General features: G+C 30.0%; 3 protein-coding genes across 6 annotated transcripts in view; 2 read left to right on the top strand and 1 right to left on the bottom strand.

The window, feature by feature from the left end:
* Positions 1-14291: 14291 nt before the first annotated feature.
* Positions 14292-32092, bottom strand: LOC145330865 (uncharacterized). The gene is made up of 29 exons (XM_080175527.1): positions 32028-32092; positions 31569-31610; positions 31316-31352; positions 30439-30510; positions 30161-30228; positions 29923-30021; positions 29153-29206; positions 28972-29029; positions 25110-25195; positions 24505-24541; positions 24250-24321; positions 23199-23266; positions 22766-22864; positions 22506-22565; positions 22174-22231; positions 21903-21999; positions 21680-21811; positions 21414-21451; positions 20736-20769; positions 20560-20593; positions 20168-20290; positions 17930-18028; positions 17654-17752; positions 17387-17485; positions 17120-17218; positions 16858-16956; positions 15567-15665; positions 15019-15061; positions 14292-14491 (listed from the first exon to the last, which is right to left on the bottom strand). Exons 1-28 carry the CDS (start codon positions 32080-32082, stop codon positions 15036-15038), a joined length of 2043 nt encoding a protein of 680 aa, XP_080031653.1. The 5' UTR covers positions 32083-32092; the 3' UTR covers positions 14292-14491; positions 15019-15035.
* Positions 32093-38529: 6437 nt separating this feature from the next.
* Positions 38530-53832, top strand: LOC145330321 (uncharacterized). Of its 4 annotated transcripts, none has more exons than XM_080174958.1 (12): positions 38530-38754; positions 40292-40345; positions 40988-41327; positions 41633-41722; positions 49280-49378; positions 49537-49635; positions 49789-49887; positions 50047-50145; positions 50306-50404; positions 51807-51875; positions 52286-52330; positions 52830-53832. In XM_080174958.1, exons 1-11 carry the CDS (start codon positions 38611-38613, stop codon positions 52312-52314), a joined length of 1221 nt encoding a protein of 406 aa, XP_080031084.1. In that variant the 5' UTR covers positions 38530-38610; the 3' UTR covers positions 52315-52330; positions 52830-53832. The 4 variants fall into 4 exon arrangements, with proteins under 4 accessions (XP_080031084.1, XP_080031085.1, XP_080031083.1 ...); XM_080174959.1 differs by having other exon boundaries at positions 52713-53832; XM_080174957.1 differs by having other exon boundaries at positions 52286-52334.
* An 8305-nt stretch (positions 53833-62137) lies between these two features.
* LOC145330864 (uncharacterized) overlaps positions 62138-72089 on the top strand; it is a 43450-nt gene continuing 33498 nt past the window's right edge. Inside the window, exons 1-6 of the mRNA XM_080175526.1 lie at positions 62138-62204; positions 62400-62450; positions 62751-62820; positions 63370-63462; positions 63579-63630; positions 64467-64605. Coding sequence (XP_080031652.1) covers positions 62150-62204; positions 62400-62450; positions 62751-62820; positions 63370-63462; positions 63579-63630; positions 64467-64605 — 460 coding nt within the window. The 5' untranslated portion in view covers positions 62138-62149. The remainder of the gene's footprint in view (positions 62205-62399; positions 62451-62750; positions 62821-63369; positions 63463-63578; positions 63631-64466; positions 64606-72089) is intronic.

Here is a 72089-nt window from a genome sequence, read left to right as displayed (position 1 = left end):
GCTGATAACAAAACATAGCAAATGAAACAAGAAAGACATTGAACTTTAAAATCTTTAGAGGATCCATTGTAATATCTAGATTAATGGAATGATTTGAATTCAAGTTAATAAAACTAGGGATAAAATCCACTAATTTATGTTTCTTAAAACTTGAGAAGGAAAGATTCTCTTGGCAAAATACACCAAACTAATTGGAATTAAGTCTTGTTTAGCAACTTGAAATATTAATACTTAATTTCTATGATTTGTTTTATTCTTTAGTTCTACCTTATTCTAACTATAATATGTTGCTAAATTATCCTTACTATTAGAAGGCTGAAGGTGTAATGCATAATTTTAATGTCTAATATTGGTGTTTTCAGTAATTAATATCCATGGAAACAAATGTTTAAAGTTACACACATTAGTTACAATAGGGTTGTGGCAGTAAACTTTATTGTGCAATAGCCCCCCCCCTCCCCCTCACTAACAATTTATCTGGGGGCCAAACTGTTCTTCTCTATGAATAATCATTAACAAGGAATACCATAGTGAAGTAATTATTTTAGGAAATAAAAAGAGGAAAAAAGGTTTGTACCTTAAAAGGAATTATGAAATTCTAAACAATAAAAGTTATGTTTAAATTTTATGATGGTTAAGGATACAAAAAAAATTATGTCATATTAATATAAACTTTATTCTTCACAACCCTAGATGTAAAATTTTGTTTGTAAACTAACACTTAAACTTTGTTTACCTTGATATTGGGTAAAGGAAAAATCTTTACATTAATTACTTTAGTCATAACTTTCCTTTTTAATTGTTTTTTTTATGGATTAATTAAACATACAATGCAAAAAAGTATATTTTCATTTGATAGAAAGGATGTGTTAATTATGATTAATCATCAAAGATTAAGCTCTCCTTCTCAGCCCTTTGGATATAAGACTTTGTTTGAAAGAGCTTTGGGAATCAAAATACTTATTTTTTGATTAAAAGACATGGCATTGGTTAAATAGTTTAATTGTAAAAGGATTACATTTAAACTAACTTTAGTAAAAGACTATTTAATTTATAAATCATCTCTTGATAATTATAATTTAGTTTTTCTAAAAATCAAGTAATGTGCAGACAAACTAACTATAGAAAAGATTTACTGTTGACTTTTGTAAATGCTCTGCCATGTGAATATAAAATAATTAATTTTAAGTGTTTGTTCATTTCTAGCTGTTTTTATACAGATATTGATTTGACAAACAAAATTTTTAATTTGTGGTAGAAAATAAAGTTTACCCAAACATTGATAATTAATATTCAAGGACTCTTTAAAAGAAATTAACTTTCTATTTTATTGAATCCAATTAGAAAAACTAATATTATTTACCTTTTACTTGAAACATAATAAAAGTGATTGCTATGATAAATATAAGTTATATGATACTTATATATAAGGGTTTTCATTGAACCTTTTATTTAACTATATTAACCAAATTATTATTTTGCCTGATCTTGTGTGTAAGAATTCTTCAAATAAGTTTCCATATTTTTTCTTTCTTTTATTTTATTATTTAACTTGATCATTGAATTTAAAATCTTGACATATTTAAATCTAATATTTTTTTTTCAAAATATGTCAATGGCTACAAAATGGCTCTTGTCACTACTAATTAAACAAGAATAAATTTATCCATAAGAATTAAACACCAAGAAAACAATCAAACTTTCAGACTTCTAACCTTAATAGTAGCCAAATAAATCTAATTACCTTTAATATGACCAACAAAATAATGTATATTTTTAATCTGGTTGGTCATTTGAAGGAAGAATTTTTCATGAAAGAACATGTCCTGACTTTTGTGATTTTTTTTAACCCATTTGTGATGAGATCCTAAAGTTATAAGTTTGATTCACCGGGGAGTAGTTTGTTTTTGTATTTAGAAAATTTTTGTTTTTTTCAGTTTAGTAATAAATTTGTTAAGGTGGTTTGGGGCTGTTTTCTAACCTTAACAATATCCCTCCCCCTAATTAGTTGCTAGGGTCTAAGCAAAGCTAGACTTTTTTTTTGCAATAGGCCTGTCAAATTGTTTTCTTGGAATAAGGTGTTTTAGGTGCTTATTACGAAGTATTAAAATTATTGGTTTTCAATAACCTGTGCATGTAGGGTAATATCAGTTGCAAAGAAATAATTAATGGGACCGTCAACTTGTTTAATGTATAGGTGTTTGTTTTCTTGGAATAAGGTGTTTTAGTTAGTTATTAAGAAGTATTGAAATTATTGGTTTTCAATAACCTGTGCATGTGATGTAGGGTATTATTAGTTGTAATCAGTTATTAAACTTTATACAACCTTAATTTCTTTTGAACAACTGAGTTCCTGCTCTATGACTTACTTTGTCCATCATTATTTTTGTGCTTAGATCTGTATTGAGTTCTAGGAAATTTTATCAAAGTGATTAAAATACTTCTAAAAATATTGCATGATTTCTTAAAATCATTTTTTTACTGTGTTTATATTAGTTGTTCTTTCCTTATCAGTTGCATAAAGGTTTAAGTCTATTTTCTAAGATCTAAAGGAAATGAATAAATTGATGAACCCCCATAATGGAAATATACAAAATCAGTTTTCCTTTACATTATAAATGTGTTAATATAATTTTAAATCATATTAGAAACTATAGAATGTAAATCATTTAAAGATCCAGCTGTTTAATGTTTTTTTTTCTAAAAAAGGGCTTAAAGTCATTCTTTTATGAAAAATTAAAATGTTTAGATTTTATTTTGTTACAAATCTCTAACATAAACAAAATATTAATGATTAATGAATGAAAAAAACTCTCAATTTTGATTTTTGAGACAAAATTAACTAGCATGTTGTAGAACTCACAAAATATTTTTTAATGCCCAAAAACCATCCTAAATTGTAAAACTTACATAAACATTTGATAGTCTGTCAAAAAATATTCTTTTAGTCATTAGATAATACAAAATAGAATTTTTTTGTTTTGACTTTAGTGACGCCATCTACTTTAACACATTTTGTTCTAAAACACACAATTTTCAGAGTTAAAACATGATTAATACAGACTGACTGACAAATATAAAGACTGACTGATGGACAGACATATTGAATTAAAGAAAAACTTCACTACCAAAAAATTTTATAATTTTCTCCATGACTTTCTATAACATAAAAACTTAATTCTGTTTGAAACACAATATCCCTCAAAGTGCAGCACATAAATCCTTCCCCCCCACTCTAATTTCAAAAATCAGAAAATAAAGGGGAGGGTAGGTACTTTGTTTATTTTTTGTAATATAGGCCCAGCAGATTAAGGGAACAAATACCCCTTACTTTTCATCACTTTTAAAATAATTGTTGGGGGGGGGGGGGAGTGGATTACTGTTTGTTTACTATTTTTGGTTATGTTATATTTAAGATACTTGTTGGCCCCACAAGGTTAGGCCCCCTCTTGATATAGACATAGCCTAAAAAAACTGACTTCCCCAACCCTAATTTTCAATCTATTGGGTTGGTGGTTTTTTTTGCTCAGTAGGCCATATACAGGAAATCATCAAAAGTCCTTGAATGTATAGGAAAATTTTATACTGTGTTTGTCAAATCAATATCTGTACAATAATAGATATGCATTAACAAACTCTTATGCTTGATTAAATTTTCATTTAGGCAGAAAACATTTAATTTATTAACCCTTAACGGTTAAAATTGAGAAAGGGTGGAAGGTCAAATACACCCTCCTCTCCAGGAAGTTGATCCCCCACTTTTAATAGTAGTTTAAAAAGAAAATATATTTTGGAGAGGTCATTTATTTCTATGGATGATTTCACTTGGATACCCTCTCTCAAAATAATTATAAATCTTTGCAGGACCTATAAGAAGCTACACTTTAAATGAGAACCAGAAGAAGGAGTTCTTTTGGTACACACAGACAGATATCCTGGTACTTCTAGAGAAGGATTAATTGCATGGACAATTTTATTGTTAATTTTCTTACAGGGACTCGAACCTGTGCTACAGATGGTCAGAACAGACAATGAAGAAAAGGTTTTTGGCCCTAAAAAAAACTCCTGGAGTCAAAATATCATTTTTTACAAAAGTAAAAACCAACATCAAAAGAAGATCATACCAGGAGATATGAGACAATGGGCAGTTTATAAAGTTTTTTAATAACATTTTTATATTTGTTGGCTTAACAACTTTCAGAATTGATTTTAATTGGTTGGTTCATTAAGTGTAGTGTTCAAACATTTTTATCACTAATTGTAAGCTACAGAAGGGGTGATTTGATTTAAGCATTTTGAATTCATATGAATGTAAATATTGAATTGTAAGGTAGATTTTCTCCTAAAAAATATACTACTACACAGTTTTATGGTAAAATTCTTTAGTGGAAAACTTTTATCTTCTGTAATTCAATTTTAATTGGTTTGTTTCAACCTAGAAGAGTCCAATCATTTCAACCAATAATACTAGTCTAGAGAAAGGGTAGTTTTGTTCATCATCATTAGCCCTTTACAGTCAGGCCCCTTGCCGCACCTTAATCAGTCAAAAATTGCGGCCACAGGAGCCTTTTAAAGATTTCTGGAGACCTGGAGGATCAGGACCTGCAGGATCATACCTGGAACCTGAAAGTGACTTGAACACCTGTATTTTATATAAGGATGTACTACTAGAGGATTTTTTAGTATTTTGGTATGATAAAATGCTTTGTTTTAGTCAAAAAAATATTTTTGCTCTTTACCTGGATGACCCTGCCAGATTTGCTGGCATCCTGTGCCCGCCAGGATGGAGATATTCAAAAAATTCCAACTCTCAGTTATGTGTCATACCCATACTTAAAAAGTCAAGCAGTTTGGGCTCTTCATCTTTCACACACAGAAAATGAGATAGAAAAAACCGGACGCCCCCCCCCCCGACCATTAAGGGTTAGGTATATTTATTAATATTTTATCCATTGCCTTAATTCTTATAATCCCTAAGATTCAAACTAACTGCGCAAGTAAAAATAAAACATAGTTGGAAATACCAAAAATGAAAGCTACATAGCTTTATTATTCAAGGGTACAAAATTCAATAGTTAACAAATATTTACTTAATGCAAATTTGCAAAGAGTTAACATTTATTAGCACATTTTCTTATAAATATAACAGAACTTAAAGTATACTATTAATGTTATAAAAATATTATGTTTTTCTGCCTGTAGCTGAAGATCTTAGAAAAGCTGGTTCTAATTGAGATTCTTTTCATAGAGGCTAAAAACAGGGAGTTTTGAAGAATGTTTTAGGCTATTTTCTTAATCCAAATCCCTTCCTTGGGGTCATAAAAGTATTATACATATCATATTATATGGTTCATAATCAATATCTTTCAAACTACAAAATCAATTCAGTTTGTCATTTGAGAGATGGATTGTTTCTACCCATATAAATACAGAGCCTCTAGTTGGTCCAAAAAGTTGTTTTTTTTTGGTTGGAAATTTTAAGTAAGCTGAATTTAACATTGAAGAATTGAAGAGTCTCAAAAATCAGCCATGTGACGTCATGAAAATAAGGGGATGAGGGAAAGGAATTCCCTAAATAAGAGATGGATAATCCCTCATTTTTATGACATCACATGGCTGATTTTTTAGACCTATGATTAAAGTTCATCTTTGTTATGTATGTTGTACAATAAGTGCAGTCAATATTCTCTAAAATGACTATAACATTTGGAATAATAGTGCAGCTATTACCTTTTATGATACAAATAAGGATTTTAATTGCCAATTATCTGAAAAGTTTATATCCTTGATATGAAAATTTTTTGAAATTTTATAACTCTGCAAACCTGAAATCTTCATGCGGTTTATAATATCTTTGTTATGATTCAATCCACGCATAAAAGAATTGCTTTAATCGTTTTCCAGGTCCCATAACTGTGCTGCTAGACCTTTATTTTTTTAAAATCAGTTCAAAAATAGGAATTTTAGAAGCTATAATATTAGAATATTAGTTGTTTGATCCTTATCCTATTGGGGAGTCTGATGGATGTCAGGAACAAAGCCTAAAACCAACCCTAAGACATTTATAAACCTTCCCTTAAAAGTGTAACCAAATTGGAACAGTATTAGCAAGCTGTTTTTGTTATTAAAATAATCAGCCCACATTTTTTTCATGTTAAGTTTAAAAATATCGTATTCGGCTATTCCTCAGCCGATTTAGTCATCCAAGGTGGCAAAAAAATAGTCCTGTGTTTAATAAATTCAAATCCGTTGACCAATCTAAAATTGGTCCAGTGGTTGTCATGTTTTGATGATTTTAAAGCTAGTTGTAGACATGATAATAATTGCATAAAATAGAAGTAAAGTTTAAAAATACCGTATTCGGCTATTCCTTGGCCAATTTAGTCATCTAAGGTGGCAAAAAATAAGCCCTGGCCATAATAAATTCAAATCCGTTGACCAATCTAAAATCGGTCCAGTGGTTGTCACGTAACGATGATTTTAAAGTTGTTATAAATGCTGCACATATTATAAATATAATAATGTCGTCTTTGAAACTGAATTCTGCCATATATGCAAAAATTTACAGACTTTATGCGTTTAATATTGATAATTTATGATAAAATATTTTTTTTTATAAAGGAATTATTATTTAATTACCTTTTTAAAAGTTACTGCATGAAAAAAAAATATTGACTGCACTTATTGTACAAATGTTAAACTTTTAGCCATTTTTGTAAATTTTTGATAGGATGTTTTTCTATCTAATTGTCTGTTTGTCTGAACTAAAGGATTTTTAAAAGAAAAGCAGCTAAAAGCTGCATAAAAGAAGTCAGACTGCAATAGATTTTTAATGCCTAATGTTGAGCATAGATAAAGGAATGGTGGCAACAAGTTTCATCTGATTATCTTTTGTAGGAGCAGAGAAAATCTGTTGTAAAAAGTAAAAGGCTGCTTAAAAGCTTTCCGACGACTGTAGATGTTCTATACTTAATTATGCTCCATATTAATGGGATTGTTGGCAACAAGTTTCAGCCTTCTATCTTTCACAGGAGCCAAGATAACTATTTTGGAAAAATTAAAGCAGTTATAAAGCTGCTGGAAAGCAGTCCGACCATTATTTAATTTTTATACTTAATTATGCTCCTTATTGATGGGAATGTTGACAAGAAGTTTCAGCCTTACATCTTTTACAGGAGCCAAGATAATTATTTTAGAAAAATTAAAGCGGTGAAAAGCTGCTTGAAAGTAGTGTGACCATTATTTATGTTTTAAATTTAATCATGACCCATATTGATGGAAATGTTGACAGGAAGTTACAGCCTTCTATCTTTTACAGGATCCGAGAAAATCAGTTTTAAAAAATAAAAATGGATAAAAAGCTGCTTTAAAAGCAGTCTGACCAATATTAATGTATTATGTCATTTATCTGAAAAGTGTATTTTCTCCATAGCAAAAGTCTAAAAACATCGGGTTTAAAAAAATAATTTTTTTAATAAGTTGTACTAAAACAGTAGCTTTGAGTCTTATTATTGTTTTGAATAAAGTTTTGTCAACAGACATCGTCACCAATAATGAAAAAATATTTGAATAAAAAAATAAATGTAGGTTAAAATGTGTTCTACAATTCTTTCATAAAAATTATACTAAATACAAAAATAATATTTTAAAATAATTTTATTGTTTAGGAAAGAACCTGGAATAAAGACTAAGGTAAATCTTAATTTTTAAAATAATTTTGCAGTATGAATTAGCTCTCCTCAAATATTGTAATTTTACAGAAATATATTTTATTCTTTTTTTTCTTCATACATTTATTCCTGGTGATTTTATATTTTATTTCATTGTTTGTAAACACTGGCAGATGAAAAGTTGAAACTTTGAGATAGGGTTAACCCCTAGGTTAATGCTTTCCTTTATAAGTTAAAGAAGGCATTCTTATTTGGGGAAGAAAAGATGAAAAGAAAAGTGTGATTGCTATCAACTTCACATAATGAAATAACATTTTCTTTAATAAAGTTACTCCAAGAATAAAAAAAAACATTGACTGCATTTACTCTACAAAGTTTAGCAGATATATAAAAAATACGTAACAAACGGTCAATGGATCCTATAAATAGACATAAATTTTATCTGCTCTCTCTTCAGGTTTATAGGAATTCAAAGAATTTAACTGTTTCATCAATTTATCAGCCATTGTCTTACCCCTAGATCCCTGGAAATAGTCACCCAACCTTCACCAATATAAAAAAAAACATTCTCTATAAAACAACATCACTGTAGTTAGACAACCTTATTGACATCTCAAAAAATGAAAAAGATTTGACATCTTTTATTCAAAACAGTAAACCATAATTTAAAATAAAAATATACGAAAATGCATAAACTTTATAAAGTGAAATATTGAAAAAGTCTAGAAGTAATTAATAAACCCAACAGTTTGTTTATTCTATGGGGGGTAATTATTATTGGAATACATTTTTCTATAAAGTTTTGAAACCGACTAATATTCAGTTGATTAGAATCGGTTCTCAGCCATACAAAAAAACTATGTCTAGCATTGTATCATATCCATTTTCTATCTGTTTATAATACAATAATAACAATGACAGATAAATTTATTGTACATTCCCAATGATGATACACAAAATTACCCTTCTGTAAATTACAATTTGTGGTTGAAACATTTTGACACTCAACTTAATAAACCAACCAATCAAAATTCAAAAAGAGTCCCCAAAGTTAAAGAGCCAACAAGTAAGAAAGCGTTATCTATCTGTATACATGTATGTCTGCATATTTATCTGTCTGTCTGTATGCCTGCATATCTATCTGTCTGTCTGTATGTCTGCATATCTATCTGTATGTCTGCATATCTATCTGTATGCCTGTCTGTCTGCATATCTATCTGTATGTCTGTATGTCTGCATATCTATCTGTCTGTCTGTATGTCTGCATATCTATCTGTATGTCTGTATGTCTGCATATCTATCTGTATGTCTGTATGTCTGCATATCTATCTGTATGTCTGTATGTCTGTATATCTATCTGTATGTCTGTATGTCTGCATATCTATCTGTATGTCTGTATGTCTGCATATCTATCTGTATGCCTGTATGTCTGCATATCTATCTGTATGTCTGCATATCTATCTGTCTGTCTGTATGTCTGCATATCTATCTGTCTGTCTGTATGTCTGTATGTCTGCATATCTATCTGTATGTCTGTATGTCTGCATATCTATCTGTATGTCTGTATATCTATCTGTATGTCTGTATGTCTGCATATCTATCTGTATGTCTGTATATCTATCTGTATGTCTGAATGTCTGCATATCTATCTGTATGTCTGCATATCTATCTGTATGTCTGCATATCTATCTGTATGTCTGTATGTCTGCATATCTCTCTGTATGTCTGTATATCTATCTGTATGTCTTGTATCTATCTGTATGTCTGTCTGTCCTTCCCTCTGCTGTTGTAAGGGTGTAAGGAAGCTGTACATCTTTCTTCTAGTTGGAAATTATAAGTATAAAAAAGAACCACTCATAAGTTTTCAGAATTGTATTTGATAAATAATTTAACAAAAATCATGCAACCTTCATCAAACTAAAATCTTCTTATAAGAATAATATGATGTTTGTCTGTCTGAATTTTGAATGAGGGAGGGTTAATGGTTCTCCCCCTTTCTTCAACCCTTTTATATTTATAAAGATCTTAATGGATAAGACAATGGACAATAATAATAATGAGAACCACTCATAAGTTTTCAGAATTGTATTTGATAAATAATTTAACAAAAATCACGCAACCTTCATCAAACTAAAACCTTAATATAAGAGTAATAGGATGTATGTCTGTCTGTATTTTGAATGAGGGAAGGTTAATGGTTCTCCCCCTTTCTTTAAATAGTTTTATATTTATAAAGATCTTAAGGTATAAGACAATGGACGATAATAATAATAAGAACCAATCATAAGTTTTCAGAATTGTTTTTGATAAATAATTTAACAAAAATCATGCAACCTTCATCAAACTAAAATCTTTATAGAAGAGTAATAGGACGTTTGTCTGTCTGTATTTTTAATGAGGGAGTGTTAATGGTTCTCCCCCTTTCTTCAACCCTTTTATCTTGTATATTTATAAAGATCTTAAGGTATAAGACAATGGACGATAATAATAATAAGAACCACTCATAAGTTTTCAGAATTGTATTTGATAAATAATTTAACAAAAATCACGCAACCTTCATCAAACTGAAATCTTTATATAAGACCAATAGGACGTTTGTCTGTCTGTCTTTTGAATGAGGGAGTGTTAATGGTTCTCACCCTTTCTTCAACCCTTTTATATTTATAAAGATCTTAAGGTATAAGACAATGGACGATAATAATAATATTAATTTGGTTAGTGGCGGAACCTTTTAATTAAAACTTTGGGAACTGCCAGTTACTAGAAATATCAATCTAGATTTAATCAAAGTACCCAAAGATCCAACAGACAGACACATGCACAGACATCCTGTTACTTTTATATAAAGTTGCTTCACTCCTCCTAGTCCTTAGGGGAGAGTGTAGGAGTCAGAGAAACCAACCACAAGACTCATAAAGCTTACCTGAAAAGTAAAACTTATTTGGACCAACAGTTTTAGTTCTTAAGATTTATCTTCAAACAAAAAGTGGCAACGCCCCTAGAGGCCTGTAGAGGAACTTGAGGGGGGGGGGGGAGGAATGCAAACCTTACCCATTTTAAATTTTTGAATTAAAAAGTAAAAGAAGAAAAAATTATTAGGGTTGATTTATTTTGGGTGGATGGTTGTACCCTCCCTTAAAATAGTTATAAACCTCCCCTGGACCATAATGGTTCAGCAGTTAGTGAGCTCTTTTTAAACACAGACAGACAAAAATATACAAAGACTCAGAGTCATCCTGTTACTTTTATATTGTATTTTTTTGTGAATACATTATTTAAAGCGAAGCTTTTCTATAATTAGGGTTGGTCTGTCTGTAATATAAATCTTTTTTTGTTAATTTAGGCATGTTAGAATTATCCTATCAATTTCAAACTTTGCATGGTGATTCATGTAGTAGTTAGGTATGATTTAGAAAGCGTAGTAAGTCTATGATCGTTACAAGAATGTCTGTACGTCCATTTTAAACATGTTGATTTTTAACTTTTTTAACAACAAATGTTAATGTGATAAAATGATCCAATTAATATGAGATTTGAAATACTGATTCCTTAGACAACAAAATACAATGTTATTAGCAAAGCATCTCTATAATGAAGTTCTCAAAAAGTAATTATGTCCTTAAATACAGTGTGTTTTTTTTAAAGCAATTTTACCCCACTTATAGTTATCAGAATTTAATGATTAATGGCTCAAATAATCAACCTTTTGCAAGAATGGCTGCTAAACACTTCAAAGTTGAGATATAGAGCTAAAAATGTATACAGATACTATTAGGGACATGTACTAGAACATATCAAAGTTTGAAGGTCATATCTCAACCAGGGAGGGAGTACTGCCCCCCCAAAGTTGACTACAGAAAATCCATTTTTTTAAGAAAAATGCGCTAAAACCATTTTTATATGTTGACACCTAAATTTTGAAATTTAGATTTTACTGTACTTTTTAAATAAAAACTGAAATATTTTTTTGTTGTTCTATTAATTGCCTTAAAAACAAAGAAAATAAGCCATTAATCATTAAATTCTGATAACTATAAGTGGGGTAAAATTGCTTTCAAAAAAGTTCTCATAAAAAAAAAACACACTGTATTATACTGCATTTAAGTATTTTTTCAACAAATTTACTCACAATTTTGTTTCAAATTTTATATATATATTCAGTTCTGACACTCTACAAGTGTTAATGTTTGTTTGTCATACCGTTTCAGAGCTTTGGTTTTGTGGATGTTGTCATCCTTGTTAATTATAGAAAAACAACTCTATAATGCAAAGAAATGTATTTTAAAAACATATTTAAACAGAGAACAATTAATAATTCCTAAATTACTAATTGTGGCCAAATCATTATTCTACAATCTTTATATCAATTAATTCCGGGTCGGTAAAGCATGCCTGTGGTAATATCCAGGTTTATTTCTAACTCAAACCCAAATTTTATAATTTGGGGGCTAAATTAACAAAAATCTTAGAGGGAATTAAACTTTTTTATAACAAAAAAAACTAATTTTATAATAACACTTTAAAGAAATTTTATCCAAATTTAGCTACAGGCTTGCTTTGTACACAAATCAAATCAAAATATTTACAATAAGTATTCAAATATATCTTTCAATCTATGATTATCATGAAATTTGAAAAAAAAATATTTCATTTTTTTAAGGAATTAAAAGTAGATTTGAATACTTATCAAAAATATATATAAACTTATATGCTAAATACAAGAGGGGGGGAAGTTTTGACACATTTGCAGAAACAGTGTGTATTAGGGTGGGCCCATTTCCCCCTTTTTTTTAGATTTTACTGTTATCATAAGTTGTGGCAGTAATATATGTGTATGTTAAGCCCCATTCAAGTTTCAAAAGTGACTTGGCTCTTATGGCTGCCTGCAAGCGGGTGTATAAAAAGTGCCCACCCCCTTATAAAACAAAAAATTTAAATTCCTTCAAATACAGGCATGTTGCATATCAAAATGACCGCATTGAAATGCTGATTACGAATCTGAAAACTGTTTTGAAAAATATTCCTCCTAGTTCGAATAAGATCTTATCAATTACCTAAAAACAGCTGATTTGTTAAAAATTGTTCATTTTAGTAGGTTATTTGAAAATCATTTTAGACTGAATCAATATTTTTCAAAACGGTTTTCAGATTTGTAATCAGCATTTCAATGCAGTCATTTTGATATGCAACATGCCAGTATTTGAAGAAATTTCAATTTTAGGTTTTATAGGGGGGCGGGCACATTTTATACCCCCCGCGCGCCTGTTGTTTTTGGATTAAAAAACATCTTTTAAGTTTCACAGGTTTTTATACTGCCATATTAACCCTTGCCTATGTCTACTTATGTGAAATTCCAAAATCGACCCACCCTAGTGTGTATAGGCTTTGTCTTTGGACAAAGAGGATAGGTTATTAGGGATAAAATCATTCTTATTTGATAGATTTCCCCCAACTTTAGGATTTTTTTGATGGGCCTCCAGGTTCAGAAGCTGCAGGCCTCCAGGTGGTGTCTGGACAGGTAAATATAAAAATTAAATTTTTTTTTGAAGAGTTAAAGGTCAACTTATAAAACAAGATATGCATCTTTTTTCTTAAAGTATGTAAATAACATTGAAAAATATGCAGATTTTAAGTTTTATAAGTTGACCTCTAACTCTTACATTTTTATTTTTGCCTGTCCAGAGACCACCTGGAGGCCTGCAGCCCCTGAATCTGGAGGACTGCAGCTCCTGAACCTGGAGGCCTATAAAAAAAAATCTCAAAATTGGGGGAAATTTATCTTATAAGAATGATTTTATCTTTAATAACCTATCCTCTCTGTCCTAAGATAAAGCCTATACACACTGTTTACGCAAATGTGTCAAAACTTCCCCCCCTCTTATATTTAAAAGTTATAAATAGCGCAGCATTAAATAGACTATCTTTTCATAAATAATCTTTTAAAATTTCAATATCTTCAATACTTAAGTAGATTAAATAATGTTTCCTTTTTTGAAATCCTTCAATAAGAAAGTAAGATACAATCAACCTTATTGTTGGCTGTATGTTAGTTGGACAAACCTGACAACATTATTGACACCCTAGCTATAGAGTTGCAGCACTTCATATCATATTAAATATCTATAGTATTGTTTTATAGATTACATAGTTGAAATTAAAGTTCAATTTTTCTTAGCCAAAAAAAAGTAATAAATTCTTTAAATTTGGTTGTATAGATGAGATAAAAAGAATTTTTAAAAAAATGAGTTGAATTCCAATGGCCAACTAATAATATTTAATTTGGACAATTTCTATAAAACAATACTAGATATGTATTTCCATCATGGATTAGAACTTGTTTGAATACAGCTCAGATGAATTAAATTCTAAGCCATGATGGTAAAAGTTTACAAACATACATATGGGACAGTATAGAACAAAGCAATTAGATAATAAAAAGTAATTAAATATCATGAATACCAAAACCTTACCAAAATCCAATCAAGAAATTTAAACAAAAAAAAATCTAATTAGTTAGTAAACTATTTCTTCCTCTTAAGTATATACATTAGATATTCAAAAAGCTACTTATAATATAATCATAAAAAAAATTTATTCTGAAGTTTTCAGTGTGTTAGAAATATTTGATTATGGAATAATAGGACAATAGTCAATGTTTAATCTTACTTAATTACTCTCATTGATTAGATTAAGGGAGAGTGTGTTGAATATTCATGATAAGTTATTCAAATTTGTGTGTATTAATCTTGGAAACTTTTATAGACACAGAGCAAAGGACTGTGATCAGGAAAGATTCTGCGAAAGGAAGATTCTGATCAGTCCTGAAATATTATTTATTTTATAACCTCTCTTGCATTTTCTAGAAGCTAGGGTTGAAGCAACTAATCAAATAAATAAGTAAATTAATCAATTAAATTATCTTTTTAAATTTTTCTGAACTAATAACAAATAGATAAGTAGAATGATTAGGATTCAAATAATTAGATAGCTAAGAGAGAAATATTTGATTAATGAATAAAAAAAGTATTTTTCACTATTGACCTTATACTATCTATAATACAAAGTAAAATGATGTCTGTCTGTCTGTCCATATGTCTGTCTGTCCCCCCAAAAAAAGAAAAAATCATTCGCCCCCCAAAAAAATAAAATTTCTTGGGAACACTCTAGACCATGAGCAGCATCAGCAGTACTTTATTTTTTTTTTTTAATTATCTCTTGGGGTAAAGCCCCTAGAGGCTAGGGGCAAAGCCGCTAGTTATATTATATTTCAGTTAAAATAGATATATCTGACCGATAGACAGATAAAAACTTTTTGATATTTATATGTATTTATAAATATTCTAACTACCTTTATGTTTTAGATAATTATATCTCCCATCTTCTTTTGGCACCTAAAAATATTATGTTTTTAAAAATTCATTTTGATCCTAGAGTTTAACCTTAAAGGTGCTGCAAACCATACTCCCCCCAATTTTTTTTTGTTTTTGAGGGGGGTAATATTCATTTTTTGGGGGGTTGGGGGTGTCCCACCCCGCAAGAAAATAGCTTAAAACCACCAGAGGACCAATAGGTATATACCCTGAAGAGTAGAATCCGATTGGTTCTGTGGTTACAAAGATCTTAAGCTTCAGACAGACAGACAGACATCAAGCTACTTTGTATTATTGATATAAATGTTTATGCTTTTAATAGACTGTTAATTCATATAATACATATTTTGACTATGTATACTGCTACATAATAGAATAATATTATTATATTTTGTTTCTTTTCTTTGTGTGTGATCATTTACTTACAGATCAAAATGTTTTTTTTTATTTTCTGAAATTTAGATTGACAGACACATAATACAATATGAGAATAACCAAATTATATTTACAGATTAATCAAGCTTACCATGTCCTCTAAGTATTTCTACTACTTTAACTTTTCCTCTTTTAGTTTCTTCACTGGCCCCTGGAAATGGCATTAGGGCGTTGTCTAGAGCTGTGTTACCTAGAAATTTGATAAATTAATAGATATGTATATAAAAAATCATATGATTTTAGATTAAATCTTGCAATACAAATGCCAGTGCATTAAAGAATAAAAGTTAAGAAGATGAATATTGAATCTAAATAATCTAAAAATCTTTTACAGGGAGCTTCTTTTCATAAAGTATAAAGGAAATATATCTCTCTGTGCACTAGGGTTTGAAGGGGGATAATAATTAAGAATTTATTTTAGAAAATAAAGATTTTTAAATTGAAGGGTGAAGGAAACAAAATAAGACAGACCAACTTATATCAAACAGGGGACATGCACATTTTTTTTGGTAGCTGAGGTGTTAGGAGGACCCTCCCCCAAAACCAAGGAAAAGCGCATCACAATTTGGCAAGGAAATACATAATGTAAGTTAAAGAGATTTAGTAAATAATTTTTTACCCTAGAAAAGAGGGTTTGTGATTGTTTTATATTCATAATCATGGATATTATTTCCACCCTCCCAAAGATATAGATAGATAGATAGATAGATAGATAGATAGATAGATAGATAGATAGATAGATAGATAGATAGATAGATAGATAGATAGATAGATAGATAGATAGATAGATAGATAGATAGATAGATAGATAGATAGATAGATAGATAGATAGATAGATAGATAGATAGATAGATAGATAGATAGATAGATAGATAGATAGATAGATAGATAGATAGATAGATAGATAGATAGATAGATAGATAGATAGATAGATAGATAGATAGATAGATAGATAGATAGTTAGATAGATAGATAGATAGATAGTTAGATAGATAGATAAATAGATAGTTAGATAGATAGATAAATAGATAGATAGATAGATAGATAGATAGATAGATAGATAGATAGATAGATAGATAGATAGATAGATAGATAGATAGATAGATAGATAAATAGATAGATAGATAGATAGATAGATAGATAGATAGATAGATAGATAGATAGATAGACAGATAGATATATAGATAGATAGATAGATAGATAAATAGATAGATAAATAGATAGATAGGTAGATTGATAAATTGTGTAATTTAGAGTAGAATTATAGATACACAGGGAAATAAATATAGAAAAGTATAATTTTGTAATATATGTATAGTAAGATAGTTGATAGATATTTATGTGATAAAAATATAGTATTATAATAATATTATGTAACTAACCCCATTTATTCTTGGCGTTGATGTCAGCTTGATGATCTAATAAGAGCTCCACAACATCAGTATTTCCATACCATGCTGCCCACATAAGACTTGTATATCCTAGATATAAATATATTAGATTTATTATATATTGTGTAGTTTAGAGTAGAGTTAAAGATACACAGAGAAATATATTAGAATAGTATAATATTGTAATATATGTATAGTAAGATAATTATGTGAAATGGAAATATATATTGAGTAGTAATATTATGTAACTAACCATCATTATTCTTGGCGTTGATGTCAGCTTGATGATCTAATAAGAGCTTCACAACATCAGTACGTCCATACTCTGCTGCCAACATAAGACTTGTATATCCTAGATATAAATATATTAGATTTATTATATTGTGTAGTTTAGAGTAGAATTATAGATACACAGGGAAATATAAAAGGAAAGTATAATTTTGTAATATATGTATAGTAAGATAGATAGATAAATATATATGATGTAAATATATTATTATTATAATATTATGTAACTTACCACCAGTAGTCTTTGCATTGATATCAGCTCCATGTTCTAATAAGAACCTCACAACATCAGTATGTCCAGAATATGCTGCCCAGATAAGACTTGTCCATCCTAGATATAAATATATTAGATTTATTATATATTGTGTAATTTAGAGTAGAATTATAGATACACAGAGAAATATAAATAGAAAGTATAATTTTGTAGTTTATGTGTATATTAAGATAAATAAATATATATGATGGAAATATATTATTATAATAACATTAATGTACTAACCAATTATATCCTTGGCGTTGATATCAGCTCCATGTTCTAATAAGAGATTCACAACTTCATAGTGTCCTTTCTGTGCTGCACCCATAAGACTGGTATATCCTAGATAGATATAAATATATTAGATTTATTATATATTGTTTAATTTAGAGAAGAATTATAGATACACAGGGAGCTATATATATAGAAGAGTATAATTTTGTAATACATGTATAGTAAGATAGATAGATAAATATATATGATGGAAATATATTATTATTATAATATTATGTAACTAACCATCATTATCCTTCACGTTGATGTCAGCTCCATGTTGTAGTAAGAGCTTCACAACATCAGTACGTCCATACCCTGCTGCCCACATAAGACTGGATTGTCCTAGATATAAATATATATTAGATTTATTATATTGTGTAGTTTAGAATAGATTTATAGATACACAGAGAAATAGAAAAGTAATAAGTATATGTTCGTGGATAAGTTGGGTAAATTAACTAACCATGATTATTTGTAGCTTTTATCTCAAAGTTTTCAGTTAATTTTGTTGTTACCTCAATGTACTTAAAATATTTACCCAACACCCCCCCCCCCTCTCTACCTACTAATATTTCAAAATTATATTGAAAAAAAGAAGGTTAGCCATAACTCTTGTATTAAATGTCTGCAGAGGATTCCTAAAACTGAAGGTCCTACAACTGTGGTGCCCTAACCATCAGGGAGTAAGGGAGAGGACAATGGGCAATTAATTCAATTTAAGAGCGATCACTGAAAAGCAATGAAAACCAGATTTATCAAGAAAATATTACCAAAATTGTAAAGGGATCATGGTAACCTAATTTAGAACAAAATTAGTTCTAAGAAAAAAATCATTTACTTGAAAATTAAATTATCAATACATCACAATGTAGTAAACATTCTGTAATTAATCACTAGAAAAATCTTGTTTAGAACTACCTCAACCCTTCTCATATATTTTTAACTGACACCTAAATTCAATCGGTTCTTAGATTGTATAATACATAAATATCACAGTAGAGTTTCTATACATGAAATGACATTTTCTTTTGGAAAAAATATTTATAAAAACCGGCCATTAATAACAAATTTTTCGGTCTGCATATTCAAAACTAGCTCAGCTAGTTAGCGGGGCATTGATGCGCAAGTACCCAAAGTCAGCCAAAATGTGCTGTATTTGTTCACATTCCCATTAAGCAAGTACCCAAAGTCTGAGACTCCTAAAAATTGAATATTCGATCCATTGTCCCCTCCCTTACTCCCTGCCTAACCATACAGGGCTAACCTATACAAACTAACCAAACAGGAGACCAAAAATTAAAAAAAACTAACTCAAAACCAACCCCCTCTCTTATATTCAATTACATAAAAATGGTTGGATTAAGTGGTCCCAGAGGCAATTTTGGGAAACTACTGAAATTCAATTCTTTGATATTTTATTTCAACTAGTTCTAGAGTAATAAGTTTTGGTATTTTACTTAACCCTTTACAGTCAGGCCCCTTGCCGCACCTTAATCGGTCGGGGGGAGGGGGGCATTCAACGCCCCCCCTAATTATCTCAGTTCCTATTAGAGCTAGAGGGCTAATTTTTTTTGTGCAAGTCCCCTGTTTGATAATGAATTTCCGACCTTTTTTAAGTCTAAGTCAATTTTCGCTTCCTTCACCCTTTTATTTAACAACCTTTGTTTTTAGGTCTTTTTTTATTTAAAAATTTCAAACAGCTGTAATTTTCTTATTTTTGAAGCTAGAAGAAAATTTTTTTCCCAGAAAATGTTTATTTTTATGTAGATTTTACATTAGAAATATCAAAATATAAATTTCAGCGGCCGCAGCTGTACTTGGCAGCTGCCAGCCGCCGCAGTCGGCGGCCGGCGGGAAAACGGCGGCGGATCTTCATGAAATTTTAATACGTTATGTAGACATGTAAGAAAAGCTTAAGTTTAAAATTTGAAGTCTCTAAGTCAAAAATTGCGGCCACAGGAGCCTTTTAAAGATTTCTGGAGACCTGGAGGATCAGGACCTGCAGGATCATACCTGGAACCTGAAAGTGACTTGAACACCTGTATTTTATATAAGGATGTACTACTAGAGGATTTTTTAATATTTTGGTATGATAAAATGCTTTGTTTTAGTCAAAAAAATATTTTTGCTCTTTACCTGGATGACCCTGCCAGGTTTGCTGGCATCCTGTGCCCGCCAGGATGGAGATATTCAAAAAATTCCAACTCTCAGTTATGTGTCATACCCATACTTAAAAAGTCAAGCAGTTTGGGCTCTTTATCTTTCACACACAGAAAATGAGATAGAAAAAACCGGATGGGGGGGCGTTCAACGCCCCCCCCCCATACTGTTAAGGGTTAAATGTAAAGACTGAGTTAAAGGAAGATATTGATGTAGGATGGTCAGTTAATTTACTTACACTAATATGTGTCTCAATAACTTATGGACAAAAGAATAAACATGCAGATACAGATATTAGAGATATAAAAGTTAGTAACTGACCTTCTTTATCCTTTAAATTCACATCAGCACCATTGGATATATAATACTTTACTTTCTCCAATAATCCTGCCTTTGATGCATCAAGAAGAAGATTGCCAAGATTAATTATTTTTTCATTCAATTCTAAATATTTATAAATAAGAACATAAATCAAAAATATTGTTCATTAGGATAAGTTAAGTTATAGAAAGATCTCATTATTATCCCCTTTGTATTTTTTATAATTTTAAAAATTGTGGTACCAACCCCCTTTACCCCTCCCCCCCCTATTTAAAAAGTATTATTCTGGCGCTTATTATAAAAAAATTTATTTATCGTAAAAAAATGTATAAAAATGATGTAAATGATATTCATGGTACCAAAAAAAGACAAATATAATTTGCACTGTTAACCTGTTATAATGTTCTTGTATTCTTCGTACTTCTCCTGGAATAATTAAGTTGGTTTATAATATTTATTTTCTTTGGTATTTAATAGGAATATGATAAATTAGTAAATGTTTCAATCAAAACTTATCTACACCTTAATTTAGTAAAAATCATTTCATTAAAAATAAAGTAAATCTTACATTCATTTCATCAGTCACATTACAGTTATAGGCTCTGAAAGAAAAATAAAAGATAAAATTACAAATAATCTGATTTTTAAAAGAGTTATGACTGAGAAAAAATTTCATGGAATATTTATAATACTGTTCTACTTTTCTAAAGTAATATGTAATAAGTTTTAAAAATCTTAATTTCATCCATTTTTAATTAAAATGTGTACAGCTGTAGAATTGACAATTTGTCAACACTGAAAATATCTAACTTCATATGTCTAAAACAATTTTTGTCCCATTTAGCATAAATGGATTTTTTACATTCCGAGGCATTAAATGATGGAGTGATAGCCCCAGGGAAATTAGAATGACTTTGTTTTTGTTTGTTGAACCATTCCTTTAAATTTTAAGTTGTAAACATTTACTTGTTTCTTTTGGATTTTTCAATTTTGGTTCCTGTGACATGTGTACAGAGAATGTGTCAAACATTTGGTAACAATCATTAAAAGTTATTTTGTCAAATTAATTATTTAAAGTTGGACCTCTTTGCTCACCTTAATTGGTTGGGGGTAGCAGATGTTCCCCTGATATTTCAGCTTGTTATACAATTTTATGTATGTCCCCTGTATGAATTTCCAACTACAAGTCAGTCAAAGTCATAATTTGCTTTTTTCACTCTCTAATATATTTCTAAAAAAAACCTACCTTGATATCTCAACCACATCCACTGGAGATAGGTGGCTCTGAAAATAGGCTTGTTTAAGCTTTAAAGATATTATTTAAGGTCAGTGTAAGTTGGCTGGTCTCAAGAAGGTTTAGACTATAAGGCAAGCATTAATTTTAACTTACATGCTGGAAAGGTCTCTGATATAAACAAAACAAACTCTTTTGAAACAAAATAACTTTTTAAATGCTTATAAATAGAGTATAGATATAAAATATTCATAATCAGACTAAAAATAAAAACTCACAGGATATTGTTTGAGCAAATCAGTGTCTTTGAAGTAGGTTCTAAAAGGCTCCTTGACAATAATACAAACAGTCCCCATTTTGCATCCTAGGCTTTCTGTATAATGGGTGATGGAGAAGTAGTCGTAAGGAGTCTAAAAAAATTTTAATGAAAAAAACAAGATTTTGAATAATAGATTTTGAAGACTAATGAAAAGAAGACAAAAAATTTATTAAAATAACTACCCCATTTGTTTCATTATATTTTGTTCTTATAGTCATTGTTTTTCCTATATTTTCAACAAATTCCTTCTTTATTTCAACAAATTGGTCGCGATCAGGTCTAAATATAAATCATTAAAATTTAAATGTCATCTAGGAAGATGTATTATACCAGAATTTGGAGTACTTTATCACTATTTGAAAACGTATATAATTTTATCCATTCGCTTACAAAAGTAGACAATAAAAATAAAAAGTTTTAATAAAACATTACAATTTAAAACAAACTTTTTACCTATTTTGCTCATGTACAAACCCAAGAACATGCACCAATTCATGCAATATGATTCTACCTAAGAATATACATTTAACTTTTGAGTTAAGAAAAAAAAACATTTTTTAAAGCTAAAGAAAAAATAGAAATCTCTTCTAAAGTAATTGAATTATTTGTCTAGATAGATATTATTGAAAAACATTTTATCCATCATGTATCATTTCATCTAAAAGAAAATACCAACAGTAGTTCTTTTTGACCTAATGTAAAGAAAATCAAAGAATTTCTTAGCCTTTATTTAAAGATCCAGATTCTATCCTAACTTGCTACTTTAGCTGACAGTTTATTATAACCTTCTTCACCAAAGCAGCCAGGCTCTCCAAGATTTAGTCCACTGTATGGATGATTATATCCTAAAATTTTCCAATATTAAGTCTATATTGTAATATAAGATTGACATTCATTATCTTAGAAAATTTAATTAACTCTTAAAGACCAGACCCTTGGTAAGACCTTGTAACATATTATTCCCTCCAAAACCTCTATGAATATTTTGAAGATTGTAAGGAAGATTTTATAATAAATTAATAGTTTTTTTCTGGTTAAAAATTACCAATTGAACCAAAGCATTCATATTTATTCTGTTTGTGAATTTTCAACTCTTGTGTAAATGTCTGGTTTGCCAATTCTTTATCAATGAATTGTATGCAACCTAAATTAAACAACTATTGATGATATCCATCAAAATTTTGCTTATTATGATTTTGTTTCTATAAAAATTTTGAACATTTAGAATATTAATGATTAACAACAACAAAAGAAGAACATATAAATCAATAAAAACAATTTATTTATTTGGTGTAATTTTTGCTGAACAGACAATTTTTTAAAATGTACAATGCACTATGGCCCACTTTGTGTGTTAATGTCAGTCAATCAAAGTTTTATAAGATAGCAAACAATTAAATTGAAACATAGTACTATGGAACCAAAATAAATATTTATGTATAAATGACTATATTTATAGTAGCAATTTAAAGTTTTACCTTTAGGTAATTGATCCTCTATTATTTTCATTTGTGACTTTATTAGATTCTTCTCATTATCTGTATACCTAGGTAAATAATTATGCAAACAAATGTTTCTACCAGTAAGAAATTTTTTGTTTGAATGCTTACTAGTTTATTTTCTTCATATTAATGGAATAAAAATGTTTGGCAGCATATTATTCAACTTTTTGAACTTATTCATTATTATCCCATAAAACAGCATGTAGTGGGCTGCCAAATATATTCAATTGTCTAAGTTCAAATATTAAGGAAGAAATAAGGATCTTATAAACAATAGCAGAGACTGAGAAGGTAAGATTGTTATTATCAAACATTAACATTATCTTACTTGTAATATCTCAAAAATCTCTTTTTAATCTCTCTGGCCTCTACAAGTTGTTAATGAATTGAGCAGGGGGAATTTTAACCAAATTTTGTAACCCCTATTCAATCAAATAGAGCTAGAGAGCTAAAAACTTTGTAATATATAGAAGTTACAGTGCCATTGGAATTTAGCCCACTTAGGATTCAACCTATGATATTCAGACCAGCAAGATTCAACTCATCAGAATTCAGCCCACATGGGATTCAACTTATGGAAAATAGCCCACACCAGATTTAAACCACAGAATACAGCCCAGATGAGAAATTGTTTTGGATTCTTTGAACCTGAATCAAATAAAACTGCATCCTGAAATTCCTTAGGTATTTAAACACCCTTGTGTGAGGGTTTGGTCACAGGGTTTGGTATGATATGGGCTGAATTTTCTGGGTTGAATCCTGTGTGGGTTGAATTCCATGAGTTAAGTCCCATGTAAGTTGAATACCATGTGGACTGAATTCTGTTAGGTTAAATCCAGTGTGGACTTAATTCATGTGGACTGAATTCCATGGGTTAAATCCCATATGGGCTGAATTTTCTGGGTTGAATCCTGTGTGGGTTGAATTCTGTGGGTTGAATTCAGTGGGGTGAATCCTTTGTGTGGGCTGAATTCCAATGGAAACATTAATAAACTTTTTATTATCTTTTATTGGTTTATATTTTTACCTTCTTCCATAGTCCCATTCATCCATAAATTGGAATGGTATAGTGCCATTATACCATCTGTAACTTGTATTCCTATTAAAGAAATATTATCCTTATTCATGGGGGGCTCCAAAATTCATTAGATTTCAATAAAACAAAAAAATGGTGTTTGAAAAGTCAGAAAATTTTGTAAATTGTACATACAACTAAAATGAAGGCAAAACAACCTCATATAATATTGTATTCCCTGATTTATTTCAATAAAATTAATCTTACCTGACAGCACTATAACCAGAATCATAATCAAGATCACCTATTTCATTAAAGCAATAAATTATGTTGTGAGCAAAACATCATATAAATTAATATTTACAGGGGCTTATTCATCAGATTTATTGTGATATAAAAATTTTACTATTTGACAAAATTTGCACACAATTATATAAATGCACATTGTGTTTTTTATTAGATAAAAAGTAAATGATTAAAAAGTTAAAGGACATTTAATGGCTTGAAGGAGTCATGGAATCAAAATGATGCTAAATTACTTTTATTTAAGTAATTCAATTAGCTAAATTTCATGGAGGAGGCAAAACTTATTTCTATGGATGATTAAAAATATTTTATTTCAGATTATATTTTCTAGTTGAAAATGGGAATAATTTTTATTTGATATTCCAAAAAACATAATAATAACTAAATAAATGATATTTGGCTACAAACGGTTATTTGTAAAGGTAAAAAGTTGTCTTATAATTAAAAAAAATAATTATAATCCTTAGTAATAAATCAAAGAGCTAGATTATAAAAAAAAACATAAAATAATAGATATTAAATATATTGTTTTGAAAATTCATTAAAAATAATTTATTAGTAATAGCCTAATGATAAATCATCATAGTCCTGAAACTCATCTTGTCCAAAGTTATTTTCATCACTTCCAGCACTGTCAATTCCACTTTTATTTCTCAATATTTTAAGAATTAATTTTGATAAATCTAATTATAAAATCATTAAATATTTAGCAATTAGATAAATGAAAATGGACTATAAACATCTGTTCTTTGATATGATTTTTGTATACAATCCAAAATTCGAATGCTACTTCACTGAATTGGTTATGTTAACCCTTACAGATCGGGGGGGGTCATATTGAAGCGGCTAAGGAGCGGCCTGACCGCTATGACTAGAAAAAGTAATTTTCTCTAAAAATACACATGAACCACCAGAAAATTTTTTTACGTCTTTATCTGTAACAGAAGCCGAGATAGAGGGGGGGGGGGTCAATATGCTTTCCCCCCCCCTATCTATTAATGTGGAAATTGGGGCCCGATCTGTAAGGGTTAAATGATAGGATAAATAGAATTTATTATTCTTATTTCATATTGGTGGAGAGTTGGGTTACTTTCTTTCATTCCAGGGCATTAAATTTTATTAATTTTAACTTCTAATATTATGACAAAACTTTGAACATGAATGTTAAACAATCTAAAGGGTGTGCAAAAAAAATGCGGACCTTTTTAAAATTTAAGATTGCGCGGCTTGTGTTAATAGTAGAAAAAACGTTATGCATACCATTAGAACAGTTATGAAGTGTATTTTTTAAAAATATAAAAACGATTTCCATGCTACATCTAGTTTAGGAGCTATGTGGTAAAATGTCCCAACTGGCTTAAAGTGATCGCGAATTTAATTTTTCAAAATGCATTTTCGTTTACCTTTTTTTATATTTTAAGTAATTTTCAAAGAATTATGCCTTAAAAGTTCAGTTAAGTTAGAAAAAAATCAGTTTAAAATGCGGAGAGTATTTCCACATGAAAATAATGTTAAAATCTGAGTATCAATTAAACTAAGAGAAAATAAGTTATTTCTTCGCTTGCAGATAAAAACAAAAAAATTGATACTTAGAAAATATTTTTGTAATATATCTCTATTGATATTTATCTTTGAACTTTCTCTAAAATGTAATGAAAAAGTTTGGTTTATTTTAAAAAATCATTAACCAAATACCGCTTTGTTTATGCAGGTATAGCGACAAAAGAAAAATTGATTAAATCTGTAGAAAGCATGATATTTAAGAATTAAAATGTTTAAATAGAATAAACAAAAATCATTTGCTACAAATATTCAGCATAAAATATAGCAGTCTTTCTATAGTATTTACATAAAAAAATGCATTTTATCATCGTAAAATAATCTCGTAATGTGTCGAATTTGATTAAATACACACACACACACACACACACACACACACACACACACACACATACCTTACCTATCTTGCCACACACACGCACACACACACTATCGTAGTGTAGCACTAACACACACACACACTATCGTAGTGTAGCACTAACACACACACGCACACACACACTATCGTAGTAAAAAACACACACACACACTATCATAGTATAACACACACACACACTTAACGCCCCACCCACGAACCCACTTACTACCTAAATAACCAGGGAACTAGAGGCATAAGACAATGGCCGATAAATTAATGGATATTCACAATGAAAATATACACAAATTTACCCATTTTGTAAACAATATTTGGTGGTTTAAACATTTGGACACTCAAAGTAATAAACCAACCAATTAAAATTCTATGAAAGTCCCTAAAGTTAATTAGCCAACTAACAAAATGTCATTAACTTTGGGAACTAATGTAATAAAAAGCCAAATATCCATTTCCTCCCTGCATACAATTACGTACAGAAGGGTTAGTTTTAAATGAAAAGATTTAACAATATCCTAATTTATAAAGTTGTAAGCTTTTTTTTATCTCTAGAGAAGGGACCGCTGAAACGATATGGTTCACTTTTACAGTGAAGCTTTTTATAGTTTTTGGGAAAGGTTTTAGGCTATTTTATTTTTATTAAAAAAGTCGTTTGTTGGTTTTAAGCTATTTTTCTGCCCTTTTATATCCCTTTGAATATTAGAAAAATATAAATTTAGATTTGGTTTCTTTTTATACATTAAATAATATTTATTTAACAACCAACCCCCCAGGTAAAAATCTGAATGTGTGAGAAAGAAAAACAGAGAGAGAGGGAGAGAGAGAGAGAGAGAGAGAGAGAGAGAGAGAGAGAGAGAGAGAGAGAGAGAGAGAAAGAGAGAGAGAGAGAGAGAGAGAGAGAGAGAGAGGGGTTCTACTCAACAAATGCCTATCTTAGAAAACGCTTATAATAAAAACTTTGGTTCATGGAAAGAATACAAAGGATACAAATACAACAAAACCTGCAAACTTGTTTCCTTTCCATGACCTAAAACTTATAAATTATTTTGTGTTTTAAAGCTTATTTTGAATATCTACTATAAGTAGCCCTCTTTCTGTTTAAGTTAATAAATTATAATTAAGTAATACACACATCCTAAATATAAATTGTTATAATAATGTAACAGGATGTCTGTATGTTTGTCTGTTCTAAAGGATCTTGCTAACAGCTGAACCAGTATGGTTCTCCTTTACAGGGTAGCTCGTCATAAGTTCTTGAAATGTTTATAACTATTTTGGAGGAGAATACCACCACACTCCAAAACGATTTATACATTATACATTAAAAATTATAATTTTTAAAATTTTAATTTTTTATGGAAGTTTGAAGCTTTTTTAGCAAGTAGTAAATATTGAGATAGGATGAGGATGCTATGTTACAATCGACAACTATAAATCAGCTGACCTTATATCCATATTTGGTAATATCTTTTCGATTATCGATAAAAATCGTTTAATCTCCCCGTAAAAAGAAATTATAAACCTTTTTGGTTAGTTTGACATGTATGTAACAAAAGAATTTATTCTACTCTAAATTTGCAAGTAAACCTTAACAAAAAGATTGTTATTTGTCGATTTTGATAGGTTTTAAGATATGTATAATAAAACACAAAATACATCAATGTTTTCAAGGGAATAAATTCGTTTTTTTAAAGTTTGATTTATTTTTAAATGGGAAGTAATTAAGACTTAATTCTCAAAATAGTACTCTTAAAAAACATTAATCAGTGACATATATCAACTTTTTCCCAGCTTCGTGAACACTTTAAAACTTGACTTGCGAGTAAATCATTAAAGATTAAATTAAAGGGTATGCAAATAAAAATGCGTACATTTTTAAAATTCTATTTGCTCAGCTTGTGTTAATAGTAGAAAAACGTTATGCATACCATTAGAACCGCTGTGAAGTGTATTTTTTGAAAATATAAAAACGATTCCTGTGCTATGTATAATTTATGAGCTATGTGGTAGAATGTCCCTACTGAATTAAAACTTGACTTGCGAGTAAATCTTTAAAGATTAAATTTTCCACTTTTCTCACATTTTTCACAGCTCCTAAACTAAAAATAGCACAAAAATCGTACTTATATTTCCAAAAAATAGAGCTTATGACGGTTTCAATGATATACATAGCATTTTTCTACTATTCACACAAGTCGAGCAGTTTGAATTTTAAAAATGTCCGCATTTTTGCACACACTTTCTTTTTATCTTTAATGATTTACTCTCAAGTCAAGTTTTAAGTCAGTTGGGACATTCTTCTATGTAGCTCCTAAAAAATGCGTAGCACAGGAATCGTTTTTATATTTCCAAAAAATAGACTTCATAGCGGTTCTAATGGTATGCATAACGTTTTTCTACTATTAACACAAGCCGGGCAATCTAAATTTTAAAAAGGTCTGCATTTTTTTTGCACACCCTTTAAAACCATTGTTCTTAACCGTATTAAGAAGTACCTTATTTGTTTTGGTCCAAGTCCTATAACCTTTAGAAGTTCTTGCAACATTGAAGGTCCTGACATTTAAATTAGTTTAGAATTAAAAGATTTTATCAGTGCAATTTAAATATCATTTAAAAATAAAAATTTTAAAACAACTTTATTAAAAAACATGATTTTTTTTAAGTTTAAAAAATCACCATTGGACTGAAAACAGGCTGGGTGTCCAAGTGACATAGATGCATTACATTGACCTAAAATAATATATTTATAAAAGATATGTTAGTACAATGACAAATTTACCAGAGGACAAACATACTAGAGGGACATCTCTAAAGTTGAATGCCCTTTCTTTTTTTAATTAGGAGATTTATTCAAATATTTAAAGACTATTTTATTAGGAAAATTAATGTTGGACAAAAATCTATCTAGGTGAAACAAATGTTTATATAATTAAATATTATAAAAGGCCATCTAAGTCAAATAAAGAATATTTATTAGGGTGGTTCACTGTTGGACATTTTTATAAAAGACCATAGTTGGGATATGCACATGATTAAATTAGAAAGGTAAAAGAAAAATATTACATTCAAATATTCATTCCAGTTATACATAAATTATATTACACACTTTAAAATTATGCTGTTACAACTTTTTTTTGTAGAATATCTATTTAAGAATATAATTATTTTTGTTCTAATCTGGAGACATGGCAGTTAACCAATTATTATAATTCTAAGGATTTTTTACTCTTAGAGTTTAAACTTTGTTTGCAACAAAATAAGCAATTATATCTACCATCCAGAACACTTTGCATATTTGTCCCCTAAAAGTTTTAACTTTTAAGTTTGACCCCAAAAGTATTTGTTGCACATTTGTGAGTGTTCCGATATTTTATGTGTATGACTTGATTTCTTAAATAATTTGAAAAGTTTAATTTTAAATAAACTGATTCCATCCATATACTTACTTTTCCATCCAGAACACTTTGTTGATGTATCTTTCTTGTCAAAAAACAAACAGTTGCCGCAGTCTTTCATATCCTCCACTTCCACAAACTTAATCGTGTCTGAAAATTTCAATTTCAATTTGGCAAATTGTAAGAATTAAGGCTAATATGAAGTAAATAAATACAATTTCATCAACTGAGTTAATGTTTATTATAAAATCAAGATTAAAATATCTTCATCAGTGAAAAAAAATAAGACCTTGATGTGGGAGAGCTTCTATAACTTCCATTTGCTTTTTAACAAATGTTTTTTCCTCATCTGAATAACTACAAATATTTTTTTTAATAAAGAAAAGTACAATATTATAATAAACTTTTTAGATTTAATATTTTTAGAAAAAATAACATTAAATATGATGATAGCTCATGAGAAGGGATACATCAAGATCTTAGAGATAGATACATCACTGAAGCAAATCTTGTTCAATAATCATAAACTTGTTAGATACAATTTGTTATTTGCCACATTCACTTTACCTCCGACCATATCCATGTTCATCCATAAACATATACATCACTTTTCCTTCAGACAACAAAGTTGTGTTGGACCTATAATAAATGTCTAACTTAAAGGAAGCCTGCAAGAATTACACCATTCTAACTGCTGAAAATAAGGTAGACCCTACTAATCTTTTTTGCCTCTCATTCTAGTTGTGTGGAATGTAGAGTTTTTTTCTTTTCAAATAGCACAAATATGTTACATTAGAATATCAACCATTATCTTTTTCTAGAACCATTTTACAGATACAGCAGTTTTTGCCAACAATTGGCTGTGACAATCTGTTGTTAATGATATTGAAATAAAAAATGTGTTCATAACTATTTTAAATATCTTTAATCTTGTTTATAGAGAAAATGAAATTTTTTACTGATTTTAACTTTTTACAGTGGGCAGTTGGTGGGAAAATAGTGTAGATGTAAATGTATTATGTAGACATGTAAAAAAGCTTAAGCTTAAAATTTTAAGTAAAAAATTGCAGTCACAGGAGGCTTTAAAGATTTCTGGAGACCTGAAGGATTGTACCTGGAACCTGAAATTGACCTGAACACCTATACTTTATATACAGATTTACTACTAAAAGATATTTTAGAATTTGGTAAGATAAAATGCTTTGTTTAAGTCAAAAAAATAAGTTTTGCTCTTTTAATGTATGGATAGTTTGCTGGCATCTTGTGCCTGCCAGGATGGAGATATTCAAAAAATTCCATATCTGGGTAATGTGCCATTCACATATTCCTATTACAACAAAAAGATCATTTCTATAATCAAGTCCTAAAAATGTAAGTATGCCCTTTAGACATAATCCTGTATTTAACAGTTTTGCAACAAATTTACATGCATAAAACATATCACCTTGTACAGTTTTCAGGTAAATCAGGAATCAGCGAATCTAAGATTTGAAAGAAATCAAATTATTATTTTTATATTTTTGCTGAAAAATAAGACAAGTTCTTAACTTTTGTTTCCATAAATACTTTTTGTATATATAGTCAATAATGTGTTAAAAAACTGTTTATTTTAAAATTTAATTCAAAGCAGAATAAAAAAGCTTTTAACTTAGGTTTAATTTGAACAAGTTAAAATTTCTAGTTTATAAACTAAAAACCTGTTCTGATTTGAGTTTTCTTGGAAGCAAGAACATTTCCTCCTAAAATTCATAAAGATGAGTGTATATTTAATCCTACAAAAAATCCTCTCCATTCCTTCACAATTCAAATTACAGCCAAAATATATGTTTTTAGATTTCTAATATAAAATTTACATAAAAGACATTTTCTGGGAATATTTTTTGAGCTTATAAAATAAAATAATTCTACAGTAATTTTTTATCTAAGGAATTTTTTATCAATCTTTACAACATATTTTAGCCTTCTAGTTTTAATAGGATCTGGGATAATAAAAGGGAGCATTTAACACCCCCCCCCCTTGACCAATTAAGGTGCAAAAGGGGTCAGACTTAAAAAGGCTGTGATTTTTTACCATTAAAATATTAAACTTTCCTAATAACAGACAAAACATGACAATCGTAGTCATGAAGTAACTTTGCTACTCAAATTATACAAACCTTGGTACAAGAGTAAGCATATTATGTTAACCCAAAGTGGGTGAAACTGTTTCATAGTTTTTTTTTCTTCTGAAATAATAGAAAAGTGACATGTCACCTCAATTTAATATCACATAAAATTTTTTTACAGTAACTCAATGTCAAACAGCAAGCCACCTTTATAACATAAACAAATAATTGTAATATGCTCTTCGAAAATTTTTATACCAAAACCCTCCCCCCCCCACCAAAATAATTAAGTGTAACATTAGAACATGAATATATTACATACTTTTATATAAAAGTAATATTTTGTCTATGTTTATGTTTACCAAACCTCTGAACCGATATGATTCTCCTTTACAATGCATAAGTACTCTCTCATAGGCACATAGGGCACCACCACCCTCAAAAGCTTAATCACCCTAGAAAGCAATGCAACCCTCCCCCCTTCCTCTAATAATGGCATTTTACTGTATACTTTTGAAACCAAAATTAAAATTAGGCTCAAATCACACTTCTCTCCCCCCTCCTGCATTTACATCTTGGGAAAAAAGATATCATTGCAAGGTTGTACATTTATAAAATTCTGGATACAAGAAAAGTAAAATAGTACACTTTGATAATGCCTGCTTAAATTTTCTGAATAAACAAGCTTTAGATAAGTTTTTGATAGAAAAGTTGCATAATTTCACATTTAAAGGCATAAAAATAAATTCAGAGGCACAAATTGTTAAGGACAGGGAGTTCATTTAACCCCCCCCCCCTTTGAAAGTTAACAATATCATTGTTCACACATGCTTAAAAAGCCAGTTCTCAATAACTGTGACATAAACATGCCATATGAGCAGAGAATCTTGTAATAGACATATTACTTTAGAGATATTTTTGAAGAACTGTACAAATATATTTTTTATATCAACTTAAAAAATTGATGTAAAACTAGTTTATCTCATCATATTAAAGACAGCTTTTGACAGATATGAAAATTAAAAAATCTGAGATTAATAATTATAATAATAATAATTATATTGGTTCTAATAAATATATAATACAAAGTAGAATGATGTCTTTCTGTCTATTTGTTTGTTTGTAACAAAGGATCTTGCTAACTGCTGAACTGATTGGGTTCTCCTTAACAGGGTAGCTTCTAATAAGTGCCCCTAGAGGCCTCTAGGGGCGTAGTTGCTAGTATGATATAATAAAGAACTGCATGTTTAATCTAAAACCTGTTTTTGGCCTAGAGTTTGTGCTTTTTTATTAGTTAAAGTTTTTAAAATTAATTACTCTAATAAATATCTATTAAAACATATGCTTGAAAAAAACTGGCCTAAATATTAGAAGACAAAAACATATGCACTTTTAAAATAATAACAGAAAATAATATGAACAGAAAAGAAAATCATGAATTATTTTTATAGTTTTTAATATTTACATTTTGAATGATGACTGTCAAAGTAAATTACATATTGAAAAAGAGAAATTTTTATTGATATGATTATCAACAAAATTTTGAAAATTGGACCAAAATCACCAAAGAAATATGTGAAAAATCGAAAAAGTACTTGTCTTCTCATCTACAGATACAATAATCTCTTAGAACAACAGGATATATAATTTTGATACCCTTATCTATAAAAAGTTTAAACACCAAAGATATGGAGAAAAATTTGATATAAAATAGCCAAAATACTGCTTTAAAGAAGTCTAACCACCATGGATGTTTTTAATTAATTTTAGTTAACTGACTGACAGTCAGACAAAATGAATTATAGAGTATCTTCACTACTAAAAAAACTTGATTTGTAGCTGTAGTTATCACAACTAAATTTCTTTATAATATCATTGCTTATCAACAAATCTTAACTCTACAAAGATGTCCTTGAAATTAATATATTTCATAAAATTTTTAAAAAATTAAATTGAGTGAAATATAAGAATTATTAAAATTTACATAATAAAAAAAAAGTTTTTAGTCATTATTAGTAATTACCCCTGAAAGTGGTTAAATAAAAAAAGTGTAAATTTGCTGAAACAATATGGGGCCATATATGTTATGACCCCAATAGATCACACTGTATACACATGATTGTTTTATTCCTTGCTTCAAAACAAGATCCCATCCCATCCTCAATAAGACATGTTTAATTTGTGAAACAAGAAAAACTTATGCTAGATGTTTCCGCATAATTCCAATTTTCTTTCATTCATATAAATTCTAATCATGAAATTTAGGTAATCTTCATGAATATAAGAAATATTTTTGGTTGGGTTTTGTAAGATTTTTCAGTATTTACACCCATCCCCAATATTAATAAATTAATAATAAACAAAGACTTTTTTTGGTAGTAGTCTCACTCTCATTGTTCAATTGACCACATGTATTTCTTTCCAACAAAATTATCACAATTTTTTAACTGTAGATACTTGCCCTGTGGGGTTCTCTTATTATTTACTTAACTAAAGTATCACAAGAAAGACTATTTAAAAGTTATAAATAAGAGGGTGGCATTGTTTGTCCCACTATCAATTATGAAGAATATTGCCACTGTATGTAAGAGTACAAATCAAGCTTGAAAACATATGTGGAGCTTTAATAGGACACATTACATAGTAAACCCTTTAAAATAAAAAAAGTTCAAAGAAAAAAAGATGAATATATTTGTATACATTATTCTACAATAATTATCTTATAATTTCCATCTTTGTGAATACAATTCTAAATGTCCCAAAATTAAATTAAACTATAAATATACAAGTACAAAAAAATAATTTATGCAGTTTATTATTATTATTTGTAGGAGGAGGGAAGGGATTTTTTTTTATCTCATTTTCATCTATCTATATATTTATATATCAATCCATATATCTGTATATCTCTACATCTATCTATCTATTTTTCTATCTATCTTTATATCTATCTATCTGTCTATCTATCTATTTTTCTATCTATCTTTATATCTATCTATCTGTCTATCTATCTATCTATCTATCTGTCTATTTATCTATATATCTCTCTGTCTATATATCCATCTATCTATCTGTCTATCTATCTAAATAAATGCTATTTACATTTTCGTTTTTAGGGCCTTTATTTGATTAAAGAGGGGAGGTTGACTTGGACATAAACCCTTAACAGTTGCTATCCGGTTTTTTCTATCTCATTTTCTGTGTGTGAAAGATAAAGAGCCCAAACTGCGTGACTTTTTAAGTTTGGGTATGACACATATCTGAGAGTTTAAATTTGTTTAATATCTCCATCCTGGCGGGCACAGGATGCCAGCAAACCTGGCAGGGTCATCCAGGTAAAGAGCAAAAATATCTTTTTGACTTAAACAAAGCATTTTATCTTACCAAAATACTAAAATATCCTCTAGTAGTACATACTCTTATAAAATATATGTGTTCAAGTCAATTTCAGGCTTCAGGTATGATCCTGCAGGTCCTGATCCTCCAGGTCTCCAGAAATCTTTAAAAGGCTCCTGTGGCCGCAATTTTTGACTTACAGACTTCAAATTTAAAACTTAAGCTTTTCATACATGTCTAAATAATGCATTAAAATTTCATAAAGATCCGCTGCTGTTTTCCTGCCAACCGCCAACTGCGGGGGCTGACAGCTGCCAAGTACAGCTGCGGCTGCTGAAATTAATACTTTGATATTTTTAATATAAAATTTACATAAAGATAAATATTTTTTTCTGCAAAAAAATTGTCCTTCTAAATTGAAAAATAAGAAAATTACAGCTGTTTGAAATTTTTAAGTAAAAAAGGACCTAAAAACAAAGGTTTTTAAATTAAAGGGTGAAGGAAGCAAAAATTGACTTTGACTTACTAAAGGTCGGAAATTCATTATCAAACAGGGGACTTGCACAAAAATCTAGCCCTTTAGCTCTAATAGGAACTGTGATAATAGGGGGGGGGGCGTTGAACACCCCCACCCCCAACCGATTTAGGTGTGGCAAGGGGCCCGACTGTTAAGGGTTAAGTAGAGTGTCAAAACATTTCAACCTATAATTGTAATCTATAGAAGGGATATTTTTTTGTATCATCATTTGGGATATACATCATTTCATCAGCTATTGTCTTATCCCTTGTAATTTTCATTGCTTGAATAGTTTTTATTTTCCAAATATGTATCTAGTTCTTTCTTTGTAATGAATTTTTATGCTTTTAGTATTTTTGTATCTTTTTGCTCTTTTAACTCTCTTTCTATCTCTCCGTCTCTTTTCTCTTAATCTCTTTTTCCCTCTTTCTTACTCATTCTCTCTTTTTCCTTTTTTCTCTCTCTCTTGGTCTCATTCTCTCTTTATCTATCCATATAAGTCTCTCTCTATTTCTCTCTTTCCTTTTTCTCTATCTCCTTTTCTCCTTCTCTCTCTCTCTCTCTCTTTCACTTATTCTCTATCTATCTCTCTCTTTCTCTCTCACTCTAACACTCTCTCTAACTCTCAATCTCACAATTTTTCTTACCTGTGAATTACAGAAAATATTCATGTTTGTAGTATGTACATATATACAGGGAAGAAGTGGGCATTGGGTTGTTTATTATACTAGTCCCCAACGTTTTATATTGATGTTTTCTCAATTGTTCACTTAATAACTTTGATTGAATATTGATTTGTTGGTTTATTGAGTTTAGTGTCCAAATGTTTCAACCACTAATTGTAATCTATTAATCAATGTCTTATCCCTTTAGATCCCTGACAGATATTGGTACTGGCTTGATGGGGCCCTGTGCAGTCATACAATGAGATGATGTCCAGGGATCTAAAGGGATAAGACAATGGCCGTTAAATTGATGTGCATCTCCAATGATGATACACAAAATAACCAATTCTGTTAATTACAATTAGTGGTTGAAATGTTTGGACACTTAAGTTTATAAACCAACAAAAAAGTCCCCAAAGATCTTGGGCCAATAAATAAGAAAAAATTAATATAAAAGTTTGGGGACTATTGTAATAAACAGCCCAATGTCCACTCCCTCCCTGACAAATATACTTGGGGCCCTGTGTGATACAATAGGATGATGTAACAAATTAATTTGGGATAATTTTATTTATCCATGGAACAAATAATTCTCCCCCTTGAATATTATTTGAGTCCCCAAAGTTGTTAAGCCATCAAATAAGAAATCTTTTATTTCAAAACTTTGGGTACAATTGTAATAAACAGCTCAATGTCCCCTCCCTCCCTGACAAATCTAGTTGGGGCCATGTGTGATATAATGGGATTGCCGTAAATTTATGTGCATTTCGAATAATGATAGACAAAATTACCCCCTCTGAAGATTCCAATTAGTGGTTGAATATAACCCTGAAAGATACATTTTTACTTGAGAGGGGGGGGGGGGGCTTGTGATGCTCAATTAAACATTAAAGGCTTAGTTAAAAGAAAAATTATTATGTCATAGCTATAAATGGACAAATGGATTTATTAAAACTTGGATATTACACCAGAATTTCATGTTTTATAGTAAAATTAACTCTGTAGTGGGCTAAAATAACAATCTCCCCCATCTAATTCTTTTACCCCTTCCCCTCCCTCTTACTGGATAAACAGCCCAACCAATAAATGTGAGGGAATATTGGAGGCTAAATTGACAACAAGTTTTCTCCTGTCATAATATCCATGTATATTTTACATCCATTTAGCTACAATACTGAAACTGGGTGTGGCTTTTACTAAGATTGGATACACAGATTTATATCTATAATACAAAGCAGCTTGATGTCTGTCTGTCTGTCTGAAGCTTAAGATGTAAGTAACCACTAAACCGATTGAGCTCTTCTCTTCAGGGAATATACCTACTGGTCCTATGGTGGTTTTAAACTATTTTTTTGGGGGTTGGGAAACCCCTACATTCCCCCCAAAAAAGAAAAATCCCTCCCAATTTTTTTTGTGCATAGACATTTTCACAAAAAATAATGTAAATTTTTTTTTCAAGGGAGGGGGGGGGGTAAAGAGAAGTTTTCCAAAAATGAGAGGCTAGGGGCAAAGCTGTTAGTATAAAACAATGTACTACAGCAAATTTTGGGGCCCTATATTATTGCGCAGATCAAAACTAAAAAAATAAATCATTGCCTACTTGGGGCCCTTTATGAGCCAAGTAAAATGTTGCATAAGTTGGAATTTTTATCTTAAAAACAGGATTTAAATAGAAAACGTTCTTCTTAAGGTCTTTAAAAAAACGGGTTTAAATCATAATTTGCTGAAATAATCATTTTTAAACATTTAAAATATAAATGTCCTATAAAAGGTTCTCCAAATTTATAAGGCATTTTATATAGTTGTCTCATTAAGTTTTTAGAAAAAATATTTCTCATGAAACACCCTTATCTTTTGTAGTAAAAATCATGTCTTCATTTTGGAAAATAATTTTCTAGTCAGACTAGTTTTTCTTTCTACTTGAGCTGAGGTTCTAGTCGCATAATCACCAGGGATCTAAAAAGATAAGACAATGGCCAAAAATTTGATATACATCCAAAATGATGATACACAAAATAACCTCTTTTTCAGATTACAATTACTGGTTGAAAAGTTTGGACACTTGCCTTAATGAACCAACCATTGAAAATTGAAAGTCTCCAAAGTTGTTAAGCTAATGAATAAGAAATCTTTTTTAAGTGTAATAAACAGCTCAATGTCCCCTACATCCCTGCATAACCATGTATTAGTGCTAGATTCAGGTTTTAGTAATACATCATCTGTGAACCAGCCAACTCTTAATATGAGAAGACTCAATTTTGTATGTATTATTAAATAATTATTTACTAAAAGGGTAGCTTTTCTATAATTAGGGTTGGTCTGTCCGTTTGTCCATAAGTCCATGGAATGTTTAGCTCTTTCAATTAATTTGGACAGGTTAGAATTGTCCTTTTAATTTCAAACTTTGCATGATTATTTCTACAACAGTTACAGTACAATTTAGAAAGCAAAGCAACTCTGTAATCCTAACCAGAATGTATGTATGTACATTTTGATTTTGATTTTAGTTTTAACTTAATTTTTAACAATACATTTTCATATGATAAAATTATTTGATTGGTCTGACTTATGGAACACTGAATCCTAGGACAAAAAAGTATAATACAATTAGCAAAGCATCTCTATAATTAAGTCCTAAAAATGTAAGTATGTTCGTTTGTTCTACCAACTTAGAGCTTCTCTTTAATGGATGTTTTCATCCTTGTTTTTAAATACAAAGTGGTTTAGAAAACAAACATTTTCTGGTATTAAAAAATAACAAGAACATTTACCAAAATATAATTATTAGTCCTTAATTAATAGAAACTTTTCTATAAATAGGGTTGGTCTGTCCAACTGTCTGGAACAGTAAGCTCTTTTCATTAATTTGGACAGGTTAGAATTGTCCTTTAATTTCAAAACTTTGCATGATTGTTCCCACAATCAGTTAGGTACAATTTAAAAAGGATAGCAACTCTATAATTGTTACCAGAATGTCCATTTTATACATGTTGGGTATCAAATTTTTTACATTTTTATATGATAAAATTACCTGATTGATCTGATTTTTGGAATACTGATTCCTATTACAACAAAGTATAATGCTATAAGCGAAGCATCTCTAGTATAAAGTCCTAAAAATGTAAGTATGTCCTTAAACAGTATCTTGTATTTAAGAAGTTTTTTAACAAATTTACTTTCAATTTTGTTAAACTTTTATACAATTGTAATCTGTTTATTCGGTTTTGACACTCTATGAGTGTTAATGTTTGTTTGTCCTACAATTTCAGAGCTTTGCTTTTATGGATGTTGTCATCCTTGTTTTTAAATATAATGTGGTTTAGAAACAAACATTTTCTGGTACCAGAAAATAACAAGAAATTTCAGTAAAATATAATTGTTAGTCCTTATTCTTATTTCAAAATAAATATCAAAATTATGAATCTAAGGATCTAAAATGTTTTATCAGAGAAAATAGATCATCCATACTTTAAAATTCCAAATTGATATGGTTTTTATATAAATTCATCAGGCTAGTGTTTAACATTGCAATTTCCAATTAAGCAATAATTTTAGAGATAAAACACATAAAACAAATCTAATGAATATTTTTACAGAAAATATGAATATATAATTATTTTTTTCATATTCTTTCTTAACAACCTTTATAAAACCTTACATTCAAACATATTTTGGAATGTTTTTAAATATTAGGTTTAGGTATATTAAAATTCAAGTTATTGATAAAATTCTAAATTAGTTTATGCAAACTAAATCATCATATTGTTAGTCAATAAAATTTTTTCTTTCTTTTTTAGGGTTTCCTGTTACTGTTACTTATACATCCAAGTATATCATGCTCCACTAATAAGGTGAAAAGTAATTTGATTTTTAAGTGATCATCTAGAGAATCCAGAGTATGATTCATTTGTAATTGGAGTGATGAGATACTCTAACACCCAAGGATATTTGGTTAAGTAACATCCAACAGACAACCAACCCAATGATTGCACAGCCTTTGTCTGAGAAGTCCTAACTGTGTTATGGAAATGAGTTGTGCCTGTTTATGAAATAAGGCATTTCCCCATTCTCTAACTATATATGTTGCACACATAGCAGCAGTAGGAACGGTTCTAAAATCTTTTGTTTTGACACAGTGTTGGGCCAAGATTCCAACCTATTACCTCCCCGATGAAAAGTGGATGTGCTTTGTGTTGAGCCATGGTTGTAGGTTATGAAAATTGATAAAATATAATATGTCTGAAATTCAAAAGTGAAATAAAACATCTTAAACTGAAAATTTACTATTACTTTTAACATGTAGGCGTCTAATTCATAACTAAGAACCCTCTTATTATCTTCAGCTAGAGCTTGAGTTGCTAGATAATTTTTTGTGGTTCTATATTTCATAAAAATAATTCAACTAATGTTTTCTTTCACATATCAACTTTGCTTGCTGCAATTGTGATTTATATAATATCAGCTTTCAATATTGGTTCTTTTTCCATTGATAGGCAACAACTGAAGTTTTTTGGTCTGAAAATCAAACTCTTCCTAATTCTGTGAATACAACTACTTCTTCTCCTGAAGCAACAACTATTCTTATTCCTACTACTGGAAATCCAACTATTCCTACTTCTGTGAATACAACTACTCCTACTTCTGTGAATACAACTACTCCTACTTCTGTGAATACAACTACTCCTACTTCTGAAGCAACAACTACTCCTACTTCTTCTCCTGGAGATACAACTTCTTCTACTTCTACAGATTCAACTACTTCTACTACTGATAGTATACCTACTCCTGAAGAAACTACCATAAGTGAACTAGAAGCAACAGATTTAGAGTTAGGTAATATGAAGTTTTTTATTTAATTTTAAAAAATCAGTGTCAGATATTAATTAAAGACTAGCATATGGTCTAAATACATGTAATTGATTATTCTTACCTAAATAAAATTTTATATAGAGTCAAATCAAAAGAAAATTAATTTTACTGATAAATAAAACTATTTTCTATTCATAAAATGTGTGTCTTAAAAGATATTATTAACAGAAGGAATAATTGTATAATACTTTTTCTTCCTTGTTTTAAATCTTAGAATATGCTACCCTCTTCTTTGAGCATGTATCCTAGTTTAATTGTTTTACTTTAAGATTTGGTTGAAGCATCTAGAAATGGTGAAATCAGTAGAGTCAGAGAACTAATAAGAAAAGGTGTTAATGTTAATGCTTATGATAATGAAGGTAAAGATATAGATTTTTTTCATTTATTTATATTTGAAAAATTGTTTGAATTTTGCTTAACCCATTAGTGCCGAACCGGGTTTTAAAACCCGGTTCCAGAAAATGTAAAAAAAAAACGGTTTCCGGCTTCATAATTGCATCATTCTCAGTATGAATCCCCCCTCTACTACCCTGACTTTCATTTCCCCCTGGAGCAGGCAGTTTTGCTTACTTCCGTTTGCCAGTATAGATCAACAAAGTTTGAAAATCATGAAAATTCAAAATACCCCATCTAACTTTTTTGTTTTTATAGTAAAGTCGCTGATTTTTTTCGTTAAATCTAAAGTTTATTGACAAGTACATCTATTTGTGAATTCGTTTTATTTAAATTATTATTTTTTATATGATTTTTTTACCGTTTTTTTACGCCCTATATAGGCCCGGTTCGGCATTTCCATTTGGAGTCTGAAATTGTTATTACCCGGTTTCACTAATAGATCTTTTTTGACAACAACAACAAAACAGGGTTTTTTTACCCGAAATCGCCGGCTAAACACGAAATTTGAAAAAAATCGCTTCGTATTATACTTGTAGCTCTATAGATTACATGGGGTTGTGTAGTTTTCAATTACGGATCGTATCAAAGTTCTAAAAAGTGTTCATCTCACTTTTGGCGTTCAAAAATTACATTTTTCGATTTTTGGTCAAAATAACCGGGTTTTTACAGGAAAACCGGGTTTTAACGCCGGGGGAAATCACCAAAAACGGGTAATAATGCCTGGTTGGTATTTATGGCCGAGCCGAACCGGGTTTTTTTGCAACTTTCCTGTGCACGCCACTAGAGCAAAACAAAAAAATACAAATTCCGTTTTGACCATTATAAAGCTTCCCTGAAATTTTCAGCTCGATCGGCCCATAAAAGTGGCGCTCGGCACTAATGGGTTAAGATAGAATGATTAGTATTACAAGGTTTATCTTTTTTTTGTTTCTTTTCTTTTAAAATTTTATTAACCCATTAAAATTCATTCATAAGATAACATAAAGATAAACATAATTTTGACATACTCTACATACTATGGATATTTTGCATGCAAATGAAAAGATTTTTTTGTTATGAGCACTATGACAGAAATTATTAAATGCTCATATAAATGGATGTGTCAATTTTCTCACCCATATTAACCTTTAACGGTCGGGGGGGGGGGCATTGAACGCCCCCCCATCCGGTTTTTTCTATCTCATTTTCTGTGTGTGAAAGATAAAGAGCCCAAACTGCTTGACTTTTTAAGTATGGGTATGACACATAACTGAGAGTTGGAATTTTTTGAATATCTCCATCCTGGCGGGCACAGGATGCCAGCAAACCTGGCAGGGTCATCCAGGTAAAGAACAAAAATTTGTTTTTGATTTAAACAAAGCATTTTATCTTACCAAAATACTAAAATATCCTTTAGTAGTACATCCTCATATTAAATACAGGTGTTTAAGTCAATTTCAGGTTCCAGGTATGATCCTGCAGGTCCTGATCCTCCAGGTCTCAAGAAATCTTCAAAATGCTCCTGTGGCCGCAATTTTTGACTTAGAGACTTCAAATTTTAAACTTAAGCTTTTCTTACATGTCTACATAAGGTATTAAAATTTCATAAAGATCCGCCGCCATTTTCCCGCCGACTGCGGCGGCTGGCAGCTGCCAAGTACAGCTGCGGCCACTGAAACTTATGTTTTGATATTTCAAATATAAAATTTAAATAAAATAAACATTTTCTGCAAAAAAAAAATTTTCTTCTAGCTTTAAAAATAAAGAAATTACAGCCGTTTGAAATTTTTAAGTAAAAAAGGACCTAAAAACAAAGGTTGTTAAATAAAAGGGTGAAGGAAGCGGAAATTGACCTTGACTTACTTAACCCATTAATGACAATAGGGTCTTAAACAACGCACAAATTCAAACCTATACTATCACTCTATTTTTTTATGATGTCCTTTTTAAATGTTTGTAAATAACTGAATAGAGCTTCAAGTTTTGTCCTCTACATTGCTTAGGCTCTCACATAATTCGATGACCAGATGAAATCATATTTTCATGGCAGAGGTGGAAAAAATAGGAAAAAATTTCCACACCAGGTCTAACTTTTTTCTATTAATGAATAAAAACATACTTATTTATAATTAATTATAGCATTTATTATATATTTTTAGTTTCTGCTAAGTTTTCTTTAATTTTAGTTAGTTTACATACTTTTTTTTGATAATTTGTTGTGCGTCGTATTCGACGCATTCGGACTAATCATTTTAGCCATTGCGTCCTTTTTGACCTAATAGGACTAATCATTTTAGAATTTTACTGTATAATCTCCTATAATCTGCTAGTTGCTTCGCCCCTAACCTCTAGGGTGGGTAGGGGATGTCAGGAAAATAGCACAAAACCATCCCAAGGTGTTTATAAAGCTTCCCTTATAAGTAAAACCAATTCAGACCTGCAATTTCTGTAAGCTTTGGCTTGAGACAAAAAACCTTACTACTTTTTAGTATGGAATACAATACAAGCAGCGGCTACGCCCCTAGAGGCATCTAGGGCCCCTTAGATTGCAGGGGGAGTCAAATCCCCTCTTTGAATTACAATTTTTTAAGAAAAAGTTTTTTTTTTAATTTTGGTTTTTTTTTTCTAGGGATGATTTCTCTTAAGGGATGGTGTTGGTACCCTCCTTCAAAATAGTTATAAACCTTACCAGGACCTAGTAGAAGCTGCCATGTAACGGAGCACCATATAGGTTCAGTGGTTAGCAAGGTCCTTTGGTACACACACAAAGACATACAATAACATGTTACTTTATTTTAATGATATAAAAATAGTAGCATAGATAATCTACAACTAGGGTCTGTCTGTACATCCACCTGTCTGTATTTCCATAATTGCATCCAAATAAATAATAGCTACCTTACAACTAGGGAATGTATGTATGTCTGTCTAAATATCCAAAATTACAGCCAATTAAAGACTGTAAATATGTTTATACTTCCGTAATTTTTATTGCAGCCTAGCTGTTAATATATTCATAAAAATAGCGCAAATACTCTACAATTATGGTCTGTCTGTACATCCGTCCGTCTGTATATATATAATTGCATCCAAATAATTAACAACTACGCTACAACTAAGAAATGTATTGGTTAGGGATCTAAAATAGTAAGTCAATGGCTGATAAATTGATGTACTTACTCAGGGATATTATACCATAAAATCTTTCTGTAGATTACATTTAGTGGTTGAAACATTTGGACACTTAATAAACCAACCAATCAAAATACAAATACAATTCCCCACAGTTGGTAAGACAACAAATAAGAAAAAGTTAATATAAAACTTTAAGGATTAACAGGGGCTGGGGGGGGGGGGGTTGAGTTGTTGTCATGTATTGGGTTGTTCAATATAATTGTCGACAAAATCATATTTCTTTGCTAAACATTGTAATAAAGTGAAAGGGTATCTATCTGTGTATCTGCTTAACTGATATGCTTCTTTTTTTACTTTGTAGCTTCTCATAGGTCCTGGGAAGGTTTACAACTATTTTTGGGGAGGTTACCTCCAAAGAGAAATCGCCCCTTGAAAAAGACCCCCAACACAAGAACAAATAGAATGAACTTAATTAAATTAATTCTTTTTAAATAAAAAATAAAAAATATTGTTGTAGAATTCAATGACCTCTCCCCATCCCAAGTGCCCCTAAAGGCCTCTAGGGGCGTAGCCACTAGTACCAAATAATTATATTCTGAATTGTTTTATACAGACGAATGGACGTACAGACAGACACTGATTGTAGAGTATCTGTGTTATGTATCCTTTTAATAAAGTAACAGGATCTAAATACATTCTACATACATGTGTCTGTGTGTACTAAGGGATCTCACTAACCACTGAACCGATATGGTTCTCCTTTACATTTTAGCTTCTCATAGGACCTGGTAAGGTTTATAACTAATTTGGGGGAGAGTACCACAACCGCTCTAGGAGAAATCACCCCTAGAAAATAATAAACCCCTCTCATTATTTTTTAAAAATTTTTCTTTAAAAACTGCAATTGAAAGAGGGGGTTTGACTCCCCCCAAACCCAAGGGTCCCTGGATGCCTCTAGGGGCGAAGCCGCTGCTAGTATAGTGTTCCATAGTATAAAGTAGTAAGGTTTTTGTCTGAAGCTAAAGATTATAGAAATTTCGGGTCTGAATTGGTTTTACTTATCAGGAAAGCTTTATAAATATCTTGGGATGGTTTTATGCTATTTTTCTGACATTCCCCACCCACCCTAGAGGTTAGGGGCGAAGCAACTAATAGATTATACAGTAAAAGCCTAAGACGATTAGTCCGATATGGTACATAATAGACGCATGGGAAAAATGATTAGTCCGAATGCGTCGGAAACGACGCAAAAAAAAAACTTCTTTGGTATGCCACAAATCAAAAAATCTAAAAATACAAATGTCTTACAATCCCTTAAGGAAGCTGTGTTTAAAATTTCAAGTGATTCTGACGACAGGGGGGAAGTTCGGCACTAATGGGTTAAAGGGACTGTGAACGTAAATTTTTCTCATCTTAATATCAAATCTTAACATTATCTCATTCATAATATCTCACAGATAAAGCAAAATGCGCTTTTGTTTGCTTAAAAAACGGCTTTTTCCGACGATTTTTATAAGGTAAAGGGAAAGGAAGAAATTTTCCATATTATATAAAATGTGCATTAAATTGCTTTTTTCTCCCATTATAGCTAAAATTAAACTTTTTCACATAGTTCGTGATTTTTCCTAACGGTTAAGCTGACTTTTAACATAATTCTTGCTTTAAACCAATGTATAGTTACTTAGAAATTGATAAAATAAGCAATATTTTTTATGGAAAACCAAATACAATAACAAATCTAGAAACAGGTTTTTTATTAGTATCCAATTAACTTTAGATGGTCCATCTTTCGCCCACCTTTAATTACAAATTTGTAAATAATAAAGGCGCAATATTTCTTTATAAACAGTCTGATAAAAGTATAAACTAATTCTCCAAAGTGGGTTATTTATTGTCCAACACAATAAAAAAGGATATTATTATTTTAAATAACCTATGAGATTCAACCCTTTGTAGACAGTGAGGTATTTTTTTTGTCAATAATACGAATTTAAAATAGGTCTTTATTACCTAATTACTACGTTATAAAAAAACTAATTGGCAATTTTATATCATAAAATAAATCCTTAACAGTAAGTAAATTGTTTCAACTATATATGACAAGTTAAATATCCCTACAAACATTATAAGAAACAAAAACGTTCAGATTTTCCCTGTTTTTTCCTTTTTCCCTCCCAAAATACCAAAAAATCAAGGCATTATTCCTGGATATTTTTGTTAATAGGACGTTTTTGGTTGATCAGTGTAGTGAAATGTGCTTAGAAAATGTTAAGATTTGATAATCAGATGAGAAATTATTACGTTCACACTCCCTTTAAGGTCAGAAATTTACCATAACACAGGGGACTTGCAGAAAATTTTTTAGCCCTCTAGCTCTAATAGGAACTGAGATAATGAGGGGGGGCGTTGAACGCCCCCCCCCCCCCCAAATGATTAATGTGCGGCAAGGGGCCCAACTGTTAAGGGTTAAATAACTCACATTTAAAAAAAGTATGTCAGAAAACTTTGTTTTCTTAATTCAAATGAAAAAGTTATTTTAAATATATTGTTATTACATGTTGCTTATATAATCATACTTCTTACAGCAAATATAATCAAGAAAAATTGTAAAAATTATCAGGGTTTAGGAAAACTGCATCTTTCAGTTAATGTATGTTTTATTTATTTACAGTTTTCTTATTTGCTTGTCTAAAAAATGTCTAAAAAGACAAAGAAAAATAGTTTGATTTTAAGAACATATCAACAAAGATGTTTAAGGGCAAAGTTTCTAAAAAGCTCTTAATAAAAAGATTTTCTTTGTATTTCATACTTTTTTAATGGATATATAATGTCTTTCTGATATGTGAAGAATAATATACAAAGAAAATCAAGTTTACTAATTATTTCTTTTTTATTAAACAAAAAATATCAATTTTCATGGCAAAAAATTTGAAGTGGTGATTTGTTAATTTGAGGCTGTTTTTATCTTGTTTACTCTCCTCAATATATAAATCAAAAAGATTAATTATGACAGTTACTCCTCTCCCTTTTGGACATTGTTGAAGTTACTTATCATGCTTTCAGAATAGAAAAAACATTATTTCAAAATTTTTTTTTAGTCTTCTTTTTTGTTATTGAAGTTATGATTGTGAAACAAAACAATTTTCATGTTATATTCCTACTTATTATTTTGGTTGTTTTATCTAATATAATTTAGCTTGAAGAGTTTATTTTGGGGGAGGAAACCACAACCCTCCCATTAGAAATTGTCCTTAAAAAATTACCACTACCACTTCCAAAGAAAAAAAATAATTTTTGTTATTAACAAAAATTTTAAAAATAATTTACTGTAATTGTATCTATCTTTAATTATTTATCAGAACATGGGGCTAGGATAATTATTGTGTATAATATTTTTATATATAATACAAATGCATGTTTATCCAAGAGTAACCAGTCTCATATGGGCAGCATTTGAAGGACATACTGATGTCCTAAAGATTCTTTTAGAAAATGGAGCTGATGTCAATTTACAAAATATGTATGGTCAGTTACACAGTTTATTTTAGTTGTATCTATTCATTTCATAATCATGGGTTAGCTACACCTTACTGTTATTGTTTAATATTTTTACACAATGATTTAAATAAAACTGCTTTTTCCATTTTTATGGCAACACCATATACAGAAAAATTATATATCCTTGTTCTCTGTAAAAAAAATACATAAAATTTATTAAAGGACTTTTTATTATACCTAAAAATGTACCTGCTATGATAGATGACAAAAAATGACAATATTTATCTAGAAAATGTCAGAGAAAATTTATGATTTTTAACAATGAACTGCTTTTAGCTAGATATATATTCATTTTTATATTTCTCCATGGCAAATTCAATTTTAGTATTAAAGTTTTTTAAACTATGAGCATTTCTATTTGAAGGTTTTAGAATTAATTTTTTTAACTCATAAGATACATTTTTGTATACTTTTAATTCTTTATTAGAACATAGGGCTAGGATAATGATGGTTTAGCTACACAGTACTATTATTGTTTGATATTTATACATAGTAATTCAAATAAAACTACTTTTTGCATTTTAAGACACAACCATATGGAATACATAAAAATTTTATACCCTTGTTCTCTGTGAAATAATAGATCAAATTTATTAAAGGACTTCCTAAAAATGTACCTGCAATGATAGATATTTAGTATAAAAAAAAGCTTAATGTGAATTAAGTTATTCAAGAAAAATTAAAATCTTTCATTTTATGCAACAAAATAAAAAACTACACATCGTAAAAACATTTTTGTATACTTTTAATTCTTTATTAGAACATGGGACTAGAGTAATGATGGTTTAGCTACACAATACTTATATTGTATAATAATTTTAAATATAAGAAAATGTATTTTTATACAGGAGATACCAGTCTTATATGGGCAGCAAGTGAAGGCCACACTGATATAGTGAAGATTCTGATAGGAAATGGAGCCAATGTCAATTTACAGGCTAATGATGGTTAGTTACTTCATTTATTTTAGTTGTATCTATCCATCTACATTTTAAATCTTTATTCGAAAATAAAGATGGTGACTATTCATAGGATAATGATAGTTAGTTGCACAATATTTCTATTCTTTACATTTATATGTATGAATATAATGTATTTTGTTTAGAAGATACCAGTCTTATGATTGCAGCAAGGGAGGGCCACACTGATATATTGAAGATTCTCATAGAAAATGGATCTGATGTCAATTTACAGAATAAATATGGTTAGTTACACAATTTATTGTAATCGTACCTATTCATTTTAATTCTTTATTAGAACATGGGGCTTATGACTATTTATAGGAGATAATTGTTACCTACACAATACTTTTATTGTATATAATGTTTATATATTAGACAAATGTATGTTCATCTAGGATATACCAGTCTTATATGGGCAGCATGGAGAGGACACACTGATATCGTGAAGATTCTTCTAGATAATGGAGCTGATGTCAATATACAGGATATACATGGTTAGTTACATAATTTATTTTAGGTGTATCTATCTATATACCTTTTAATTCTTTTTTAGACATGGGGATGATAACTATTCATAGGAAAATTATTGTTAGCTACACAATACTTTTATTTTATAATATTTTTATATATATGACAAATGTATGTTCTTCTAGGAATGACCAGTATTTTGTATGCATCAAAGGCAGGACACACTGATATCGTGAAAATTCTTCTAGAAAATGGAGCTGATGTCAATATACAGGATAATGGTGGTTAGTTACTTAATTTATTTTAGTTGTATCTATCCATCTACCTTTTAATTATTTATTAGAACATGGAGCTGATGACTATTCATAGGAGAATAATTGTTAGCTACACAATACTTTTATTGTATATAATGATTATAGATTAGACAATTGTATGCTCATCTAGGATATACCAGTCTTATGTATGCAGCAAGTAATGGATACACTAATATTGTGAAGACTCTCCTAGAAAATGGAGCTGATGTCAATTTAAAGAAAAATAATGGTTAGTTACATTATTATTCATTGACCTTTTAATTCTTTATTAAAACATGGGGCTGTTGACTATTAATGGCTTTTTACACAGGAGAAATCTGTCTGACAGATAGACCTACAGAAAATTTTTATTTTTATGTAAATTAGAATTCTCTAAATATAAATTTTGGTAGCAACAGCTGTACTTGACAGGTCAAGCTGCAGCAATTGGTGGTCAGCAGGGAAATTTAAAATGTTATGTGAACTAATGCTAAAGTTTAAAATTTAATGTCTTTAACCCTTACAGATCGGGGGGGGGGTCATATTGACCCCCCCCCTCTAGTTTTTTCAATGTCATTTTTTTTGTAGGTAAGATGGAGAGCTGTGACTTCATGACTTTTTAAGTTTAGTAATTATACGTCGGCAAGAGTTGATTTTATTAGGATATCTGGTCTGTGTCGGTCGTGATGTCTGGTCAAAGTCGGTTGGGTAGTACCAAAATTAAAAAAATATTCTAAATAAATCTTAATTTCTACATTATGACTTTTGTGTATAAGGTAGAAACCTAAATTTTTTTTGGTGAATACTGAGATATCAATGACCTTATGAGAAATGTGGTGTTATGACCGTTTGACCGCACCCTGACCGACTTTATGACCGATTTTTGGCCGGCTTTTACTACAGACATATATCATGAATATCGTGGCTTCTATTACAGCTAGAGACCTAAAATTTTTTTTTGTAAATCCTTGAGCAACAATAAACAGATAAAAATATTAATCGGCGCCGCCAACCGCCGTTTTACCGCCGTAACCGCCGAAAATGGCGGTTTCCGTTATTTGCCGTTTTTCGGCGATGATCAGAAAAAGTAATTTTTTTGTTATGAAAAATAAAAGTTCGTCCTAAAATTTGGTCATCCTAGCTGCAAAATTGGCCGCTCTACAGCTGTTTTAAAATTTAGCGGCTGGCCGCTAAAAAGCGGCTAAGGAGCGGCCTGACCGCTATGACTAGAAAAAGTAATTTTCTCTAAAAATACACATGAACCACCAGAAAAAAATTTTACGTCTTTATCTGTAACAGAAGCCGAGATAGAGGGGGGGGTCAATATGACCCCCCCCCCGATCTATTAAGGTGGGAATAGGGGCCCGATCTGTAAGGGTTAAGTAAAAAATTGCGTTCACAGGAGCTATGACCTGGAGGATTAGGACCTGTAGGATTGTACCTGGAACCTGAAATTGACTTGAATTCCATATCATAATCTTTTATCTTCAAATACTAAGTAGCTACAGCTTGGATTGTGATCAGAATTTTCTACAATTACTCCCCCACCCTGTATATATCTCTTTACAATTCATCTTTTCTGTCCAAACTATTTTTGGTCAAATATTTGGTTGTGAATCTAAAATGTGTATTATATAAATTAATGTGTCTAGGTTACACAGCACTTGACTGGGCAATTAGAGGAGGGAACACTGAAACTGCAAAAGTACTTAGAGAAAATGGTAAGTTTACATAAAGTCCCATTCTTTTTAAGAGTTGGTTTGTAGAGGAAGGAAGGGTGGCCGGTACTAAAATAACTGTTTAGCTAGAGGGCTTTTTTATAGTTCTGACTTGCTTCCTTACCCATATTATCTAGCAGCCCTAATCTGTAGGTCCCTTTTGTACCTATAAATTGGCTCCTAGTAGATAAAGAATAATGTTGTTTCTTAATTTTTAGAGAGCCAGACAATCAGACAGACAGATAAAAAAATAAAGAGTGTTGAGGCTACAAATTTTAAGATTGACATTGACAATCTTTATTTGTACTAAATTCTTCTAAAATTCTTTAATTGGTAACAATGACTGCTGACAGAAATATAAATTTCTACATCCTGTTATTTTATTTTATTCATATATGTTATCAAAATTTCAGGAGCTAAGAGAGGAAGGGATGTTGAGTAAATGAACAACAATAAAAGTAGGTAAATCTTGACATATATTTGACATATGCAATTAGCAAGAAAAAAAACCTTAAAGGTGGAATAAACTCTTTATATCATTCAAGCTGAAATTTCATAATTTTTGTTGTTGTTTATTTATTTGTTACTATCGGCTACACCCCTAGAGGCCTCTAGTGGCACTTTAAATGTTTGGTTTTTAAAAAAAAATAATATGATACCCTGCAATGTTTTGAAGGAGTCTCTATCAATATTCTACGATACTTTGCAATGTTACATAGGAGTCTCTATTTGAGAGAAAAAAATTTCGGTTTATTGTGATTTCTCTTGGGAGGGTTGTGGTACCATCCCCAAAAATAGTTATAAACCTTCCTGGGAACTATGAGAAGGTACCCTTTTAAGGAGAACCCAATCTGTTAAGCGGTGAGCAAGATCCTTTGGTACAAACACACAGACAAACAGACATTCTGTTACTTTAGTATAAGGATTTTCTTATTATATTCAATGATAATACTTCAGAACTGACAACAGCAGCAGATAAAGATCCTTCACAGAACATATTTTAGTGTCATGTGAAGTAAACAAAGTAGAAGGTTTCGTCATATTTTCACAAAAGCCATTCTGCTCTTTCTAGCCCCTGCGGTGGGCTCTTACCCTGCAAGACAATCACCTGATTTAACCTAACCTAACTTGAAATAACTTTTTAAAACCTACTGTGAAAATATGACAAAACTCGCACCTGTGTTTTCTTCACATGACCCCATATTTTTTTATTAACTCTATATATTACTATTTACTCAATTTATATCCAGTTATAAACCTTCTCCCTTAATGTAATGATAGTTATTTCTTGCATCATATTATAAACAGCTTTCTGCAGATATAAAATGTACAATCATAAGATTAAAACCAGTTTTTTTATTCTATGTTTTCAGCATCTTGGGCCATAAATAAAAATGGTTTTAATCTTATGATTGTACATAATCTTAGTAAATAGGATATAATACATTGCTTGACATAAATTTTCATAAAGATCAAACTAAACCACCATCCGAGAAATTTGTGTTCCCTGATAGTCTGATTATTTCAAATTTAGAAAAATCACACATCAATGTAAGATCAAAACATCTCTGAAGACAAAGTTTCAATATTCTTAATTTATTGAAGATAATAATCTAGTTTACTGACTAATTGTCTTGTTGAATATCTTAATTACAATAAGGGACTGAGTGTCTACTATACATGATATTTGAAGCAAATTGGCATGAATTTTGACTAAGTAATAAGAATTTAATATTAAAGATATAATTTGGTCCAGTTTACTATCAAAATGATCTAGATTTGTACGTATTAGAAACATGAGATATTTAAATAAAAATAAAATACTTTGAATTAAACCAATGATATTTATACTTTCAAGATTCTGCCAGTTTGTTTTATTATCTGTTGAATATATATTTTGTATCCTATAAGAGGTTAACTCACAAATAAGATATGAATTTTAAATATTTATTCAAATTGTTTTGTGCATGTTTGGACTCTTCAGATGTCAATGTAAAACTAAAGTTTAAAATAAATTTAAATTTAAAGGATTTTTACAAATATTTTTGAAGATTTTTTGTACATACTAATTAAAAAAAGTTTGTATCGTAAATATATTCAACAGTATCATGTTGTATTTTACTATATTTCATATATATTATATCATTATATATACTTATGTTGATTTAAAAAAAGTTATTGCAAAGAAATTTAAAACCAGCCCAACATCTTTAGTTTTAAGTTTGCTGTTTCTATCCAACTCTCTTTTACATGAATGCATTTTTTTATACTAAAACCTGACCATTAAAATATTTTCTAATAATAATATAAAAAATTATATAAAAAAACTTATCCAATTGTCAGGATATTAATGTTTTTTCCTATTATTTCCAAAGATCTTTAGACTTTTGAAAAATTCCTATTTATTTGCAATTATTTTATCTAAACATTATATAGCTAGTTATTTACAGATATAAAAATCATTATAACATATTGTTTTAGTAAATAAGTTTATATTTTATTAATTTGTATCAATTCAAATTTAAAAATTTTTCTTCTTATAAATTTTTAAAAAGTGATTTTTTGATTCAAGTTTAATCTAAAGCAATATTTAAAAAAAATTATAGATTTGGATACTCTAAACTTTTTGATTATTAACATTTATTAAAATGGATTAATTGATATGACATATAACCAATAAAATTATTAGCATTCAATGCTTTAAATATCTTTTTTTAAAATTAACTTTATATGTCTGTAATAAGTCTACTTTTTTATTATTCTGTTCATGTTATAGAAAGTTTTCTGCTTCCTCTTTTTTCTGCGGCTTTGCCCCTAGGATTTTAGAAGCACTATTTATTTTGATTTTAGAAATAAGTAAAAATTTAGGAGAACCTGATTGGTTCAGCGGTTAGTAAGATCCTTTGGTACAAAGAAACAGACAGACAAACATTGTTCTACTTTGTATTATAGACTTGCTGCTATGCACCTAGAAGCCTCTAAGGACACTTAAAGTTGAGACAACCTCCCCATAAATAGTTAAAAACCTTTTCTGAATATATAAGAATCTTTGTTGTAAAGGAGAACCATATCAGTTTAGTGGTTAGCAATATCCTTGGCTTCAGACAAAAAAAGCTTACTACTTGAGATAATAGGATTATATTTCAAGAATATTGTTATTACATACAAAATCTAACATAGTCATTAAATTAAATCTGAGTAAAATTGACAATAAAAATCATTAAACCTCTAAAAATAAAAAAATATTTTATGCCACACATAATTTAATTAATGGATTTAAGGCATATCCATTCATTTATTACACTAGTCACCATAGTAAAGTTCAGTAATATAATATCTAATTAAAATAAATAGGTATTTAAAAATAGGGATATACAATTCAAATAAAAATGAAAATAAATTTGCTTTTCAATGGCTGATGTTCAATGTCGGACATACAGCAAGAATTCTAGAGAAGCTCCACTACTAAAACTAATATCTAGAAACATATAACTGTGAACAGCACTAGATCCAAATGTTTTAATCACCAAACCTTTGTCAAATTCATATGATTTTTCATAGATAGAAAGGATTAAATGGATAGATAGATAGATAGAAAGATAATAATTCTACCATTCATCCATTGTCATATCCCTATAGGGAGAAGGGGAGGGGGCATTAGACTTTAATTAAAGTATATAGATAGATACAAATGAATTCTTAAGCTTTAGTTAGATAAATATATCATATATATATTAACAAAAAATATTTTAATCTCTAAACCTTTATCAAGTTTTTGGATTAATATTAGATAGATAGATATATAGTTGGATAGATAGATAGAAAGATGGGTAGATTTTCATATCCCTATAGGGAGAAGGGAGGGGGTGGGCATTAGACTGTAATTAATGTATATAGATAGATAAAAAAGATTTAGATAAATAGATAATTAGATAAATATATTATAGTATCATATATTAAAAGAAAATATTTTAATCACTAAACCTTTCTCAAATTTAAGGATAATATTAGATAGATAAATATATAGATAAATAGATAGATAGATATATAGATAGATAGATAGATAGTTGGATATATAGATGGATAGATCAATAGATAGTTAGATAGATAGAAGGATAGACAGATAGATAGATAGATAATAATTCTACCATTCATCCATTGTCATATACCTGTAGGGAGAAGGGGGAGAGAGGGGCATTAGACTGTAATTAATGTATATAGAGTTATTAAACTTTAGTTAGATAAATATATCATAGTATCATATATTAACAGAAAATATTTTAATCACTAAACCTTTCTCATATTTTAGAATTAATAATAGATAGCTAAATAAATAGATATATAGTTGGATAGATAGATAGATAGATAAATAGAAAGATAGATAGATAAATTGATAGATAGATAGACAGATAGATAGATATATAATAATTCTACCATTGTCATATCCCTGTAGAGAGAAGGGGGGGGGGGGCATTAGTCTGTAATTAATGTAGATAGATAGATATAAATGAATTCTTAAACTTTAGTTAGATAGATATATCAAATATATATATATTAACAAAAATTATTCTAATCAATAAACCTTTCTCAAGTTTTAGGATTAATATTATATAGCTAGATAGATAGATATAAAATTGGATAGATAGATAGATAGATATATAGTTGGATAGATATATAGATAGTTGGATAGATAGATAGATAGATATTTGGATGGATAGATAGATAGATAGATTCATATTATGGTATATATATATTAAAAAAAAATATTTTAATCACTAAACCTTTCTCAAATTTTAGGATCAATAATAGATAGAGAGATAAGTAAATAGATAGATAGATAGACAGATAGATAGATAGATAATAATTCTACCATTCATCCATTGTCATATCCCTATACGGACAAGAGTGGAGGGGAGGGGGGGGAATTAGTCTGTAATTAATGTATATAGATAGATACAAATTAATTCTTAAACTTTAGTTAGATAAATATATCATATATATATTAACAAAAAATATTTTAATCACTAAACCTTTCTCAAGTTTTAGGATTAATATTAGATAGCTAGATAGATAAATAGATAGATTGATTGATAGATGGATAGATAGATAGATGGATAGATTGTAATATCCCTATTGGGAGAAGGGGGAGAGAGGGGCATTAGAATATAATTAATGTATAGATGATGCAAAAAATATTTTAATCACTAAGTTTTAGGATTAATATTAGATAGATAGATAGATAGATATTTAGTTGGATAGATAGATAGATAAATAGATAGATAGATAGATAGATAGATTGATAGATTGATACGAGATAGATATATAGACAGATAGATAGATAGATAATAATTCTACCATTCATCCATTGTCATATCCCTGTAGGGAGAGAGGGGAGGGGGGGGGGACATTAGACTGTTATCAATGTATATAGATAGATACAAATGAATTCTTAAACTTTAGTTTATTAGATAAATATATCATATATATATATATATATATTAATAAAGAATATTTTAATCACTAAACCTTTCTCAAGTTTTAGGATTAATATTAGATAGCTAGATAGTTGGAAAGATAGATAGATAGATAGATAAGTAGATAGAAAGATAGATAAGTAGATAGATAGATAGATAAGTTGGTAGATAGATAGGTAGTGGTAATTTATATATTTAAAATCACTAAACCTTTCTGAAATATTTGTATTAATGAAAATAACCACTGCATCTATAATAGACTGTCAGCATGTCTGTAATGCACTAGATTCTTCGAGAGACTATTCGCTGTTTATTACACTAGTCCCCGAAGTTTTGTTTTCACGTTTTCTTATTGGTTTGCTCAACAACTTTTGGGATTTTTGATTCATTAAGTTGAGTGTCCAAACGTTTCTACCGCTAATTGTAATCTTAAAAAAGGGTTTATTTTGTGTACCATCCTTAGTAATGTACATCAATGAAAATGACTAAAAGTACCAAGGGTTGGTACTCCTCTGCTCTCTCTCTCTCTCTTTTTATCTATACTATGATATCCGCGGAAAGCTGTCTATAATACAATGATATATTCTAGGTGAGTAACACGTGTGTGAAACAGTGGAATCCAATTGATATCCGCTGGATTAGAACCAGTTCTCATACATACTATCCGAATAATATCCAGTGGAAAGCTGTCTATAATATGATGTGTGAAAATATGGAATCTGATTAATATCCACTGGTTTAGAACCGGTTCAATCAGCTATACTATCTTTTTTCTTTCTCTCTCTTTTTCTCTCTCTCTCCCTCTCTCTTTCTCCCTCATTCTTTCTCTCTCTCTCTCTCTTTCTTTCTCTCTCTTTCTCTCTCTTTCTCTCTCTCTTTCTCTTTCTCTCTCTCTCTCTCTCTCTCTCTCTCTCTCTCTATCTATCTATCTATCTATCTCTCTCTCTCCCTCTCTTTCTCTCTTTTTCCCTCATTCTCTCTTTCTCTCTCTCTCTCTCTCTGTCTCTCGCTCTCCCTCTTTTTCTCTCTATCTCCCTCTCTTTCTCTCGTTCTCCCTCATTCTTGCTCTCTCTATCTTTCCTCTTTCTCTCTCTATATCATTCTCTCTCTATATATATATATATATAAACCTTCTATAATACGATACAATTTTCTCTCTCTCTATCTCTCGCTCTCCCTCTCTTTCTCCCTCATTCTCGCTCTCTCCATCTTTCCTCTTTCTCTCTCTCTATCATTCTCTCCATCTCTATATATATATACTAGGGGCTTTGCCTCTAGCCTCTAGGGGCTTCGCCCTATGAAATAATGGTAAGTCAACCCTCCTAAATATAAATAAAAAAAATAAATTATTCTTTGTTTAATTACTCTGTGGTAAAGTTAAACCCAGGTTGTGCACTGTATTCACAAAAATTTCAATTCGTAAAATTCAACCAGGTTGTTTGCTGTATACACAAAACATTTTAATTAGTAAAAATTACACCCAGGTTGTTCATATACAAAAAATTAAAATTTGAAAAAAAAGATTTAAAATTTTTAGGGGGGGATTCATGGGGGCTTCGCCCCATGGTGCAGTGGGGTTCCCCCATCCAAATTACTGGTTTTTGTTTACAAAAATAAAAATAAAAAATTTTGTAAGTGGGGATTTTTTTTTGGGGGGGGGGGGTGTTCCAACCCCAAGAAAATAGCTTAAAACCACCAGAGGACCAGTAGGTATATTTTCAGAAGGTTAGAGTCCAATTTGTTCAACAGTTACTGATATTTTACAAAAAAATGTAAATTATTTTTTTTGGGGGGTTGGGTTTTTTAATTTTTTGGGGAGGTGGGGGTGTCCCAACCCCCAGGAAAATAGCTTAAAACCATCACAATATCACTAAGTATATTCCCTGAAGAATTGAGCCCAATCGGTTCAGTGGTTACTAAGATCTTGAGCTTCAGACGGACAGACAGACGGACAGACAGATGGACAGACATCAAGCTACTTTGTATTATAGATGTATGATGGTGTTTGAGTTGGTCAATTAAATCAAAGATCATTTTCCTACATTCAGCAGGCTTTAAAAGAAGTTGGATTTTTTGTACATGTCCCCTGTATGATAATGAATTTCCAACCTTAAGTAAGTCTAAGTCAATTTTCACCTTCTTCACCCTTTTATTTAACAACCTTTGTTTTTAGGTACTGTTTTACTTAAAATTTCAACCGGCTGTAATTTTCTTATTTTTGAAGCTAGAAGAACAATGTTTTTGCAGAAAATGTTTATCTTTATGTAAATTTTATATTAGAAATTTCTAAATAAATATTTCAGCGGCCCTGCTGTACTTGACAGCTGCCAGCTGCCGCAGTCAGCGGTCAGTAGGAAAACGGTGACCGAGCTTTATGAAATTTCAATACGTTATGTAGACATGTAAGAAAGGCTTAAGTTAAAAATTTGAAGTCTCTAAGTCAAAAATTGTGGCCACAGGAGACTTTTTAAGATTTCTGGAGACCTGGAGGATCAGGACCTGCAGGATCATACCTGGAACCTGAAATTGAGTTAAACACCTGTATTTAATATGAAGAAGTACTACTATAGTATATTTTAGTATTTTGGTAAGATAAAATATTTTTTTAAAGTCAAAAAATATATTTTGGCTCTTTACTTGGATTACCCTGGCAGGTTTGTTGTTTGGGCTCTTTATTTTTTACAAACAGAAAATGAGATAAAAAAAAACAGAGGGTTGGGCGGCCTCCCCCCCCAACTGTTAAAGGTTAAGTTTTAAAAACATTTCTCTTGAAACACCCTGTATATTTGTATTGTGACTCTAATAACAATAATATACACATGTTTAAAAAAACTTGTTTTATGTGATGTGTCTTTAATAAAGCTCCACATATGTTTTCAAGCTAGATTTATACTTTTACATACAGTGGCAATACAATTGATAGTGGGACAAACAATGCCACCCTCTTATTTATAACTTTTAAATAGTCTTTCTTGTGATGCTTTAGTTGAGTAAATTTTAAATAAGAGAACCCCACAGAGCAAGTATCTGTAGTCACAAGACATTGTAATAATTTTGTTGGTAAGAAATATATGTGGTCAATTGAACAATGAGAGTGAGACTACTATCAAAAAAAGTCTTTGTTTATTATCAATTTATTAATATTGGGGATAGATGCAAATACTGAAAAATCTTATAAAACCCAACCAAAAATATTTCCTATATTCATGAAGATTACCTAAAGTTCATGATTAGAATTTATATGAATGAGAGAAAATTGGAATTATGCAGAAACATCAAGCATAATTTTTTTTTGTTTCCCAAATTAAACATGTCTTATTTAGGATGGGATGTGATCTTGTTTTGAAGCAAGGAATAAAACAATCATGTGTATACAGTGTCAACTATTGGGGTCATAACATATATGGCCCCATATTGTTTCAGCAAATTTACACTCTTTTTTATTTAACTACTTTCAGGGGTAAATACTAATAATTATGTTTTTCTTTATAATTTAAATTTGTGTTTAAATTTGAATTTCTACTGATCCAAATTACATTTATTTCATAAAATTTCACTAATTATATCTTGTTCTAACATGTTGACAAACAGACATTAGGAATTATAGACTTGCTTTTAAACACATAAGATAAGGAAAAGATGTCTAAAGAGAACCCCCCAACCCCCTACTTATTTTCAAATAAATCCAATATTAGAGGGGGGGTGGCCAGGGGGGGGAATATTTTTTATCTATGCCTAGCCCATACAGCTGCAGTGCCTTTAATGCCCTAACCCTGCGGGGCTAAGTACCTTAAAAATTACCTTACCTAAACATGACCTAAAGAAATAAACAAAAAAAATCTTTTTTTAAATGGGGGGTGTTTGATGTTCACCATGCCATGTTAAGGGAAAATGCATGTGTGTGTGTGTGTCTACTTTAAGCTTGTTTTTTTTTCAAGCATATGTTTAAATAGAGATTTGTTGGAGTAGTTTATTTAAAAAAATTTATTTTAACTTATATTTCAATAAAAAAAAACGTACAAAATTTAGGACAAAAACATGTTTTGGATTTAACATGTAGTTCACAAATAACTCTAAGAGGTCTACCAATTTTTTCTGTAGGTCAACCTATACAATTACAACCAACAAATACCTTTATGAAATAGGTCAACCAAAATATTTCAGAGGTATATTATGAACATTTCCACGAAAAGCTGTCTATAATATGATGCTATAAATAACTCTTCCTATATAAATTTTTAGTTTGATAGGAAAAGTATATGAGTTAAGTTCCCTAATAAAATATCTCTAAAATAATATGTCTATTCAAAGATGCTCTGATCATATGTTTTAGTGTTTATTTCTCAGTTATTAAAAACTAGCTTTCTTAGAATGTGTAAACTAGGATTTTGTTAAGTCTATTTCAGGGGGAGGGGTGGGGTGTTGCTCAATAAACATCCCACCCTTAATGTTTTTGCCTAGAAATTTAATTTTATGAACGATGGAGTTACAAATTTTTCTGATTGTGCTATTTTTTAATAAAAATAGTTATAAACCTCCTACTCGCATTGAAGGGAAGGGACATTGTTCTATTAATTACACTAGTCCCTAAAGTCATATCATAACGTTTTCTTATTCATTGGCTTAACAACTTTGGGGACTTTTATTAAATTCCAACCATAAATTGTAATCTACAGAAGGGGTAATTTTGTGTGTTATTATTGAGGATGTATATTAATATACCGTTTATTGTCTTATCCCTTTAGATCCCTGGATATTTTTACAATTTCCCATACCTGTAATATATTTCAGAAGAATTGCACAATGAAACAGTTTCACCCACTTTGGGTTAACATAATATGCTTACTCTTGTACCAAGGTTTGTATCATAAAAATTTTCATCTTTTCTAACTTAAATTTAAATGAGGGGAGGTCGATTCCCCTGTGAATGAATAGAGACTTAATATATCACCACTCTCCCCACCCAATCTAAGTGGCCCTAGAGTTTTATACAGGGCATATCCACTAGTTAAAATATATAATATGAAAATTTTGACTTTATGATAATATTTAGTGTCCTGTCAAGAGTATCTGCATTATTATGGAACAGTTACAGTAAAAGCAGGTATTATAAATTCATGTATCAAAACAGGTAGTTGCATGAAATGCATTTGAACTTTTCAATTTTCTGCTATGTATAAGTCTAAAAGACATCAAGGCTTAAAAATCGTTCTCTTGTCAATGTATGCAACTTAAACAGGCATTTTATTTTCACTATATCATCAAAAACGACTTTCTAACTCAAAAACCACCAACTAAAAGATATTTTTATTTTATTTTTCTTATTACTAACCCATGATTATCATATTCTAATCCTACTTTGTAAACACAGTGGTTCATTCATTCAAAGAATTGACATGTTTAGGTGAAATGAACACATTTGAATGTATAGTTGATAATAATGATGGAAATCATTACTGGACACTCGGAGAAAGGTAACCACATACAACTAGTTTAATCATTTGCAAAGCTACTCTATAATTCAAAATGTCAATTTGTCTGTCTATAGAAAATGTCTATTCATAAAAAGTTTTTTTTGTAATGATTATTTGTACTAATGAATTCTTGGTATGTAAGTCCGTCAAGCAACAAAAAGACATATTATACACATTTATTTATATGGTTGGATAGGTGCAGATACCTCCCCCCGCCCCTTTTCCAATTTTAAAAAGTGAGAGAGAAAAATAGCGTATAGTTCCTCTTGTGGTAATGCTTCTTAAGAGGAGTTTCTTTGTAATTTCACAGTAGCTTTTCTCCTATTTCTAAAACCTGCGGGGGCCACTAACCCTGCAGAGCCCTTCTGGGCAATTACCTTACCTAATATAACCTAACCTAAACAAACATAAAATAATGAAAGCCATTGCGAAAATACGACAAAATGCCTCTTTTGCTTTACATAGTTGATACATGGTTCATGCTTCAAATGACAGACTCACAGATGAAATCAAACTCGAACAACTTGTTGATATAATTAATTTTCCTAGGAATTATTCAGCAGAATTGAAGGATGATGGGACAGAAAAGTTGATGATTATACACTTCATATTTACTCTTCAAGATGATGGCCAGGAATTGAGGTCATTTTTGTTTGTTAGAAAAAATAAAATTATAGTACATTTTATAAACATATTTTTTACAAACTTTTCATTTAAGGTAAGATGAAGAGCCAATATCTAAAAATATCTTTTTTTAGATGCTGGAAAGATGAAAATTTTGATTTTATACAGATATCTGTCCTTGAGCAGGTTTATTAAATATTCATTTTTTCTTGTTACAAATGTTACCAAATATTACCTAACTATAGATATTGTCAATTGTGTTAGTAACCAATAATTTATCTTCTTAATAGTCTTTTATGTATATGCATGTAAAAGATGTGTATAATGTGTGAAGTGTATGAGTATATTTTTAAAATGGATACTTTTTATCTAACTTTTTTGCTTTTTTACTTTTTATGGGATCATTGCAAAATTTGACGATTTTTATTTATCATTAAAAAGTTTGTGCTTAATAAAGATAACTAGATTATGCCTCTAGGGGCACTTGAGAAGGGGAGAGTCAAGTTTGATAACATAATTTATTATTTTAGATTTTTAAAGAAAAAGAAAAAAAAATTGGGGGGGGGGGAATATTTTGGAGGGTATTTTTCTTCTAGAGGCGATTTCTCTGGGGAGGGTACCCTTACCCAAAATAGTTGTAACCTTCCCTGGACCTATGAAAAGCTATCCTGTTAAGGAGAACAGATCAGCTTAACGGTTAGCAAGATCCTTCAGTACAAACACACATAGACAAACAGACATCTGGTTACTTTAGAATAAGGATTGAATAGTTGCTTTTATCTATTGCATCATATTTTAAACAGCTTTCAATAACAGCTATAAAAATGTACCAATTATAAGATTTTGTTCCAAATGCCAATGGCACAGGCTAAAAAAATGGTTTTAATATTGTGATTGTACACTTTTATATTCATAGAAAACTGGATATAATACAATGCATGGTTTTTCAGTGTGTTTGAGATTTGCTTCTTATCTATTGGATATTAATTGGTTTCGAAGCCATAATGGAAATAAAAATTTAGACTTCACCTGGGTTGAGACTTGATGATGGCTTAGTATATGCTGGACAAATTCTGAATGGTAAACCTCATGGCTATGGACAAATAATCAAGAGTTCAGGAGAAAAGTACTCTGCTGTTTTTAAAAATGGAGTTGTAACAGGTATATTTCCTATTACTTTTAAGTTTTACATTTCTTAGCTCAGGTTAGCTCCCCAGAGTTGTATGTATAGCTATGATAAGGTTTAGATATCTTGCAGGAACTGGGGGGTTCAGGTAGTTAGTACATGTCAAGTGGAATTTAATAAATATAAGTTTTGGTGGACCATATCCTAATAAATATTGGTTTACTAAAAGATTTTGTTCTATTTGAAAAGAAAAAAATCTACATTCCACACAACTAGAATGAAAGGCAAAAAAGATTTCTAGGGTCTATCTTAATTTCAGCAGTTAGAATGGTGTAGTTCTTGCAGGATTACTTTAACCCATTAGTGCCGAGCGCCACTTTTATGGGCCGATTGAGCTGAAAATCTCAGGGAATCTTTATAATTGTCAAAACGGAATTCCAATTTTTTTGTTTTGCTCTAGTGGCGTGCACAGGAAAGTTGCAAAAAAACCCGGTTCAGCTTGGCCATAAATGCCCAACAGGCACTGAGACCCGTTTTGGTGGTTTCTGCCAGCATTAAAACCCGTTTTTTTCTAAATACCCGGTTATTTCGACAAAAAAATGAAAAATGTAATTTTTGAACGCCCATAGTAAGATGAACACTTTTTATCTCTTCAGCATGCCAAGACATCTCTGTAGACACCTTAACCTTGTTCCTAGCTCAACTGTAGCCCATTTGGTGACTTGCCAAAGACGAGGAACCGTCTTGAGCGCTGGATTTGCAGATCTGCGGTTACTGCTCTCGTCCTGCTAAGACGGGTTGCTTGTGGTAGAATCTTCATAACTTTCCGTCAAGCTAGAAACAAGTTTAAGGTGTCTACAGAGACCTCTTGTCATGCTGGACAGCTTTCTTGACCATTATAGGGGTCTTGCCGCAGTATAGAGGGCACTTAAGGCGCCCTGAAGTCGGGAGACCAGGCTTCAGGGCGCCCTAAGTGCCATCTAGAGTCAACTAAACGGACCCTTTACTTCGAGATGATATGCTCTTTGATGCCTAAGGGTGCCCTGTACGAAGTTTGGTTAAACTAGCTTGACTGTAAGCTGCCTGGTAGAGGCGCCAAATTCTAGGTACCACTATGAGCGCAAGTGTCAAATGCTATACAGTTGTCAAGGTGACTGTAAGTGAGACTCGCTCCGGTACCTCGACTTTGGCGCCCTACCAGCGGAGAACAGTTAGAGATAATGAAACCAAACTTCGTGTGGATGATCTTGATCATTTAGAGCATCTTTTATTAAAGGTAGTTTGAGATTGGACGACTCCTTCTACCAGTTAAGGTTGCCTGACTTTGGGGCACCCGTACAGGTACTTAGATATAATTCAGTTTCCATTCTCCCTCATTTATATTGAGGATTTCCCATAAAATTCCAGTCAAGCACTGAACCCTAACCACTTCCTTATTTTATAATAAATCGAAAATAATGAGGAAAGGTGAGGAGTTGTTTCTATTTGGAATATCTTACTTTGTCTGTCTTTAATTCATGTACTAGAATACTTCTAAATGGTGCATTATTTGCCAAGTGTACCCCTTTTCTGCACTACCTCTCCGATTTTGTTTATACTCTATACTTTAGTCCATTGGGTGATTCAAGGATGCTGGATGGCCAAAATAAAGTTTCAGAGTCCCTGGATGTCTATATATCTAGCTATCTATGAAGGTAGGTAGCAAAAATTTAAAAAACAACCATTTTTTCACAATTTTAAAAATTAATTTTTTCATCAATCTTACATCCAACCTAAACATTTTATACACCAAAATGATCATTTATTCATGGAAAAAGTGCACATAATGCTATTTTGGCCAAAACTTTAATTTAACAGGGTGTTCAACAAAAAGTGTATTTTGGATATCTAGCAAAATACCCAAGATACCTGTCCAAAAAAAAATCATTTTTTTTGGCTTAAATCCTGTGTTTTATCTGTGGGCATATGTGGTATATAATGGTTTGGAGGACTTGGGACTATAAGGTTGTCACTTTGGGACACCCTGTAAATGTGATTTTAGTATCTGTAGAGCTAAAACTTGGTCCAAATTGGCTATTTTTTTCAAATTTTTGCTTTTAAAAAAATTATTTTTCTATTTTTAAGTTACTTAAAACTGTCATATACAGCATGACCCTCAAAAAAGTATTTTTAAGCATCTGCAGCCCTTATTTCTCAATGAATTATTAAAAAATGCATATGTCCTTGTTCTCCATAGTATTCCACGTAAGTAGATATAAAAATATTTTTTTTACCTCCATTAACACCGGAGATTTTTAGAGCTAAAGTTTTGAAAAAGTGACTGAGAAAAAGAATTTTTTTTTGTTTCTCTTTTTTTTTGGATGGTTATATTATGTTTTTCTGACAACTGAATAATGAGACACAAAGAAAAACAAGTTAACTAAATATTTCTTTTTTATTCCACCAAAAAATATAAATTTTTAATGGCAAAAAATACTACTGAATGAATTGATTATTTGCAAATTTTAGGTTATTTATTAACCCTTATTTATAGAAAAGGATTAATTATGACAGTTGCTCCGCCTACTTTTCTGACATCTCAATTATTTAATAGGGGGTAAATTAAGCTTTTTAGACTAAAAAATCATTATGTTTATTTTTATTTTCTTTATAACTTTTTTGTTATTAAAGTTAGGATTGTGAAACAAAAACAATTTTCCTGCTATATTCATAGAGATTTATTTGGTTTTTTAATCTTAAACAATTTTGCCTAATAAGTAAGTTTTTCAAAATATCATTAAACTAAAAAGACTCAAAAAATATGTGTAAAAAAATGCTTTTTACTCAAAAACTAAATTTTTTATTTCATTTTTGTATAAAGTTTCTGCTAGTAACAAAAATAAATGGATTTCTAGCTTAATTTTGCTAAAAAAGTCGTTTCATGTTAAAAGTTACTTTTTCCTCAGTCACTTTTTCAAAACTTTAGCACTAAAAATCTCCGGTGTTAACCCATTAATATCCACCCCAAGAATTACTTAAAAATTTAAACTTTTTCAGACATACTCTACTTACTATGGATGGTATACATGCAAATCAAAAGAAATTTTTTTATTATGACCATTATGACAGAAAATATGACCACGTAAATAAATTGACGTTTGGCCACTCTCTACCCCGTTATCAGATGATAGAAAATAACACATTGACTACTAAAATTGATAACAAAAACGTTATTTATGTTTCTTAATTCATAGTAAAAGTTATTTACTTTTATTTCTGATGGTACAAAATAAGAAAATGGTTTTAAAAAAAAACATTTCTTTTTTAATTATATAGCTTAGTAACAATTAAAACAGGGAGGGGGGTCTTTTTTTATTACACCACTCCCAAAAGTATTTTAACAAAATTTTCTTAGTTGTTGGCTTTACAACTTTGGGGACTTTTAATTAATTTTGATTGGTTGGTTCATTAAGTTGAGTGTCCAAACATTTCAACCGCTAATTGTACTCTACAGTGTGTATAAACTTCAGGATTGTACATCTATTTATTGGCCATTGTCATATCCCTTGAGACCCAAGCAAATATAAGCTAGAAAAAAATGTATAACATCATCAGGAATTAGTTTATGTTTAGTTTATGTATAATGTTCTTATATATTTGCCTAATAAAATTATTCTATAAATAACTTTATTTACAACTAAAAATTTACAAATTAGTAAAGCTCAATTTTCTTTTCTCCTTATTCCATTTATCAATTATAGAACACAGCCTAAATCCTTTTCTATGCACGGTTTAACAAATGCGCGAGAGAAATTACCATACCATATACCTAAGAGTAATTTCAACCAATCACAAATAAGATTCATTTTACACCTTGTTTTTTCTTACTTTCAAGATAATGAGTTGTTAAGATGTCAAATGGCGCGCATTTCCGGTCAATTTGTTTTTTCAGGTTATATACAACACCCCCTTTTTTCTTGACCATCGAGTTTTTAAGAGTTAATCCTTTTTTAAATTCCCGCCCCCCCCCCATCCTACACCTAATTAATTTATCATATCTCTGTTGTAAAACAATATCTTGACTTGCTTGACCATCCACATTTCCTGTTTATCTAGGGATAAAGAGATATCTATTTTAGATGAAAATCATTTATCCTCAAAATCATTGAATGCTTAGTATAGTATAAAATAAGATAATATTGTATTGTATATTCAAATTTTTACACCTAAAGGGTGTTAGAATTTTATAAAAACAATTTTTAAGTGTATGTAAAGACGTTTTTTTACTACTTAATTGAAATATTCTAATTATTTAAATGTTGTTTATATTAGTCTAATTACGTTCTTAAAAAATGAATTTAATTTCAAGGGTATATGTCATTTAACTATCCCTTTTTCCAATTTAGCATTATAAATATCTTACCCTCCTATTTTTTATTACTGATGAAGCGAAGCTACTATATAAATAGTAACACAGCTGCTCTATATTTTGATATGTTCGCTAGTACATCGTTCAGTAACTAAATATGGGAAAGGTGAATTTCTCTCAGCAAATAGGCTCGTGAATTTTTGGTGAATATCCTGTATGTATTTTACTTGGTCTCTCTGTCTGTAGGTCAATAATTAATTATATGTTTTGTAATTTTCTATATAGGTATATATCTTCTTTCTCTTTTTTTCTTCAAATTTTCTCGCTCTCATTTTATGCACATTGAACATCAGAAATTATCTCACATTGTCAATATTTGATTTTTATGTCTTCACTGCTTATGAATGTTGTCATCCTTGTTCTTCTCTTTAGCCCTCTTCTTCCTACAATTTTACAATTGAAAGTTCGATTCTTAAATCAAACTTATTCTTTTGATGGTGAAGTATTATAAAGAACAAAATAGTAAAAATTATATATCTATATATTTATTTTATTGTAATTGCATTAAAGAATATTTTTTAGATAAAATTATTTTGAAAATATGAGTTACCAGTTTAAAAATGATAAATATTTAAGGACTGACCAAACACCCCAATTATGATTTTAGGGCATAATTTCTAGGGGATTTATATATTCATTATGCATATTACTACTATAAATACTATGGGGGAATCTTCAGCCATACGTAATGATACTTACGTAACTTTTTCAAACACTTTTCTCTGTGAAATTTTAAGAATCTCTTACAATTTTTATTGAAAGCTAAAAATTTGGATAATTGATTAACACAACATTCAATAAAATTTGTAAAAACACCATATCTTTGGGTTGATTTATAACTATAAAAATTATTATCCTCTCAATTTTCAATTTTTAATTAAGCCCTACATTAAAGCTTTAAAATTTTAATTAGTTTTTTATTGTTTTAATATTTTTAATTTCTAAAATTGAAGTGATAGCAATAATCTTTCAACATCTATTTTCATTTTTTTAAAGTATCATCCCTGTCAGTTTTTAGAGCCCTCTAAACAGAGGCTACTTTAACGTAGTTATATTGACGTGTGGGTACGAATGGGTTAATGGAGGTAAAAAAAATATTTTTATATCTACTTACGTGGAATACTATAGAGAACAAGGACATATGCATTTTTTAATAATTCATTGAGAAATAAGGGCTGCAGATGCTTAAAAATACTTTTTTGAGGGTCATGCTGTAGATACAGATTTTGACTAATAACAATAATATTTGCCTATTTTACAAATTTTTACACTTTTGGGACACCCTGTGCATGTTTTTGAAAAATGATGGTTTTTGCCCATTTTTTGGGGGAAGGAGTCGTTTAAGGGCCATAGAATATTACTTCATTTTTGTAGAACTTTTCAAGACACATAATTTGTTACTTATGCAAAAACCGTAAAAACCAAACCGTTTTGCCATTATTCACCGTTAAAGGAGGAATTTTTGACGTTTTTTGCTGTTCCCGAGGTTCTAATGGGCATTTGTGGTAAGAAGACGTTGATTTATCATGATAACTGTGAAATACTTTTATTTAGGCATTTTAATTTACTAAATTTCATGTGAAGTAAAATTTTTTGTATATCCAATTGATTTTTGTCAAAAGGATTTTCAAATGCACATGATTTATGTTTCTTTTATTACTTATGTTAATACAATTATTTATATTATATTCACTTCATTTTCTTGTTTTATCAATTGAAATCCATCTCGACGAAAAACGGTTAGCTGCACAAAAAAAATTGACTTAATATGAAATTTAGAACATTAAATTTCCTAAATAAAAGTATTTCAGAGTGACCTTGATAAATCAACGTCTTCTTACCAAAAATGCGCATTAAATCCTCGGGAACGGCAAAAATCGTAAAAATTCCACCTTTGGTGGTGAATAACGGCAAAACTGTTCGGTTTTTGCGGTTTTTGCAAATATTATTGTTATTAGTCAAAATCTGTATCTATATGACAGTTTTAAGTAACTTAAAAATAGAAAAAAAAATTTTAAAAAAGCAATATTTTTTTTCTCTTTTTTTGAAAATACAGGGTGTCCAAAAAATAGGAAAATATTGATCTGGTCAGAAAACACACTGGCCAAACATACTAAGACACATATTAGGGTAATTTGAAAAAAAATAGTCAATTTGGACCAAATTTTAGCTCTACAGACACTAAAATCACATTTACAGGGTGTCCCAAAGTGAAATTTGACAACCTTATAGTCCTGGGTTCTCCAAACCAGTATATACCATATATGCCTACAGATAAAACACAGGATTTAAGCCAAAAAAAATTGACAGGTATTTTGGGTATTATGCTAGATATCCAAAATACACTTTTTGTTGGACACCCTGTTAAATTGGAGTTTTGGCCAAAATAGCATTATGTGCGCCTTTTCCATGAATAAACGATCATTTTGGTGTATAAAATGTTTAGGTTGGATGTAAGATTGATGAAAAAATTAATTTATAAAATTGTGAAAAAATGGTTGTTTTTTAAATTTTTGTTACCTACCTTCATAGATAGCTAGATATCTAGACATCCAGGGACTCTGAAACTTTATTTTGGCTATCCAGCATCCTTGATCACCCAACGAACCAAAATATGGAGTATAAACAAAATTGGTAGTGCAGAAAAATGCTACACTTGGCAAATAATGCACCAAATATAAAGAATTAAAATTTTAATATTTCTTTTTTTCCAAATTCCTAGGAAGATGACATTCAAAATTCATGTGTATGTGTGTGTGTAAGTGTAGCTGTATGTCTGTGTGTATTGAAAGATCATGAAACAACTACTGAAACAATATGATACTACTTTACAGTGGAGCTTCTTATAAGTCTCAGGAATGTTTATAAATATTTTGGAGAAAGGTAACATCACTAATGTCCAAAGTGGAATAGTCCATAGATAAAAAAAGGCCCCTTAAAAATCTTAATGGAGGGGTTAAAACCTTTTCCATTCTATAGATACAGCATGTTATAAACGTACAGACTTTCTGGTAATGATTATAGAGTTGCAATGCTTTTAAAATTGTACCTTACTGTTATATGAATCATCACACAAAGTTTTAAAGCAATATGACTATTCTAATATGTTTA

The sequence above is a fragment of the Acartia tonsa genome, chromosome 10, assembly GCF_053477335.1.
Source record: "Acartia tonsa isolate MP-2025a chromosome 10, ASM5347733v1, whole genome shotgun sequence".
In the NCBI taxonomy this organism is placed as follows: domain Eukaryota; kingdom Metazoa; phylum Arthropoda; class Copepoda; order Calanoida; family Acartiidae; genus Acartia; species Acartia tonsa.
This window is presented reverse-complemented; position numbering and strand designations above follow the sequence as displayed.

What these genes read in the sequence shown, in the direction of transcription:
- LOC145330865 (XM_080175527.1), bottom strand. Translation starts at nt 32,082, where the DNA reads ATGAAACAGTTTCACCCACTTTGGGTTAACATAATATGCTTACTCTTG. An exon ending in AATATAATGAAACAAATGGG is followed by an intron (nt 21,812 to 21,902) that starts GTAGTTATTTTA and finishes AAATTTTTTTAG; the next exon opens with ACTCCTTACGACTACTTCTC. An exon ending in CAATGCAAAGACTACTGGTG is followed by an intron (nt 17,219 to 17,386) that starts GTAAGTTACATA and finishes ATTTATATCTAG; the next exon opens with GATATACAAGTCTTATGTTG.
- LOC145330321 (XM_080174958.1), top strand. Translation starts at nt 38,611, where the DNA reads ATGAATAAGAAATCTTTTTTAAGTGTAATAAACAGCTCAATGTCCCCT. An exon ending in TATCATGCTCCACTAATAAG is followed by an intron (nt 40,346 to 40,987) that starts GTGAAAAGTAAT and finishes TTCCATTGATAG; the next exon opens with GCAACAACTGAAGTTTTTTG. An exon ending in CAATATACAGGATAATGGTG is followed by an intron (nt 50,146 to 50,305) that starts GTTAGTTACTTA and finishes ATGCTCATCTAG; the next exon opens with GATATACCAGTCTTATGTAT.